Source organism: Carya illinoinensis, chromosome 1 (genome assembly GCF_018687715.1).
Source record: "Carya illinoinensis cultivar Pawnee chromosome 1, C.illinoinensisPawnee_v1, whole genome shotgun sequence".
NCBI lineage: Eukaryota > Viridiplantae > Streptophyta > Magnoliopsida > Fagales > Juglandaceae > Carya > Carya illinoinensis.
In genome coordinates, this window is record NC_056752.1 from 47,840,132 (window position 1) to 47,901,079 (window position 60,948).

Below are 60,948 nucleotides of genomic sequence, written 5' to 3' on the forward strand. Positions count from 1 at the left end.
TTCCTAAATATGAATTTGAAATCTTTTTTTTTTTCACATTAATACAAATAAAACAGTATATTAATTGTGTTAATAAAGAGAAATGTACATAAATATTTTCAATTAATATAAAACTAGAGGCTTGTATTTTTTTCCTTTTCTTTATTTTGTATTTTCTGCATGTTCAAGGCTATATAATGGATTGTGTAAACATTGTCAATTAATTTGTTATGGCTAAGAATGTGAGGGAATTTTGTAATAAAGATTTTTTTTGCGGCTTTTATATTAATTTTCCTTATTTTATATGATTATTTGCATCTAGGTGAAGCAAGAAATGGTTATATTTTTTATATAAGTATTTGCTGGGATTCAATAAAGAAATGATCTATCTTTCTAGTTTCTACCATTTGTAGAGAAAGGGAGTGGTTAACGGCGCGCTGTGATTTTTTTACTTTTTTTTTCTACAAATCTGTGATCTCAACCTTGATGGAGAAATTGATTGTGAGGGATTTGTGGCACTTATCCAGTAGCTGATAGTTAGGGACTGATTCTCACTTTGCCTAATTGTATAATTTGTATTTTGTATTGATGTAATTATGTTAATGCTTTATGCTACTGTTGGTCATTTTTTTTTACGTAATTTATGTTACTGTTAGTCTGTTTAGTGCACTGTGTATCAGTGCTTTTGATGTAAATTATTAAATATGACTTCTAGTCTTTGATAGTTCTTTTTTTTTAAGACATTTTAATTTTCAGTTTTTAAATATGCTTGGGAATGGATTTTTATTTTTCTTTCTTTTAGAAGGTCGATTTGAATCATTTGATGTATGTAAGATACATGAAAGTAGATTTTAGCTGTATTTTTTTCTTCTTCTTCTTTTTTAAAAGACCTTTCTTTCTTTTTTAAGATAATGCAAGTTGCAAATTGCAATTAAGTTAGTAGTTTGCTATATGATAAATATTAAATGGTATATGCAATGATTGATTGATCCCCTTGTTTAAATTGTTTGGATGTATATAGAAATTTTTTATTTTTTTGACAGTAAAATATTTATGGTTATTTTTATTTATCTTTCTAAGTTTTTTTTTTTTTTTTTTTTTGTATTTTTTGCTTCAAACTAGATAAATTGTTAGAGGATTCTAACTATTGGGCAAAAATAACTGTAAGAAAGATATTGGGCTATTGGCCCATTTGGAAGCCGGTCAGACCAATTGGATCGACCGAACCAAATGGGACCGCACCACACCGATCTTTATAAGGTTCGGTCTGGTCCAGGGTGGGGAGACCCTGGACCGAATAGATTCGGTCCGGTCCATTAAACCTCCCGGGACCGGACAATGGACCTGACCGGACCAGACCGAACTCCCCTTAGATACATTTCTGGATAATGGTCCCTTATGCGATATGGTGGAAAGAATTGAGGGACCAAATTTGTGTGTTAAGGACTTGGTGATTAATAATGCTTGGGATGTTGAAAAGATGAACCAGTTAATTGGTGGGAACTTAACTAGAGAGGTGATTGCCTTGGTAGGCAGTTTAAAACAGGCTCAGGATATTCTTATTTGGCTACCTGATAAAAATTGGTTGTTTTCTTCTAAGTCGGCTTAGGACAAATCTTCGTGTTAAATTTCAGAAAATTGATTGGTTAGGCTGGATTCGGAACAAGTGGATCCCAAAAAAACTTTCCATTTGCATGTAGAAAGCAATGTTTAATTGTCTTCCGATGAATGATCAAGTGCGCAGGTGTGGCATCCCTTTGGTTTCGTGTTGCAACTGCTGTAATGAGGAGCATGAGGAAGACCTTGAACAAGTTTTGAATAAGGGTCAATTTGCTATTGAGATAGGGAAGAGAGTGTATGCGGAACTTGGTTTTCATTTCACTGCTCAATAGGGGTGGAAAGAAAGAGTTCAAGGGTTGTTCAATAGAGCTTCTCGCCATATCCAAATGGGAATTGTGATTTTGTTGATCCCTTTGGTGGTTATATGGTGATTGTGGCAATGACATTGTAAGGCGAGAATGAAAGGTATGTCTGAATCCAGTAATTTGGTTTTTAGCTCTATAATATATTGGATTAAAGTTTTTGCCAATAATGTGAATAAAGTGAAGCGGCTGTCAAGGGGGGATAAAAGTTTGCTTACCAAAGTGGGTGTGGAAATTGTGGAACCAAAAATTAGAAGAGTTCAACTTGTGAAGTGGGTTAAACTCCCAAGGGGCAAGTTCAAGCTCAACCTTGATGGCAGTAGTTTTGGGAACCCTGGACCCGGTGGCGGGGGTTCTACGAGATTGCAATTATAATTTCATCTTTGCTTTTTCCAAATCTTTTGGTGTTTGTTCTAACAATGAAGCTGAACTTCGAGCAGTATTGGAAGGTCTCATTTGGTGCAAGGAAGTGGATTTATTTTGCATTAACGTTGAATGTGATTCCTAGGTGGTAGTTTCTTGGATATTAGCAAAAACTTGTACAATTTGGCATCTTTGAGATTATTGGGATAAACTATTCATATTACTGGATGAATTTGATTACACTATTAGTCATTGTTTTAAAGAGAATAATAAAGTGGTGGATTTCTTTGCTCGTGAGGGGGCAATTGAGGTGAATAATATAGTTAGAGAAGTGGCTCATCTAGGTCGCGAGGTCCGTGGTTTGTATAGGCTCAACTAGGTGGGATTGGCATATAATCGTATTTCTTGATTTTTTTTTTTGGGGGGGGGTTGTTCTTTAGGTTTGTTTAGTTTTGCCATGGGGTTAGGCTTGTTTAGATTTTTGGCTGTAGATTTTGTTGGTTTTGAATTGGGGGGATTTGCTATCTTCCTGTTGCTTGGCGTATAACCACCGTTTTCTTCCTCCACAAGTAAAGGCTTTTTAATAAACTCGGGACGGAATCACCATATGTGTGGCTATAGGCTCTTTGGTAAATATATATATATATATATGGTAGCACCAACAGTCCCCCCCAAATTAAACTGACTTAAATAAATATTTCAGTCGAAGAAAATATTAATCACGTTTAATTGTGACGTTCCTCACCACTTCCTTTAATTTGGCATCACCCATAATTACTAATAATTAATAGCTCTCCCTTTCTAAAATGCCATTAAAATCGTTTCTATAACCGGTGAGACCATATTGCCCTGGAGACAGATCACCAAGGACATTAATTAATACTAATAAATTAAGGGAGTATGACTCACACTTAATGAGAGCAGTATTAATTATGGTAGTATTTAAACAACTTTTAGTATGACTCACACTTAATTAATGAGAGCAGTATTAATTATGGTAGTATTTAGACAACTTTTACTACTCATAAACCACATTAAATTGGACAGAAAACAATGATACTGATCATCCTCCCCTATATATAGGGTTTCGGAGTCCTCAAGATTTCCACCCCACCAAAAACAAGAGAAGAGAAGAAAACAGAGAGAACATCATCGTCAACATGGTTTCATGCATAAGCAAACAGGTAGTAGTTTTGGTGCTCATGATCCTGATCGCTAGAGTGTCCATGAGTGAGGACGGGTTTTTGCAACACAAAGCAACCGTACGCATCAGTAACGATTTGGGTGAAGGTATGGAACTTTTGGTGCACTGTATGTCAGCGGATGATGACCTTGGCACCCACATTATTTTCTATCATTCTGGTTACTACCAATTCGAATTCAGGCCCAACTTTATGCGCACTACGCTTTACCACTGCGGCTTTCAATGGAATGATGTGTTCCATCATTTTAATATATACGTCACCACTAGGGATCAAAGCCTTTGCACCCTTTGTTTGTGGAACATTAAGGTTGATCGTCCTTGTATGTTTAATGAAAAGACTAGTAGGTACGATATTTGCTATGACTGGTCTCCATGAACAGTCCTAGCTAGCTAGACCCTCCTCAGTTCATGTGTTGATTTGCTCCTTTAAGATAAAAATTAAAATAAAGAATCCTCTGGCCTGCCTTTTATTTATATTCTATTGTCATTCCCTCCTTTCGGGTATTTTTTTCCTTTTACTTTTGTTCTTATTTGAGTTTGCCATGCGACATTTATATACAACTAACTTAATATCCACGATCTCACTCACCCTGCTCATAACTTCTTTGCAAAAGGATTTTAAAAATTATTTGATTCTGGCTATCAATATAAAAATTACTTCTCAATGACCAGGTGACCCAATTCCTATGTTTTATCGAGAGAGAGAGAGAGAGAGAGAGAGAGAGAGAGAGAGAGAGAGAGAGAGAGAGAGAGAGAGAGAGAGAGAGAGAGAGAGAGAGAGAGAGAACGAGCAGTGCTACCCCCTTGCAATAATGTATACTTGAACTGGTCATGAACTTTGAAAAAAACTAATACATGCATCCTCGAGATTAATCAAGACTAACACCCAGTATATATCTATTAAAAAAAAAAAAAGCAAATGATCGAAGGAGAAAGAAACCGACAATGGGTATCCTTTAAAAACATATGGAAACTTCTGGTTAAACCAACTATAGATTAAGCAGCTTCCATTTCACGATCTGATTGCTTTTTACTGATCTTAAATTGTTTTCTTCGCATGCATGCACACAGTAGCTAGCTTGTAAATGAGTAATATGTATTGAGCGTATGCACGTACGTAGTAGGTTACTCAAAACTTTGATGCAATTTTCTCTCGAACAACCTTGAATGAATTTAGGAGTATAAAGAAGTTATGGGTGGTTAAGTTGTATTGCTTTAATTTTTATTCCAACACAAATATGAATAATATCTTAATTTCATCGTCAAAATATATTTTCAGTTTGTGAACAAATTACTATTTTATTATATTCGCAAGGGCTCAAGCAACATATAAAGTATTCAGAGCATAATTTCGTCCAATCTTTTTAAGACTTTAGATATTTTCATTATTATAAAGTTAAAGATAATATTATAAAAATAATAATAAATACAAAGTTATCAAATTTATATGAGCATATACAAATCGAGTCAAAATTAATACAAATTGTTTAATTTGATAATCGATCATGGTTTTTTATTTACAAATGCCTCATTTAATAAACGAATCGAGTCAAACTCGAGTTTGATCTAACCAATCTTGAGTTGCTTCTTGACTAATCTTGTTTATTAAGAGCTTCTTAAAGAAGTATTTTGTTGAGCCAACCTAGATTCAAACTCAGCTAGATTTAACTTTTTAAAGGAAAAGAACAGGATCCACTCAATTATTTGGTTTTCTAGGTTTGGTTCGTTGATATTTCAAAGCTGAGTACCGAGTCATTCGCTTCATTCATCTCACAACGCGCCCTGATTACGTGCACAGATGGGGCTGGAAGCAACCATATTGCAAACAAATGCACTAGAAATGTAGGAAGAAAAAAGCATTCTAGAAAACCATATAGGACCTTAATTCAAAGATGTTCAATACTACTATTTGGCCTAGTAAAGCTTCTCAAACTCAAGCCTTCTAGTATTTGAAATGACATACATGTCCACTAATTTGTTAGCTACTTTGGATTGGGAACTCGTCTCGTCTCATTTCATCTCATTATTACAACTTTTTCAAATTCTTACACAAAATATAATAAACAATTCAACTTTTTCAAATTCTAAAACAATAATAACAATATTTTATTCAACTTTTATCTTTCATCTAAAATCATATCATCTCATCCCTAAATTCAAATCAAACCTTAACTCAACCTAGAGTAATCCAAATAGAAGCAATTCCATCAGTCTTGCATGCTACCTTGGCATTGAGAGAACATTCATGTGTGCTATGGAAAGTGTTCACCACCATATGTAACCAGCAATAAACTATTCACATCCTTCGAGGTATTATATACACGAAGATAAATATCATCCTTCAACCAATTCCATTAACTTGAGGACCTTTAAGATACATACGGAAAAGAACCACAGCAGTACACCAGAGTGATCATACCGCAGTAATTGCAAAAGAAAATACGGTATTTCAGAGAATTATAAGCAGAAGCCCAATGATGATATTCTTTTAAAGAAAACATGTACAACAGACTCTCATTTTTTCCGTTGTGAAAAATACTAGGAAGAACCAGTCCCAAGAAATCACCTCAGTTAATAGATATTTGAAACGGCCACATACTTACAGAAGGCATCAACTTTAAGCAGACCATAAATTGGAGAAAGTAAAGTTCCCTTCTCACTCATTAGACTCGATGAGCATCAAGACGACTTGTCGCATTGATGGTCTGTCCAAATGCGACATACTTGTGCACATCAAAGCAATTTTTAAGACGGTAAGCATGTGTTCAACCGTACTTTTGTCTTCAAGATTCAGTCTCGGGTCAAGTATCACAGATGCCAATGAATGGTCTCGAACATACTTTCTCACCCATGTGACAAGATCACCCCCTTGATCTAGTGGTTGTACAGGAGTTTTTCCAGTTAGCAACTCTAATAAAACCACTCCATAGCTATAAATGTCACATTTTTCTGTAACCTTCATAGTGTATGCATATTCTGCTCCAACAAGAGTAAAATGTTTCGATCATTTCTATGTAAACACTGAATTATAATATTCAAAAATGCAGAGAGAGAGATTTGCCACTGAGCCAAACTTAAAATATGCATTTGTACGTATTGCTATATGTCAGTATGAAAGGATCATTTTAACGAATCAAAGTGCCCTATCATGGCTAGGACTTTATTAACCATAGTAAGCATTTCCTTATAACAGACGCTGTATTAGAAATAATCTTATAGACTAATAATAATAAAGTGTCTTTAGTGAGTCTGAAACGGGAGTCTGAAAGCGCTTAAAAGGATGCAGCATGCTTACCTGGAGCAATGTACCCATATGATCCAGCGACCGCTGACATTGATTTAGATTGAGGCATGTCGATTACTTTTGCCAAACCAAAGTCACCAACATGGGCCTCAAAGCCGTCATCTAGTAGAATATTATTGGACTTTATATCGCGGTGAATAATCTTTGGTTTGCAATCATGATGTAAATAAGAAAGACCTTCAGCAGCCCCAAGAGCTATTGTGAACCGAGTCGGCCATTCCAGACTACAAGAGGCCCCATGAAGCATTTCACCCAAGCTACCCTTAGCCATGTACTCATACAGAAGCAGATTGGAACCGTGATGATAGTAGTAACCATATAGCTTCACAATGTTACGATGCCTAATCTTTCCAAGAGTTGAAATCTCAGCCCGAAAACTGTTCTCAATGTTGTTCCCCTCCCTGTTAGATGCTAGCTTCTTAACGGCAATGATCTTTCCAGAATGCATGACTGCTTTATAAACTGTTCCACAAGCTCCCCTTCCAACAACATATCTGTCATGAAAATTGTTTGTGGCCTCAACCAGATCTTCAAAAGTGAACCCATCTTTTGGTGGAAAATAGATGTCTGAATCTGGCGATGAAATGTCCTTATCTTGCAAGGAAGGAACTGTCTCAGCTGGACGTCTCATGAAATACAGAAGAATCACAATTAGAATGAGAGAAACCCCACCCACGGCAGCTGAAATTGCTGTAATGATTTTACCCTGAGGAGCACCAACTCTTTCCAAAGATGGAACAGATGGAGATGATTTTCCACTGCAACCTCGAAGAAGGCCACCACAAAGCCCTTTGTTCCCAATGAAGCTGTTGATGGCCATGTTCTGAAACAGTGATACAGAAGGTAAAGGTCCAGTAAGGTCATTGTATGAGAAATTGCAGCCCAATAAACTCGACAGATTTTCAAATGTGCTGGGAATTTCACCAGTCAATTGATTATTATTGAGGTAGAGGTATTCCAGTATTTTAAGATTGCCAAGCTCTTCTGGTATTCTCCCAGTGAGATTATTATTGCTCAGATTCAATGCAATCTGCAAGCTTGAAAGAGAACCCAACTCACGAGGTATTTCACCAGAAAATGAATTGCCACCCATCTGCAACTCTGTCAAGTGGGAGAGGTTTCCCAATGCTGAAGGTATATCTCCAGAGAAATTATTTTCTGATAGTCTGAGAAGCTCCAGCTGCAAAAGGATTCCGAGCTCATTTGGTAACGCATCTATAAACCTATTTTGGCTGAGATCAAGCCGCTGAAGCATCTTGCAATTAACAATTTCTGGTGGAATCCTTCCCGTAAGCAAGTTCGAAGAAACATTAAAAGTCACCAATTGAGATAGATTTCCTATTTCCTTAGGCAACTCTGATGTAAAGTAATTTCCTGCAATATGAAGCCTCTGCAACTTGTGGCAGTTCCCAATAACTGGAGGAATTGGACCACTGAACCTGTTTTGATCTAATTCAACAGCAGAAAGGTTCACTAATTTGCACAAGTCTGACGGGAAGCTTCCAGTAAGCCCGTTTCCAACCAGACGAAGTTGCACCAATGATTGGCAGTTGATGACCCCAGCTGGGATATTTCCATGCAGCTTATTAGACTCCAGATTCAACAAAATCAGGTTAGAATGTTGGCAAAGATGAGGTGGCATTCTTCCTGTTAGTTGGTTGTTCGATAAATCAAGCACCCAAAGTCTGCTGTGGAGACCAAGCCCCCGAGGAATGCTGCCACTCAGAAAGTTGTTGAAAAGCTGTAACATGATCATTTTAGTCAAATACTGAAACCCAAATGGAACAGGACCTGTTAGCTGATTAATTGAGAGGTCAACTTTTGTCAGGTTCCTCAAGCTAATGAGCTCTTTTGGTATAACACCTGTAAGCTGGTTCTGGAAAAGGTATAGTAAGCTTAAGTTTGTGATCTTAATGAACTCAGAGGGGATCTCACCTGTCAAATAGTTCTCCGAGAAATCAATTTCACGGGCCAGAGAAAGATTCCCGATCTCCCTCGGAATCGTTCCATTCAGCTTATTCCTATAGAGGTACAACATCCTCAACGATTTGAAGTTCCCAATCTCCTTAGGTATAGATCCCCCGAGATCATTATCATTCAAAGCAAGGGTTACAAGGCTTGTACAGTTCCCAAGTTCCTCTGGGATAAACCCCGAAAGCTGGTTTGAATGTAGAATCAGATCTTTCAACTTGCCCAGCATCCCAATTTCCTTTGGTATTTTCCCTCCTATATTATTTTGGGTAAGACCAAGTAGTTCCAAGCTCTCACATCCACCTATTTCGGCTGGTATGTTACCAGAAATAGCATTTTGCCCAGCTCTAAATGAAGTTAGCTGCTTGAGATTCCCAATAGAACGAGGTAATGGGCCTGTGAGATTGTTGGTATATACCACAAAATCAACCAATAAAGACAAGTTTCCTAACTCCTCCGGAATAGGGCCAGATATTCTATTGTTGCATACATTCAATCTTCTTAACCAAGACAGATTCCCCAACTCAGCAGGAAGTTGCCCATCAAATTGATTATTATTCAAATAAAGATACTCCAACTTGGAACAGTTTCCAATCTCCCTAGGTATGTCTCCAGTGAGCCCATTATCAGAGAGATCAAGCTCAGTAAGATGGACCAAACCACCAATGCTAGAGCTCAGGGTTCCAGAAAGATTCAATGAATTCAAGCGAAGCGAATGGACTACGGGATCATTATCAGAGGTGCATTTCACACCATGCCATCCACATGGTGTTCGATCAGTGGAGTTCCAATTTCCCAAACGGTTAAACTGATCGCGAAGACCATTTCTCAGCTCCAGGAGGTAAAGCCCATCCGAATTCAACCCCTCTGAAATACAAAAGGGTACGGTAGCAACAAGCAAGAACCCGATAAACCTCCATCCCACAATGCTCCTCCAATTGATATTCCCCGACATTTTAGCGGCGCTCTGACTGATAAGAATTACGACATAATTAGATATAGTAATGCCTGCACACGCATAACTACTTCAGATTGCAAATTATGGTAACATCACATTTCATAACTGCAAGAAGGTAATTGGATTTTTATAATGACAAAAAAATTTCAAAAAGTGAGATGAAACAATCAAAATGAAGTGTACCCAAAATCAGTTTTCAACTACCTAAACAAACTAAAATAAGTGATTGAGAGATTAATCCACAAATTCAGTTCAATCATCTAAACGAATAAAAAGAACAACTTAAGAGAAATTAAAAGACAGATGAAAACAGTGATAAAGCCATCACCTGAACAACTAAAAAAATTTGCGACTGGTAAACCAAGTAACAACCACCACCCATAAATTCAATCATCAAAAGAAGTCAGCTTGTTACCAAACCAATGACATAATAGTCCAAAGAAGCCAACAATACACAAAATTGAAAATTTCCAACAAAGATCACAGTGACTATTTACAAGTTAAAACGCACCTTGCAAAGCCCGCGATCACTCGTCAAGAAAGACATGATGAAAGCAGCGAGACCACCACTGCAAACAGAGTACTGCTTGCCATGACAAAATGAAAACCGTGTAATTCATGAATCGAAGGGTGAAAACAAGTAAACCCAGTTCGCCTTTTCCTCACAATTGGTGGGATCCTCGATCCACGGGCCAAGATTTTGTTCCAAAAAGAAGAGAGAGAGGAGGAAAAAAACAGTTACAAAAAGAATCAGAAAAATCTACCCTCCTTTTTGCGGCTTTTCAACCAGGAAACTCAAAGTGCAACGAATCCGAAAAAATGATTTTCTCTAAAATATTTTATTGAAAAAGATTGCAAAGCCGAAACTTTGTGCTACAGTTATGGTTGCTGTCGTGACTCGTCAAGGTTCTTTTAGGTAGATTCGAAGAGGCGGGCGAAAGCTCTCCGTCGAAGCTTTAATGGCCGACAAGGCATGCTCTCATTTCCTCTTCACCTTAATGGCTACGGCTGATGCCCTCTCCAGAGTGGGGCTATCAGCTTGTAAGTTTCTCTCAACATCTTAGTGCTTGAAAAGAGTGAACAGAAGAGAGAACTTCGGGATTTTTCTGATTAGGATGGCTGCTTGGCTTTGGTAGGTAGCCACTGCAGTTTGCTTCTCTGGTTTTTTTGCGACCGCCTCTGATCTAATCTTGCCTCCAAGTCCTCCGTGAATAAATATTCATGTCAGCATGCCACAACTTTTTAGCGTTTAAAAATGGCCTGAAGTTCTTATCTGTGTAAAGTGGATTTCATTGCTCACGTTCCATAATTAGTGTTTAAAAAAGAAGCCTAGGTACGGATTTATTATTCTCTTTTTATTATTATAATTTTTATAAATTTTTATATAAAATATAATAAATAATTTAAATTTTTTTAATTTTAAAATAATTATAATATTAAAAAATAATATTTTATTCAACTTCTAACTTTCATCTCAACTCATATTATCTTAATTCACTATTCAAATCTAACATATATTTTTAAAAAATACATAATTAAAAATTTCAAAACATGACTTTCTTATATAATTTATAAAAAAAAAATTCAATCAACCAATTAATCATGTAATTTATTTATTTAATTTTATAAAAAATAACTCAAAGAGTAAAAAAATGTCGATTTATAAAATTAAATTTATTTTTAATAAAATTACATGATTATGTTAATTGATTGAATTTATTTTATTTTAAATTATGTAAAAATTTCCTATTTTAAAATTTTGAATATAATTTTTTTTTAAAAATGAATTGTAAAACACAACAAAAAATATAAATATAATTATTTAAAAAATAATTTTACATATACTCATAAAATGTATAAATATCACAAAACCGTTTTAAAAAATAAGATCAATTATTACATAATTAAATTTTTATATAAATTTTAAATCTTATTTATTTTTTTAAAAATAATTATATAATGATTTTAATTTACAATTATAAATATCTATTCTAAAAATATTATAGTTAGAGAGGTTTGAAAGAAGAGATGTCCAAGAGGACGGTGGAGGCTGTCCCTACCAATCTCAAACAATTTGGACGCGCCCAGCCACTTGACTTTATGTCCCTATCGGACGGTCCACCTTAGTGGTCTAATCAGTCAGTCTGTCGGCAAATGATGCAATCTTGAAAGGCGATAACTAGTGTAGGGCTTGGCTCACTTGAAATTGTGGAAATTGAGGATAACTGTTGGGACAGGGGGCCACGTGTTAAGCTCTTCCTTGTACAGAGTCCAGACTGTTGCTTCTTCACTGTACATTGTCCTTTCTTTCGGCTCATCTCCACTTGACCAGAATCCATCCAATGGTCCGTATGTGTTGGGGTTGACATTTTTCTGTGCCAAAGAGGACTTCCGAATTCCCATCCCTTTTTATCTCAAAAATGTTTTATTTGTGAACAACTTTTTTAAAGTTTTACCTTTGAATTTTTGGTTGTAAAGTAACGTTATTTTTTATTTTAAAATTTACTATTTTTTATATGATTTTTTTTAATTTTTTTTAAAGAATAAGACGGTATATTAATTTTATTAATTACTTCACTTTATCGCATACGAATACCTTATACAAATAGGGAAATTTGGAGATTAAAAAGATATAAAAGTAAAAGCTTCAAAACTATATTCCTAAAAATTATAAAGACCGAGACTTTAGAAAAATTAGTATCGAATAGAAGAAAAACTTCCACGATTCATTAAAAGAAAAAAAATCATATACATAGGAAATTCATGAATAAGAGATGAAAAACTTACTGTATATCTCATAACACCATAATTGGTTAGGTATACATCTTAATTAGTCTTATAAAATGTGATTACATTAATTGGGATGATTAGATATAACAATTATTTAGATGACAAATAAAAATCTTCCACTTGGTTGTTATAAAGTGTTAACAAAAATAAAAAAGAATAGTCAATTTTATGCCATTCACATTTCAATCAAAAAAAAAAATTTTTTAAAAAATATTATCATTCATTCATTAAAATAAACTTACATTCATGATTAAAGACATACGGAGATATCCATGTATCAACCATTTGAAACTCCACTAGTATATTACTAAACTAGTCTGGATTTTACTACTACGATACTCTTTACAAACAAACGTTTTAAAAACAGCATTGTTCCTAAATAGAGATTCAAACTCACACTTCATAGAAATGAAAGACTTAATTTCTATGAATAAATCATCCAAAAGACGAACTCATTTTTTAACTATATAATTAAAAAAAAAGAATAAAAAAGAATGTATTACAGTTTAGACTAATCCCAATAAATTTTGAAATATGTGACTGTACAGACAACTAAAAACTTAAGATGGAGACATGGTAATAATTTATATAGACGAGCTAAATAACGTTCATATGGCCTGTTTGCTCAATTTAATTGCATTTGAAATAAAATATTTTTTTTTTCCAGATATACTTAAATTCTTGATTTACCCATAATTTTCACATAAAATTCATTTTTTCCCATTAATCGTACATGCATATAATCACAATCACATTATATTAAGAGAAATGCTAAATGGTCCTATCATTTTGACCACTCATTTATTTTATTTATTTATTATTGTTTATTCTTAATAGCTGAGTAAGTATTTACTAGTAAATTTGTATTTTATTTTTATTTTTTAAATATTTAAATATATTTTAAAAATATATAGACAAAAATTATAATTACACTATTAATAATTTTGAAGAGACAAAACGATGGGCTAAGTAACAATTGCCCTTATACTAAATGGAGCTGCATGGAAGAGACTACCCACAAATAAATATTTCCTTGGGAATTGATAATAGCCTTAATTTTTGTATTATTTTTTTTATGGGTTATATTATTATCATTCTATACTATACATTATATATATATATTTTAATTTTTAATTTTTTATTATATTCTTACTAAACTAATTAAGTTGTTCTATTTATCATTCATATACTATATATTTATTATAAAAAAAACAAAAGAAGTGTGAAATATTAAGTAGAATTATTATTTTTTTCTATATTTTTGGGTTTTTCAAAATCCCAATTTCCAAACACTTTATTTATTTGGGTAAATAAATTTCCCAATACATTAAAAAAAAAAAAAATAGGCATATTAGTAAAGTAGTAAACTTTAGGCACCCAGCCATGATTGCCAAACCAGACTGCCAACTCCATAGTGGGGGGCCCTTTCTTGTGGCCCTGAGCCTTTCACGTGTTCAGTAAAGCAGTAAAATACAAACTTTAGGCACTCAGCCATTAGTAAGAAAAAACTAATCCCAATGCAGAAATTCAAGCAAACAAAGATATATAACATCAGACTCTGCAGTGCAATTCTGCAATTGCTTAGTGCTTTCCTTACCCAGATCAAGATGCCATGCATGATGGACAGCCCTTTCCCTTCCCATGTCACACTTCTTTAGGCCATATAAAAGAGTAGCTACGTAGCTTTGAAACAAGTAATTAGGAAGGTCGTCGACTCGTCCGTGGGTGCTTTGGCGACGCAACTCTTTCAAGTGTTCTAAGATATTTCTTTTTTCAAGCATCACTCAAACGCTCAAGGTTAGTGAAATAATATTATTTTTTACAATTTTTTTTAAATTTATAATATTTTAATTTAATTTTTTTTCTTATTTTTTAAAATCTAATAAAATATTTTAATTCAAATAATATCATTATTATTTACAGATATACTGAAATATTGCATCCAAATATATCCTGAGAGTAAGATTATGGTCACCATGCCCAACTTCTGTCCGTGAGACCTTCATCATTGTATTTTGTCGGCCTATGAGTAAAAACATGTAAAAACATTCATAAAAACGTAAATCTGAATCAACAAAACACAAAAGCAAGAAACAAATTCCACTCATCAACCAAATATAAAGTCATCAAGCCTTTATGTAGGAGCCGATCAGTACTTGGTAGTCAACGCCATGGTTGCCATTTTGCCAACTCCACCAAGTCTCTCGTGAGATTTTGCTGTCAATCCATACCTTTTCCATTGGTCAATTAGCGATGATGATTAAACAAGAAGAAAGCATCCATTTTCAGCTCATAGCTTTCAAGACCCCTATGACAAAGATGCATTGAAAAAAAAAAAAAATTGATAAAATGTCAGTGGAGTCTGTCAAATTTATCACTCAATCTTACTGTTCAGACATTTTAATTTTTTTACTTAATGATTAAAAAATTGATTATTAGTAAAATTATATATATTTTTTAATGATCAGAGATGTTAAAAAATAATTTAAAAAATCCAACATTTGTGCTAACGATATGCCGGGCGCTAAGTGCTGGGACGGCCTGCTAACACCATCTAAAAAAAAAATCTTCTTGAACAATTGTTCCTAACTTTACTTTTGAAGACCCGTGTTAGATCTTAAATTCTAAGTCCTAGGAGAACCGGAGAAAACCGAGAAAAACTCCTTGATTTCAGAACCCTAATACAGATCATTCCTACATGACCTGCATGCTAAGGCGTTTTTTTTTTTGGAAATTAGGCAGAACCCATTGGCATGATTTGAATCCAAACAGTCGTTGACAAAATACATTATCTAGAAAGGTTTCATTGGTTGACTATAGGGAAGCAGACAAATAATAGAGTCTTTTTTCTGTGTTGTTTTTAGCAAAAAAGGTTTTGCGCACAAACAAAGAGAAGCCTTAGTGGAATTGTACAAAATGGCACTACGTAAGTGAAATGAATGAAGATGAACCACATGTGTGTGAATTTGGGGTTCATATTATCCTCCACTCGCATGCAATAATGCAAAAGTCTTTTATATGCGGTGAGGACAACAATGAAATGATCCTGGCCAGCTACAGTTTAAGGATGAGCCCAATGAGCCACAGGTCTTAGAAAATGCATATGCGATCATCTTTCAAGAGTGGTAGTGTGGTACAACTTACAAGGCATTCTGCATTCTGCATTCTTATTGGGAAATTTTGAGTAACCAAATGGTCCAAATCTCCAAACCAAAATTTTAAAATAAATTAAAATAAAAAGTTAAAAAGTTGAAATAATAGTTTAGTGATGATCATATTCATCATTTCTTGTCTTATTGGTGAATTAAATCTAATGAGAAACAAATAATTGGAAGGTTGTATACTTAATTTTTCAAGAATTGAAGTTCAATTGGTTAGAGCACTGCCCTATCAAGACTAAAGCTGTGGGTTTGAGCCTCTCAGTCTCGCCTTTTCTAACCTAAGATTCAATTAATCATTTGTTATGAAAAATGGAGACAGAGTCAGTTCTAATTCTTAATAGGAGGGTCATTCTTTCATTTCACATTTGTAAAACCCTATCTCAATCATTTAAAACTTTCACCAATAGGTTTTTGCATAAATGGCTATATCTTCCAAGAAAAAGCCCCTTATTACTACGAATAAAAAATATTTTAGCCATAAAAGTATTTTTTAAAAGTAAACTCACAAATTTATATATTTATTTTATAAATTAACTGATAATATTAAGTCACGTCATAAATATTTTTGTAAAATCACTTTATCACTATAGCACTTTTATCAATAGGTTTTTGTAATGTAAGCCAATCAAATGCATTCAATAACAGAGAACATGGGCATCAGGAGGGCAAGCTGGAGAGCCTCTCCTCAAAGCTGTCCCTTGTTCCAACACACATGCACGAAGCTTTAAGTGGAATATTACATGTAATGCTGAGATAGCATTAGACCAACCTTGTCCAGAAAGGAACCCAACTTTTTATCCGACTCAGGGAATTGGAAAGTAGACAACGTGAGTCATGCCGCTTACCCTCCTCAAAAAAGAAAATGAACATGAAAGTAAAAGCTGGCCTTGCACCCTTTTACTTTAGGCCTTTACCACTCATTTAACCAGCTAGATCCAGTGATCTAGAACCGTAATACCCTTGATTATTCTCTCTACTAAGAAACAGACAATTAATGGTGGCCAAAAAAGCAGAGAGAGTTGATTTTCTCTTCCATGGGATGCCTATGCTGCGTGACTTTATCTACCTCGTGAATGGAACCAAATAAAGATTACCAAAAGAAAGAGAGAGAGATGGGTTGAGTGGTCTCTCTCTCTCTCTGGCTTCCATTCCAGCTGCTGAAACGGCTAATAGCCTCACGTAATTGAAGGTCACTGTTTCGGCATCTAAAAACAGAGCTATTCAAAACATGCATTGATACATTTGCTCTCCCCATATTTTTATCTAGAACGATTCTCTCTGAATTTTCTTTTCCATTTTTTCAGGGGGAAGATCCTATTATTGGTCTGTGGGCCTTTTGGATAACCAGTCATGCGTACCATCAGGCACACTAGCTTAGATGGTTAGACCATATACCTTGTCCAGAGCATAACGCAAGAGGACAAAAATGAGTGGGTTGGCGAAGGGAATCTCTTTTAAGTTTTGACAATTCCACTTGTAATGCCCCCCTCCCCCTTTATTGAGCATAGTCTGAACCGGTTTTTGACTTTTGAGCCAGGGAATTGCGTGTAGGTATAGGAGATTGTGTGAGTGATTATCACTACCAGGTGTGTCACACTGTCGGTATGATGTTTCAAAGTTGCATTGGTCCACGTCCTGTCTATATCTGTTCCAATTATACAACGTATTTAATTTAGGAAATTCTAGGGAATCTTGTTCGTTCCCTTCTCCTTCTCTAGAACCCAACTGAAATTAGGATGTCGGATATTAGAAAGGACGAGAGAGGATCAACAAACCGCCCTATCATTTGATCATCATCTCCAGCATTTTGACGATTTCCCATTCCTTTGCCTCTCATTCTTCCTGTGATCCGTTGAAAAGTTCCCACCACCTCGAATCAGCCAACGAAATTCACTTGTGCTATTTGCCCATCATTTGGAGCCGATGTCCCATTGATGGATAGGATACTGGTAAAGAAATGGGTTGGTTTAAAAGATTGCAACTCTGTCTCTGATCACCATTGAAGCAGCAGGAGTTATAGATCAAGTAGACTTACCTTGCGGGCAATCAAATATCTGCAAATCAGAACAACGTTTGCCTCTTTACGTACTTCGAGTGACCAAAATTCAAAACCCTCGACTGTCCCAATTCATTCAACACGGATAAAAGATTAGAGAACTCACCTTAAGATTCAAAACAAATTCTTATAGACATGCAAAGACGGACACCTTGTTTATTCGCTGGAACAACTCCATGGACACGTACATGCTGCTGGCCTAGAAGTTAGAACTTGAAATTCAACAATTTTTTACAACACACCAACAGAAGATGCGAGCCATGATAATGAGAGAGAACAAAAACCAGTTTGTGGATTGCAGCAATAAGTAGAACAGCCAAACTAGTACATCGTCTTTAGCGAAAAAAGGATTCAGAAGTCGAAGAGCAAAACTACCACTTCTCTCAAGTCTCAACCAAGCAAATCACCAAAGCCCCACAATGCAGCATTCCACAATTTTTTTTTTCTTTCACCTTAATCTCTCCCATATCTCGATTCTCCAATCCAAACAGCAATAAAACAAAGAATTAAATTGGGCGAAACCAAAGAACGCTATCCTCTGTTTCTAGTCTATGGCGTAACCAAACACACTAAAGTCAAAAATTCCCCCTACCAGACGTTGATTAAAACAAATGACCTTTCACTAACCACCCTAACCTGCCATTATAACAAACCCCTAACTCCTAACTACGCTAAAATGTAAAATTTTTTAGATATTCTACTCTACCCTTTATCCACAGACGTCACCACCATTCCCATTCCCGTATGTTTCTGTTTCCTCATCTCCAGTATCTTCCTGTGAGAATTAGAATGCAACTCGGCGGAGAACGAGGGGCTACTCGCCGGGCGGTACTCGGGCACGAGCCTACCGGACTTGTATCGCACCCCACAAGCATTACACAGGGTTTTGGGCCCCAAAGGACCTGCCCGCCATTGCGGGGTCTTTTCAGACCCACAATGCTGACATTTCCTCCCGATCGTCGCCGTAGACGCTACTGGTTTGACATTCTTGGTAGTCGCTTGTTGTCGGCTCCACCATAGCTGCAGCTGGCACGGCTTGTAACTGCGACGCTTTTGGTGGCGCTTGCTGCGAGCTCGCACGGGGAACTTGAGGCTGCCACAGCAACTCACGAGTGTACTACTATTGGTGGTGCTGTTGGTGAGGCTGCTTGTGGTGCTGCCTTCGAGCACCGAGACCGGGCTGTGGTGCTTGGATATGCTCCTCGGATGCTCCGAGAGTATCTCTACGAATGTTTCCACCGCTGGGAACGCGTCTTTGTTCGATATCCATTCCAGGTCCTCCTCAGCAAGCTCCTCCTGTACGTGCCAGATAGCTTATTAGCTTAGCTTCGCCTCGGGAAGCAAAAACAGAAAAAGTACATAGCTTAACTCGACCGGTTGAAAGTCACTCGACCGAGTCGATTTGAAAAAGAGAAAGCGCCGGTTTTTTTTTGTAATAATTTTGACGTGGACAGCAAAGGGCATAAATAGCCGGATTGATTTTCAGCTTACAGATGAGTTGAATAATAATTAATAAAATATTATTATAATATAATTTTTAAATATTAATTTTATATTAAGATTTAAAAAAATTAAATTATTTATTATATTTTATATTGAGATTTGAAAAAATTATAATAATGAATTGAGATGTAAAATGAGATTTTTGATTTTTATTAAACAAACAAAGTCTTACAGTGACCCGGGGTAGACAGTTTCTTAAATAGAAGGGTAATATTGTATTTTCGATGGTTTCTGTTAAGCGCACACGTCAAAGTGATGGGCAGATATGAGAATAATCTCTCTCTTCCCATTCATTGGTACAACACTGACCTCGTGAGAAACAGCTCACGATAATAAAGACACCCAGATTGGAACATCGAATTGCCAATAACACCCTTGGTCTATGCCGACAATTACATAATATCTAGTATTTTGCACTAGGGTTTACAGGGGTTTGTTTGTCCTCACACAGAATAGTACCACATCTTCATTAAGCCATCGGCTCTGACTCGACCGACTCACGGAGAAACATGGTCGACTCGGAAATGAAACCGAAGACAATCGGTCAAACTCCCCCAAGTCGAGTGCGGCCCGACCTTAACCCTAACCGAGACATCGTATACCACCCCCCGGAGATCCTACGAAACCCCCGGAGTCGGTGGTGAACTCGTCATGCTTTGATAGACGAAAGAAAAAAGGACCGCTATAACAACTTACAGAGGATGGAAGGCCAGGATCGTCCGAGCCCAAAAGGTTGAACGACAAGGGTCCATGCCCGCGAGGGTTAAGTGGAGGAGGAGCCTTTCTAGGTTTGTCCTCGTCGTCGTCTTCCTCGCCTATATCCGACGCGAAGTCCAGCAGGTCGTCAACAAAGCAAGTCGTCGTGTCAGGAGCTTCCATTACGAACAGAGAGACAGAGAGAAAGAACCCAACCCACGAAAAGAACTTTCCTTATTTTTTCACCCAGAGACACAGAGAGAGGGGGAGGGGAGAGAGAGAGAGAGAGAGAGAGAGAGAGCTTTTTCCAGTTCTTTGCTTTGGCTATATTTGTTTGCGGAGGGTTTTCGGATGGGAACGAGGGGACGTTGATTTTTCTGGTTATTTTCTTTTCGGCTTTAATTTTTCATTAATTTCCCGTAACGTACACTAGGGAAAATACTTTCCTGCGATGACCCCAATTGTTTTACCAAGGACCTCCATCATGAACACTCCGGAAGTCGAAAGGGTCCACCCAGGAAGGTAACGGTAACCGTGCGATGCTGGAACGTGGGGTCCACCCCACGAGTAAGGAAGAATGAGCGGACCAGATTTAATTTTAGTAATTAATTTATGAGAGGCAGATGTATAGAGGGCGTAGACCCGAACTTAAAAAAGTGGCTGTGGTTCCAAATCAAATCTGAAGCTGAAGGTCGAGTGGTGGGACCCTGAGGGTGCATGCTCTATTTTGCATGTGTTGGGTGGGGCCCACCCACGTTGCCAATTGAGTAGCGTTAGGTGGGATAGATAGATAGATGGATAGATACCATCCCCCAGACATAACGCCATTCTCGCATTCTCTTAAGAACGTGCATCTCACATGCTACCACCAAATCCAAATTATATTATTTTTATTTTAAAAAAATAATAATATTTATAATTAAATAATTTTATATACAATAATAAAATAAGTAAATATTATATAATCACTTTAAAAATAAGTGAAATTTATTATTAAATAACTAAATTTTTTTTCATATGAATTTATATTTTTTTTATTTTTTTCAAAATAATTATACGGTCATTACACAATTCACAATTGTAAATATCTTTTCTTTTTATAATTATAGAGTGCATAAAAATCATGTATTTATTTAAAATAAATCAATAAATAAAATATTTACATAACAAAATAATTTTTAATAATAAATTTCATTTTTTTAAAAACAAAGTGCACAAAATTTACATAACCTATAATTATATCTAACATTATTATTATTATTTTTTATGAGCTTTACTATTCATCATCTCCATATACTATACATCACATTTTTTCTTTAATTTAAAAAAAAAATTATTTTTATTTTTCTTAAGTTAATTGAATTATTTTACTCATCATTCATATACTATATATTTTATAAGAGAAAAAAAATAAAAAATTATATATGATGTGTAGTATATGAAAATAATGAATATAAATTTATATATATATAAGGAATACTTCATTCATACTTGAATAATTAAGAAAAAGTTGCATGACATGTACAGTGGCAAACTAACATATACCAAGCATGCGTGTATAATTAAATATGAGTTGTAAAGATGGTTTTGATGAATGATGTAGGTATATCATTTTCATTTTTTCTTTTAATTTATGCGATAAACTTCTATACAATGTTGTATTCAGTTATCACATACGTTGTATGGATCATTACCATTTTGGGCTCCAACATGATGGTTTGCAATAAAATTGATGGAGAATTACATTCTGTTTGGATAAGAAATGCTTGGGATATCAATAATGGGTCTCGAGCATTTCTCTCGATATTTTTTTTTTTAATCCAATGATTAACTAAGTTTTTTTTTATTATTATTGTTGATGTTATGATTTTTTTTAAATATGTAAGAGTATTTAAAAAAAACATGAAAAAAAGTGTTTTAAAAAAATATTTTACATTTGTCAGGATCCAAATTTGGATCTGAGCCGGTGGTTATAGAGCCACTATATTTAGATAGTAAGTTGAAATAAGATAAATTATAAAAAAAAATTAAAGTTAAATAAAAAATTATTAGAATATTTTCTTATATTATTATTATTTTGATATTTAAAAAAATTAAATTATTTATTATATTTTATATAAAAATTTAAAAATATATATAATAATTAAATGAGATGATTTAATATTGATTTTGTATCCAAATCAGGTCTTAAACTAATTAGGGCAGCTCAATGGTTAGGCAATCAACCCCTCCCTCTCCCCCAACAACACCTTGAGTGGCCCCCATAACTAAAAAAAATCTCAAAATATAAATTATAAAAGGAAAAAAAAATTAACATAAAAGATGAAGAAAATCTTGCCTAAAATAAATTCAACCTTAAATGATAAATTTTGGTAAAATAACAAGTAAATGTAGAAGTTTTATTCAAAAAAAAATCTTACCCAAAATGTACAAGATTTTCAAACAAGGGTGAAAATTAAATATAAGTCGCAAAATGATAATGCATTACTCTCAAATATCCTAAAATGTGACATGTATCTTGATATTGATGCCCTTTGTCTGTTTTGAAAATTAAGGTTTAAAATAAATATTATGAATAGGTGATAATATTCCAATTACATTAAAAATTAGATTTTTTTTTTCTTATAAATATTATTAAAAAAACCAATAATAATGGTTTTGCATTAAAAAATTAATTTTAAATCAAATAAAACTTTATCATTTTGTATTTAAAATATGATTATTATTTTTAAATTAAAATCTCATATTAGTAACTCGCTTTATGTCACAAAATGAAAATATATTAAGCCGCCTACTGACTTAATTTTCATCTTAAAAAGACGAGCCATTTGACTTGTCCCTTAGAAAAAGACGAGACACTTGGATTGTGATTGGTTATTTGAGATAAAATACCAACATTCATGAACCCAATAATGCTTCCACCTTTCTTTTTGGGTTTTTAGTTCGATAATTTTATGATAGTAAATATTATTATTTTTAATTAAAAAATTTTATATTTTATAAAATAACCAATAGTTGTAGACTTTTTATACATATTTAGTTTTTCTTATCAGAGTTGGATAGTGAGATAGATGAGATAATTTAAAATAAAAATTATATGATGAATAAAATATTATTAAAATATTAAATTTTAATAATATTATTATTATTTTAAAATTTAAAAAAATTAAATTATTTATTATATTTTATTTTAAAAATTTCTAAAAATTATGTAGCCGTTAGATTTAAAAATTGATGGGGCTAAAATATCCTCGTAAGAAAGATTAACAATAAAATGGTTATTATTACTATTAAGATAGTGTGTAGAACATATCATTTATATTATTTAAATTATAATATTTAATTTATATAATTCAAAGTTTAAAACTTATCTTCTAAATCAAATTTTATGGTGTATGTAATTGTTTGCTTTACACATTGATTTGAAAAAATAATTTTTCTTCTGGGTCTTTGACCATATATATTTGAATGCTGTAGTAAACTCCAAACCAAAAGGAAAATTATTAATCATTCTTAAAATATAGATGAGACCATGCTCAAATCTTATAACAAAATTTTCAAATCTTAATAATATATAAATCTTAAATCTTAAAATTTTCAAATTTTAATAATATATAACAAAATATATAAAATTTTCAAATCTTAACATGATTCATTAAAATAACGGATTGACACGATTCGATCCATTTTGACTCAATATGAATTAATTAAAAATATATCGATATAATACGACTCGTTTCAATTCATTTATGTAAAATGTTGAATTAACTCAAATAATCTATTTGACTTAATTAACCTAATTTTACATAAAATTTAAAATCATAATATCTCTAAAAAATATAAAACTAACTAAATAAGTTTAAAAATACAATTCAAACAATAAAAAATCAAAATCACAATCCACAAGAAGTGTGGGAGGTGGTCGTGAGTAGTGAGAATTGATTCAACTGAAAACTAAGAGAGAGAGTTACAAAATACGAAATACCCAAACCCTTTAATTTTGTATCATATTCATATTGAGCTAACGGGTTGCATCACAATATTGTCACTGCTAAAAATATCATATTATTAAATTTTGTATTATCTAAGTACTTATTTTTAATGGCGTGGTGTATTATGATTAATATAAGAGTATCATATGTTCCGTAATCTTGAACTATTTAGTAATTATTAAACTCACAAAACTTTTTTGACGTGCATGATGTCCGGGTAGTCTATATGTTTGTATTTAATCTCTATTGTAAGGAGATTTTTAAAAATTTGGTATTACTCTATTGAATAGCTATTCCTCTATCCCAACGTATTATTCTCTTTAGAATAGCTATACCTTTCTCATAAAATTAAAGCAAACAATGAAATAGCCAAACCATCGAGCCTATAAACTTTAAAAAAAAAAAAAAAAAAAAAAAAAAAAAAAACCATCTTGCAAGCCAGGCCCAGCCTAGAAAACCAGTCCACACTCAATGGGCTCAAGCTGGGCCCAAACAACCCCTAGCCCATCCGGGGCCGTGAAGTCTCAAGAGGTAAAGATCCCTGTAGGCTGTACGCTGTCGTTGCGTCATCCCTCCATTACACACGTGGCAGCCTGCAAGAACCCCCCACCCTGAAAAATCTACCATCTAAGAACTTGCTGCTCAACTGGGTAAAACGGGATTTCTTCAATTCATCTGCAGATTGATTCGAATCGCAGAACCTGCGGTACTAAGAAGAGACAGAGAGTTGTTGAGATTATGAAGTGTGTGGAGATGAAATTGTAAGAACAGTCTTTAAGGAAAAAGAAAGAGACAAAAAATGAAGGGGTTGGTGCTTCATACACCTTTCATTGCCAGTGGGAAAAAGCTTCCTTTGTTAGCTCTGGTAGACGCACTACCATCCTCTGCCAGCATTTGTAGAAAGAACATCTCACCCTCGCCCTCGTGTAAGTTCCCCGCGAATTTCACTTAATTTTGTTTTCAAAATTTTATTTTGACAGAGTTAGGTAGTTGACTTCAAGAATGGTTTAGTATGGAATCAATTTTGGATTATATTCACTTGATAAATTTAAATTTTAAGTACTTCCCGAAAAGGGTGGCAGAATATTTTTTTGTTATTAGATGGATTTGGGTGGAATATGAGTTATCTGGCTTGGGAAGATTTGGGTAAGTTTGGCCACGAATCGCCTTGGTTATGGTAGGATTTTAAATGTAACGGTCACGTGTAGTCAATGAACTTGGTCTGGATCTTGGTGGGAGATTTTGTGGTGCTGGTGGACATAAATTAGCAGCGGTGAAAGTTGCTTTTCTTATTTAGATCAATAAACGCTCGGAATTAAATCCAATTATGTAACAAAATTGGATTGCATAGAGAGTAAGTTCAAATTTTGCAAACGTATTGCCTTTGTGCCCAGGTAGCAGGTACATTGCATATTTCTGTTCAGTTGAGTGGTATTCCTTTTTGCGATTGAAACTGATTCAAAGGAATGCCTTTAATAAGTTAGTTCTAACATCTCAAAAGGTTATGATCGTACCTTTCATCTATGAGTAACATATTTCCTGACTGATTGATAGTAAGATGTAGAGGAATATCAAGGCCGAGCTTGGCATGTGGCATGGTCAGAGCCCAAGCATCAAATGTTAGCATCGGATCTGAGGGGTATGACGGCCGGGGGGAAGAGGACAACAAAAAGATATTCTCCAATGGTCCACCCAATGATAATTCATCTGAAATGTGAGTTATATGAGATTTAATATGGATGATGCTAAGATTGCTAACTTTTAGGCGTTAATAGTTTGAGATGAATTTACTGTTAGTATTAGCTACAAACTGGTGTTTGAGTTTTGATTGTGAAACCAATTACATGCTATAAAATTTCTTGTTCCTATGAGCTTACTAAACTTTTGGGGCATCCTTTTCATCATATAAAAATTGGTTGAATGATGTGCATGCTAGAACAAAAGCATGGGTTTATTAATCTTCTCGAGATGTTAAAAAAAAAGGAAGAATAAAAAGTCCTGAATGTGTTTTTGGGAATAGATAAGTGGAGTTTGTTTTAAAAAGTAAAGCAATAGCCGTTACATTGTGCTCCCTTCTAATATAATATTTCATATGCAAGTTATTACTGGAAATATAAACAGCATAGGTTTGGCCCCTACCTTTTCTTCTTTTTGTGGGTCACACATTTGCAAAGTATCAATTGAACTTCCAAATGTCTTGGCACCTACTTTTGAATTGCTTATGCTGGAGGTCTGATTGTATGTTTACCAAGATGAGATTAAATTTGCAGCTTTAATTTAAGAAACCAAACTTGCTCTGTGACTCTTGAAGATTCCCAATGGTTCAAACCCTGGTGCATATATTTCTACTTTTGTCCCAATGTAGTCCAATATGATGCATTTGAAATTTGTATGTTGAACGGCCGGTGGACCATGATGCCCCCTTATCTTTAATCTGTACTCATGGGTATATGTCTCTTGATTTGGCAGTGAGAGGCATCAAAATCGAATACCTTATCCTCTCTCTATAGCTCTTGTGCTATTTGGATGTGGTTTAGTGTTTGCACTGGTTGCATTTGTGAAAGGAGGACCTTCATCACTTTTAGCAGCAATTTCAAAGTCTGGATTCACTGCTGCATTCATGTTGATATTTGTGTCTGAAATTGGAGACAAGGTAAATAAAGTAGCATAGACTAGATGTCATTTCATGTCTTCTGTTTTAAATTTGCAGTATTGTGAAACTAGTTTAATTTATGTATGGCTAAAATTTTCTTTTCAGTTGTCCTTGTCATTCTATTTCTTGTATGCTGCCGGGAACCCTCATTTGTTATTGTAGCCCTATACTTTCACTTGCTCTGATCTATTGATAGATGACTTTTTACATTTTCCTTTTTCCCAAACAAGTTTTTTTCTTGATCTAATCTCTTTATATGTAACTCCCCAATGGAAGGCCTAAACCACATGGCCTATACTCCAAAAAGACTAGTTAATGATACAATTGGAGCTCCATTGGAATCTTATAAAGAGCAAGAACTCCTCCTTACCAAGCAATGTGGGATCTCATTCACCACCTACTTTTATCCTTGTAATATGGGGTATCACAATCTCCCGCTTTAAAAATTTTCGACTCCCTTGTTGAGCTTGTCCGTTGTAGGTTGCATGACTCAAGTTCCACATTTCTGGTTGGGATATGCTCTGATACCATTTATAATGCTCTAATAGAAGGCCCAAACCACATGGCCTATATTTCAAAAGAACTAGTCAATGATACAATTGAAACCCCATTAGAACCTTATAAAGAGCAAAAACTTCTCATTTCCAAGTAATGTGGGATCTCATTCACTCTCATTCACCACCTATCCTTATCATATGGGGTATCACATTATATTAGCCCATGAGTTGTATCTATAAAAAAAAAAAAATAGCCAACAAATTGCAACATTGTGGAATATGGTCCCTATTTGTCTAGCATGGTGTATTAAGAGGAAAAGGAATATTAGAACTTTCGAGGATCGTAAAGAGCTACAAAAGAGCCTAAAAGTTTCTTTTGTCAAGATTTTGTTCCTTCAGGCAACCACTATCGATTTTACTGGTACAAATTTTCATGATTTTCTCGTATATTTTTCTGTTTTTAATTAGTGTCCCTCTTGAATACATCTGTTGTACTTAGGATAATATACCTTTTGTGTTTTCTAATAATAGAATTTTCTATTACTCATATAAAAAAAGCTCTATGTGTTTTGGATGTATGCATTGGGTTACAATGTGGGAATAAACATTTTCAGCTCGGTCCTAGTCCCCGGTGAGGTGGTCAATGAGAATACATCTTGAGATTAGAGATTCTGCTACCTTGAATGAGGAGATATAATTAATGACAAGAATGCCATAAACAAAAAGTGATTGCGCAAACATAAAATGAGGTGATAGTTACGTCAACTGTTTTTACCGTACATGTCTATATGCTTGCAGTGAATATTTTACCCTTTTGCATTCAAGTTTGTAAACGAGAAGTATGTTGGCCTTAATTTACTTTTTATCTGTTAATCAGACATTCTTCATTGCGGCGCTCTTGGCCATGCAATACGACAAAGGACTGGTATGATCTCTCCAAACCTTTCATCTCTCTCTCTCTCTCTCTCTCTCTCTCCCTCAGTGAGTGTTTGTGTGTGTCTAAACACTCTCTCAAGCAAATTTATTGAGTTACCACCCTTTTCCTTTTTTGTCATTTTGCACATCCTTCATCCTATATATTTATATGTGTTTCCCATTTTTGTTTTATGTAGTTTAAAATTAAAAGAAATAGAAAGAGTTGCAGATTGAAGTGGACAAGCATGCAAATTTTTTTGAGTGGCATCTGAAATTTTTGCTATTGACCATTTGTTAGTATATACGGGGAGCTCTTTCTTTGAGAAAAAAAAAAAAGATACGAAAAAATTCTGAGAGAGGATCAGAATAGAAGAAACATGATGATGCTTGATCATTTATACATTTTATTTCTGATCTTGTTTGTTGTGGAATTTTGGCATTTTTTAGTCTGCTTTTAAACATTGTTCCTTGATAAATTTGTATCCACTTTTAATGAATGTGCACTTAGATCATAAAAAAGTAATAGGATTCTTATCATTTAAAGTAATGCTGGAAAGACTATTTTGCACTGCCTGAATTATGTATATATAATCGTGGGTCATAGTACTATATAAATTTCTTTGTTAAATTCATTTTAAGAGAGTATCCAACTCTGAAACATTGGTAGATAAATTTTCTTAACTTGAGTGCTCATTTGGAATGCAATCCAATGTGCAGAAGTGGAGATTAGAAAGCAGGTCACCTTAAATATTATTCTGTCATTGTGGTTGAACTCTCGCTCAAAAAGTCATTTGAGCCAAGAGAAATGAATGGCAGACATGCATATGTTTGTCTCTGGGTGTGTGATTCTTTTGAAACATATTGATTTGAAAATTTTCCTTCAAGCATATGGCACCTAGAGCACACCTATTTATTCCCTTCCGTTTTAACAAAGGCTTGCAATCATGCTGGATTGGCGCATCTTCTAATCAGCGAGATTGATCGATTTAGTAGATATAATTGCACATACATGATACATCTGAATAAATACAATGATTAAGTGTTTCCTCCATGTATTTAGAAACCACATTGCATACATTATTTCCCCTTCCAATAATATAAATGGCTTGTCAATATGACATGGTTGTAAATTTATATAATTGCATGTTGTAAGAGGATAAGGGCCCGTTTGGATACTTAGAATATCTCAATATATCTGTGAATAGTAGTGAAATGATTTGAGTTAAGATGTTTTATTGGACTTTCAGAAATGAGATAGAAAAAAGTTGAATAAAACTATTATAAAATTAAAAAGTTGTTTGAATATAATTTTTTAATATAATTTTTGTTTTGAAATTTGAAAAAGTAGTATTTTTTTGGTGTTTTGTTTGGGAGGTTGTGAAAGTTGTAATGATTAGATGAAAAACTTGAAGATTTGAAATTGAAAGTGTTTTGTGTTTTGAGTGTTGTTTGGGAAGAAAATATATGAGAATATCTAAAAATACTCGAGAACAATTGTGTTGCCAAACAGACCCCTTAAGAGAGAGAACTCTAGGATGGGACCGCTTCACCCAAACTCAAATGCAAGCTAGGAAAGTCTTGTTGCATTGGAAGAAATATATGGTTTGTTGCCAAGCAAAATGCTACATATAGCCCTATGAAATTTCTTATTACCTATAAAAAAAAAATGTTACATATAGCCCAGGATAAAAGAGATGAAGTACCCAACTTCCAGAGGCTACGAAGGATGTAAATGTATTACTGAATTAGCCAAATATTAATTTGTTTTATAACACTAATATATCCAATGAAAGGGTAAAATATCAAGCTTCCCTTGACTTGGGAGAACTTCAAAGTGGTGCAGGTCATATTTATTCTAGCTTGTGTGCAAACAAAATAATCTTCATAATGTATACCAATGTCTTACTGCTTGATTATTACCTGGATTGTACTGCATTCTTGTATACAGAAAATGTTGTATACTAGTACTGCACAGTGAATTTTCTCTCTCTAAAAAAAAGGTGCTGAGATCAGATATCTTGTTGACAGTGTGTACTAATGTCTGGTAAAGGATTTTGCATCAAATTAGGATAGTTATTTTTATAGTTAGTTGTTCTCACATGGTATTTAATAATTTGACAGGTTTTGTTCGGTTCAGTTGGTGCTCTTGCACTTATGACAGTTCTATCAGTTGTAATTGGACTGATATTCCATTCAGTGCCTGCTCAATTTAAGACCAGTAAGTTGTATCATCAGCATCTGTCATTTTGACCAATTTTGCTTATTTGCCTAACTACTCGACTGTGTAGCCCAATCATCAATTGAATTCCGAATACTTTTCTTAAAATTATAATCAAAGCAATTATTTTGTTGATTTTTCATCAGACTACAATATTGACCTGTATAAGTTGTTGACACAACTCTGCTTGGCAGACAGCAAAGCTCAGACAAACTTGGCAGACAGCAAAGCTTTATATCTATATTTGAGCTTGAGTTTTTCTTGATTTGTTACCCCTTGGGGCCAGTACAATTGCTGCCTTTGTTGCGCATTTGTTCCTGTCTCTTCCTCCGGTTGCACAATTGTGCGTCCATTAATGCATAGAAAGATCTCTTGTTCAAAATGATTTTCAAATGATTGTGGAAAAAAGGAACCATGTTGCAGCTAAATGTTTTATTCAAAATGGCATTGTTTGATACATTTTCTCATTTCAGGAAGACTTGATTGGGATATTCCTAGGACTTGCACTTAGAGGCCCCTTCAAGCTTCATGAGTATTATTCTTAGAATGCCTTGTATCCGTCTTTATCATTGGCCCCAAACACTGCCAATATGGTTATTCAAAAGAAGTAGGCGGATATTTCTTTTTCTTTTCTTTCATGTGAAGTGGTATCTATCTATGGCAGAGGTTGATTAAAAAATATTGTATAAACTTGGCTCATTTCTTTATTAAATAAGAAAAATAAATGTCCATTAACCATCCAAGCTGGAGCTAGAATATGAGTTTTATGTTGTTTTGGTCCTGGATTCTTTGTCACTGAGATTGATATTGGACAACTCAGTTTCTGTGTGATGCAAATGGTTAGTTTCCATTTCCCATGCTGGTTAACTTTCTCTGAAGTTGGCTCATCAATTCTCATTGGTGGAAGAGCTCATTGGCGTAACCTGCAACATGGAGTGCATGTGTTTTTTGTTTTATGCTTATTTTATATCAAGTTGCATTACTTCAAATTAGTTACTTATAACAACATTTTTATCCGCATAAACCATCCACTGAACATTTTTCACATTAAGTTTTCTTTCTGCCATCTAAACAGCATTGCCAATTGGAGAATATGCAGCGGTAGCTCTTTTGTTATTCTTTGGCCTTAAATCTATTAAAGATGCATGGGACCTTCCTGCAAATGCAGTTCAAAGTGGTGACAAGAGCAGCCCTGAACTCGATGAATATGTTGAAGCTGAGGTGCTTGTGAAAAAAAAGGTAACTGTCTTATTTCATAGCCTACCAGTAATGGGGCTCCACCTTGAGGTTCATTGCTTTCCCCACGATTCTGGCAGGCTGTGTTGTGTCTAATTGTTCTATTAGATGATACCCGCAATGTTACGATATATTTTTTCCCCTTTAGGTGTCAAAACGGCTCTCTAATCCGCTTGAAATTGTCTGGAAGTCATTCAGCCTTGTATTCTTTGCTGTAAGTATTTTGTGTCCTTATTTGCAGTAGCTTTTTTTTTTTTTTTAATAAGGAATTCAAGGTTAGGAGATGTTTCTTGGCTTTTAACCAATTTTGATCGATATATATAAACAAGAAACTTAATTGATTACTTCAGACTTCATAACTTCTGTGATTGCCAAATTTTTTGGCATCCCATTGGTGTAAAAGTAGTCATCAATTAACTTGGAACCTAGGGGTAGGTTTTAAAAAAGAAACTTCATCTGGCTATAAAGTGTGACTAGTTTTACATATTGAACCACATTACGAAAGTCAGCTTATTGTTATTGCTTGTAGGAATGGGGAGACCGCTCTATGCTTGCAACAATTGCTCTTGGTGCCGCACAGGTACAAATTTCCGAATATCCAACATCAGAATCACTTTTTACAATACACAGTCCATAACTTCTCTTCTCCCCCATCCCTCTGTTTTTTTTTTTTTCCCAGTCCCCATGGGGTGTGGCAGGTGGAGCCATCGCGGGACACCTAATTGCAACGTCTATGGCTATTCTAGGTGGTGCCTTTCTCGCTAACTACATTTCTGAAAAGATGGTAAGAGCTAGAAACTGTTGCTTGCGACTTAGGACTGGAGCATTTTGATACCCTTGCAACTCACTCAATCCTCCCTCATTCAGGTTGGCTATTTGGGTGGAGTACTTTTCCTAGTTTTTGCTGCAGCCACACTTTTCGGAGTATTCTGATGAAGTATTTGGAAGCCACGATAGAGGGAAATGGGAGAGAGACGGAGAGTTCTTAGCTCAACCAGAGTGGAACACCGCAATACGCAGAGACCATGCAAAACAATGCATATATTATTATTCTCAGCAAGGCTCAACGTTGATGGTTTGGCTTGTTAGGGAGGTGTTTGTAAGATGATCATGATCTTGAGAATTCCGGGTGATGTTAGAAAGACCATTTTGTACTGAGATTTCTTTTTTCGGACCCCCAGCATCGGTAAAATCCAACGAATGAGGAGCCGCTGGTCTTCTCCATCATTTTTTCATTGCCTTGGTAGCTATTATAAAATGACAGAACCTATTAATGTTATAAATCGTGAAAAATATTATTTATTATCTTTTATAATTATTATTATTTTTTATTATCGTATGATGAATGAAGATTAAAATGATCGGAAATATTATTATTTATTTGATATCATGTCATGTTTCCCAATGTCTGGAAACATGTTGACTTCATACGAGGTTGTGTTTGATTATAGAGTAATACTACGTATAGTTAGTGAGTGCGTAAAGACTAATTATTTTAAAAAAGAATGAAGTTTATTATTAAAAAATTAATTAATTAATTAATTTTTTTAATTTTAGTTTCATATTTATTTATTTTTTTAAAGAAATTGTTGGTTATATTTTATAACTGTAAATATCATTTCTTGATTTATTTAAATTACAGTTTTCCAATTTACTTCATATATTACCTAAATCCAAACTCGATTGTGATTTCCTGTTAAAAGCACAAACATGGTACGTAAAACATGACCTCAAAACTGCAATATCTCATAAGCTTTTGATGGGTCATAGGAGGATAATAGGAAAATTCTAAAGAAAAATGCTGCTGTTTATAGTAACAACTTGTCAATTTGATGTGACATATTTTTAATTTTACATACACAGATTTTAAATAGTTATTTTTCTATCAATTATTTAAATCATAGTTATTTTAAATGTAGCACGCAATAAATACAATTAAAGATGAAAAGAATTTAAGTTAAAAGAAAAGTATTTCTCATTTTTTAAATTAAAACATTCCGTTTTATTTTACTTGAATTTTAAATATTTTATTGCATTAAATTAAATGACGTGGTTGAGTCAGAATGCCAACAAAAGTCTGTTCAATTTTTTAGGCAATAAAAATAATTTTGAATTTCGTAACCTTCGGTACAATAAATTATATACAAGTCATTTATAAAAATAAATAATTTTTATTAATAAAGAAAAAAAAATATTTTTTATATATTTTTTAAAGTGAGGTACATTTTTTACAAAGATTTATGTAGAATTTATCTATTTAAAATTTGTACAAATCATTTTTCTTATTAACAACAAGGCAACCTATTGTTGCTGAAGATATTATAATTATTTTAGGATGAATGAAGGCAAGCATGGTATAAAAAAGTTGTAAGTTGATGTGAGGTAGCTGCCACGAGACGGTGTCCGAATCTGCAGATATCCGAGCCGTAGGCGTTGTGGCCATCGCTTCATGTTTACAGATTGTCATAGAGGTTTTGCAAGGAGAAGATGCAGGAAAATAGTGGAGCACGTTACGTTGATGCTGTAGCTAATGCATGTATCTTTATCTCAGACCAAGAACCTTTGGCAGCCTTGTAAGCAGGAGATATATGGGTTTGTAACCTTGTTGTTTGTAGCAAAACTTGGATACTCCACGGTTTGGTTGTTAAGGTTTATTATATGTTAACTATATAATAAAATCAAAATGCCCTAATGTGAACTACAAAGAAATCAATGATAGCTACTGCCATTACACACTCTCACCTATGACTTGGAATCTACATTTGAAAGGATTTCATCTGGGTTAATGGCAAATTTGGATGTCAAAACTCCTCACTGAACTGCTTTCCTTACAAACACAACTTATACCGGTTGGTCTAAAACACGTGAGATTCCTAGTGTTTCAATCCAAGCATCAGTTCGCAACAGCAATAAGGTATCAGGAAACCAACATTTCTTTTGCAGAAGGGCACTTCACTTGGGTCAGATCCAAAAGCAAAATCATTTGTTTAACACAATTTACAACAATCTCATGTTTTGAATAAGCTAGAAACTCAGTTTCGTTAAAAGAATCTGCGGATGGAGCTAAATTTTTTCCTAAAATATCAGAGCTATTCATTCTTTCATGATTTGAATCTCTGTTTCTTTTCTCTTTTCCTTTTGGGTGGGTTCTGGATTCTTCTAATGGGAACGAAGACTAGATCATTCAACTATACATTGACGAGACCGAAATGTAGCATTTGAAAGCAATTCAACAATTCTTTTTTCAAGTCTTCTTGCTCCCAGACCAGGCCTCAGAACATCAGCATCTCCCCAAACCGAACACGTGTGATTTCTAGACTCACCTAAGCACCAGCCACCAGGGACAACGTTTCCACTACTGCGCCCCAAGATCTCTTGGTCAATGCGGTCGAGCATTGGATCATCTAACTGGAATCCGGAGGCAAAGGCTGCTCCACTCTGAATCATTGCTTCAAAATCATTGGAACCGAGCAGGTCGGTCTCACCCTTAGAAGGTTTGTCAAAGGTGGCATACAGTAAGTTGTGGTTTATGACTGTTTTGTTGAACTTTTGAGAATTACAAAGAATAGTAGAAAAATAATTGGAAAGGGATGATGGGGTATTTGCCAAATACATCAGAAGCGTCCTTGGGAGGTTGTCAGTAGCCAGGATGCAAAACTCAATAAACTTACGACTTAAAATGGAGAAGGATGAACCTGCATAAAAAAAGGATCCCAAGTGTCAGGCGTTTTGTTTATATTTTCCATTTGCTATAAGACAAACCAGTGCTCTAAAAATGTTCAATCTCTATGCCATAAGGAAGGGAAAAATAAACAAGTTTTGGATTATATTTAGCCTGTCAACAGTATTAGATATGCTTTTTTCTTAATAAGTAAAGGATATGCTATTTGGGTTAATGGTGTCCAGTGACACCACTGTCACACCAGGGCATTTTTTTTTTAAAAAACTTTTTCCCAATAGATCCCTCTTCTTACCTTACATCAACCAGTTACTAGTCTAACAATACCAAGTATTGTTTATTATATAGGCAAAGTTTGCAAGGATCTGATATAAATATACAAGTGGGAGGCCAGAAAACTCAAAATGAAAGGACGTATATTTAGATGACACTATTCTTGAATGGCAACACGATACTATAGCATTTGCAAGTAACTTAGGCAACAAAAGATCTAAAGTAACTTGGTCGTGTGCTATCGGTTAAGTATTTCCGAGCTCATTGTTGAATCAGATTCTCTTCTTGTGGTTAACTAGTTTAATATTGAATCCCCACCCCGTTGGTAATATTTTGATATTTGGGATGACATTTTACAGTTCAAGCATCATTTTCATTTTAGTCTCAAACATGTTTACAGGGAAGGTAACGCTTTAACAGATAGCCTCGCCCCTTTTGGAGCCTTGGGAAACACGGTAAGTTTTTCTTCTCTAGTTCAACTTCCTAAACATGTGTTTGGTCTGTTTTCTCTGGATTGTGCAGTGCTCCTAACCTTTGTCGTTAACTCTACTATAGTCTCTTTATTTTCTTTATGGACTGCTTTAAATCTTTTATTATAAATTTCCATTTTTTCTTTTCTTCTTTGAGTTTGTGGGCTAGGATCTTCGTAAGGAATGATGATAATGAACTGAATCTATTTCTACCGTAGTTTCCTGCTTTCTAGTGTGTAGTAGGTATTTCCTTTGTATTCTTCCTGTATACTTGGGCTGTGCCTATGCTTGGTAATAAAGTTCTTATTAACTATAAAAAAAAATTATAAATTCCCATTTTTTTTTTCCTTTAGGAGCTTGTTTTGGGTTTTTGGTTGTAACTCCCATGCTCCCTTTGTATAAGGTATTCCTTTGTCATAAGTGAGTATCAATAAAATTGGAGTATTGTCATCTTCTTAAAAAAAAAAAGATATTCATTCAAACTTTTATTTATTTATAAGTAAATGCCTATAAATAAGGAACTCTTGCAAAAAAGATACATTTTTTTCTTTTTTCTTTTATTGGCACCGGATATCCAGGAACAACGTCCCGATTAATTCCGAGGGTGCACAGGCCCTTTGGCAAGGAGTTTCTTGCATGTGCACCTCAGGTAATTCAAGGAGAAAATCCTCTAGTCCGATGGCCTCTAGAGATTGTTTGCACCCAAGGAGATTTGAACCTTGACCTAGGGAGAGCATACCCCAAAACCCAAGGCCTTTACCACTTGAACCAACCCCTAGGGGTTGCAAAAAAAATACATCTAAGAATTAATTGGAGATGTAGGGTATCAAACCCTGTACCTCTCGCATGCAAGCGAGTTCAAAACTTTAAATGCCTGTAAATAAGACACTCTTGCAAAGCTTACATATGAGCTTACAATATACAAGTAATGAATGATTGTGATATTGCCAGAGCTATTTGGTCACTTCCGTAGTCATGTTCAATGCTTCCATGTTCTATGCTCTTCATCATTTTTTTTTTTTTTTGATAAATAGAACAAAGAAATTAAGATGTCTGAGCCCGGGTTTGAAACTATGCTCTTCATCATAAACCGCCAAAAGACTGAATCTATCCTGCTTCATTGGCATATTGATGCCAAGGATGAATTTCTAGTCCATCCATGACAGATGTATTTTAATCCTACTTATATAAAAAAGATATACTATATTAATCCTTATTGAGAACAAAAGTAATTATGCTTATCCCTTGTGATCTTCCCATCAACAGAAAGAGCATGAGACTAATAAATAAAAATCAATTTGTTGCAATGGAAATTTCTCATTTCCATACAAAACTCTAGGTTCTCAATACATCACCACCACCAAGCAACAGCCTTCCATCCCTTGCAACCACCACCCACTTTTGTGTTCTAAAATTGTTTCTCCATCGCCTGTCATCTAAATTGCTATTTGGCCTAAATTGAAAGATGCAACTACTACTATGCATTTTTGGCAATACTGCATATGCTGAAATTGAACCAAACAAATTATTTTCAACCTCCATTCTATGCAGGAAAGACCAGGACTGGCTTGATAACCAAAATTTGGGTGTAACGATAAAGCTTAATTTTGGGGTAATAGCTACCTCAAGAGCCCCATGCTCAGAAACTGACATGGTTATAGGACCGGTTATGAACTGGACCGACGAAACAAGGGATATTTTTCTTGGTTCCTTATGTGAAACCCATCAAACACCATATAAGAACTGCTGTACCCACTCTAAATTCACAAATTTACAATTCAACCTCAGACTATGTATTATAAACCAAACTCTCAATGTCCTATCTTACGACACATCATTTTCCAATCCATTTCACATCTAAATAAAAAGAAATATTCCATGTTAATCAGGGAATTCCATAGTTCCATCAAGTGGGACTTAGATGCGCTATTCACACTGCCATATTTCTACCTATAACTATTATCAGCCACTGGCCACCCAAGTGCTCCCACTGAAGTCAACATTGCATATTTGAGTAAAATTAGCGACTGGCTTTAGGCACTCACCAAAGTGCAACGTAAGATTATCCCATATAATCATTGAACCAATAACTGAAAGCACGCAAAGGCTTATTGAGAATATACATCAAGAGTCATACCTTTAAACAACCGGAAGGCATTTGGCAAGTCCCTCTTCTGAGTAGCATAAAACATCCCAGTTTTTTCCGAAAGATAAAGGCCCGGATCAACAATTATTGGTCGCAACCTCCTAGATCTATTAAGACCAAAAACACAACTTCAGAATTTATACAAAACAATAAACTTCACAACAGAGAAAATACAGAAATGTGAGAAGTAATATATCATACTCTCTCCAGCCGATGTAGCTCGAATGATTCAAAAAGTTGAGATCTTTAGGCAGAAAGGACAAAATATGAAGAAGATCTGAAAACCCGCAAAAACCCACATCAGAAAACCAATAAAAAGAGCTAAAAAAACCCGTATCAGACCGTTATAAACTAATAAACGATGCCACCAAAAGTTCAACCACACCGTACCGTCTTGTGTGACAAGTGGGTAATCAGGGGCATTGAGACTGACAAACCAATCCCAATTCAACGACAGTCGCAGCAGTATGGAGGCGCCGTGAAGCGTGGAGGAGATCGAAGACGAGCCCTTTGGGTACGAGTGATCGGCCTTGCCGATCACATTGACGTTCTGGGCAGCTTTGAAGATGGGCACGGACTGGATGGTGAGGGCGAGAGCGTCACGATCGGACTGGGGAGCGGTGAGGTCGAGGTGGAGAAGGTAGTGGTTCCTTGGGTGGTAGGTGGCGAAAAGAATGCGGAGGATTCGACCCGAATCTCCGGCGGATCCGGATATGAGGTAGGCGATGGAGGGAGGGGTGGGGTCAGAGGAGAGATCGGTGTGTGGGAAGAGGACGTGGTGGGTCTGGCGGTTCGGGAAGAGAAAAGGATCGGGTATGCTTTGGGAGGAGGAGGATGAGGAGGAGGAGGAAAGGGAGAGGAGGAAGAAGAAGAATAAGGAGAAGAGGGAGGCGGCGAGAATGATGTAGAGTGTGGTTTTGGGGTCCTTGGAAGTGCTGCCTGTGGTGATCGAGCAAAGGAAGGGTGGCGGTCGTGGAGTCAACGGTGGATTTTGCATTGTTTGTCTCTCTTCTCTTGGGTGGCTTGCGTTGCGGATCGAAAGAGGGTTTGGGATCAGTTGGTTGTTGATTTGTTCTCTCTGTTTTGTTCTGTGGGTGTGTGGAGTGTGAAAAAGAGTCTCACTGCCCACTCCTGTTTTTCCGACTTCTTTTGAAAAAGAAATATTATTGGCATCAGCCACTATTTGGCAGCAGCCGAAGCACACGTTACGTGGCAAGAAATTTGTTTTCCCTCCTTGTCCCTATCGCCCGTTCCGCTCTCAATTTGAAATTATTCTTTTGAGTTTGAGCTTGAGCCCCGTATCATCTCTCCTACCCCCGGCGTCGCCCACCTCTCCCCCAACCCACCCCCACCCCCCACGTCGCCTATCCTCTCCCCCACCCCACGCATTTCCCTTACCCTCCCCCATGTGATGTGGATATCTAGTTCAGCGATCAACTTGAGTTCCTTATAGATCGACTTTCGACTGCCCCTTCCCATCTCTACTCCTATGAGAAACCCTCTGAGTCGCCCAAGTTCCTCTCAGCAACCCTCTCTAAGTCGCCAAAGCTCGATCTCTAAGATCCAGACTCCCTCGTGCCCGATCTCCCCGTGCCTTCATCTCATCGTCCTCCTCTCTTCTTCAATATTTTTCTTTGATTGTATAATATCTATGAACGCTATGTATTTGTTCTATTTGTGCTCAAGATAACTTTATAACACATGAAACTTTCTACTGAGAAAGAAAAGAAAATCTTAGGAACGTAACATGGGAAAAAAGCTGAACAATCGTAAGGTATGGTAGTCAAATTATGCTAGTCTTTTTATATTTACTTTGTGATGTTAAATCTCCATCATATTAAGACTGCAACCTTAAGTTATTTCCTCTTGGGATGTTTCAGAGAAAATCAAAATTAATTCTGAAGCTGAAAAATATGCCACTTCTGAGATTGATAATTTATTTACCCTAACACTAATGTTTATTCTCCCTGGTGTTTTTAACTTTGCCTGCTTTGCTATTCTGCATTGCCACTACTTGTGTCTTTATTAAATCAAGAGCTGCATATATTTTGGTACTAGTTAATATGCATGTATTTTTCTTACCCGCACAGTGCAATGTTCTTTCAATTCCATCTCATGAACTTTCAATATCAGTTTCCACATGAAGATATTGCTTACGGTCCCATGCAGTAAATACTTTTGCTAACTGATTGTGTGTGTGTGTGTGTGTGTGTGTGTTTTTTTTTTTTTTAATCTTGGTTTTGTGTTAATTTCTGAGTGATTCTAGTGTTTATTTTTGTGCCCATATTGTGTTTGACGGAATGATTACTTCACCAAATGGACTTCCTTGGCCTTTTTTTTTTCATGAATAGCTTCCTAGGCATTCAATGAAACTAAATGACACAGTTTCTGGTTTGCATGTATGACAATTCATATTGTTTTAGAAATGGCTCAACGCATATCTTATTGGTCAATATCTCATTCTTAAATTATTAATCTTTTTCTTCCTTCTTGTTCAGTACTATGATGGGTGGCAAACTCAATTTTCAGCAAGTATCAGGGTATGCCTACTTTTATGTTTTAACTATATAAAAACTTATAAATGCTTGAGATGGTGAGATTTTTGCTAATACTCTGAAAATAATTCATTACTTTCCATTTTATTTATAACACTATTAAAATTTTAATTGACTAATGAGATCAATCATTTGAAGTGCTAGTTGATTTATTAAAATTGGTTGACTCAATTGTTGGTGGTATGTATAATTGGATATCAGAGCAAGCTATTTGGTTGCCCATAAGCTACACCAAAGTGTCCCACAATTAGACAAATAAGTCTAGTCATTTCTGAATGTGAGCTGACATTAGAGGCACATGCCACTCTGATGAGTCTACTTAGTTTTTGATAAAATTCAGTTTAAGAGTGAAGTATTCAAGTCCTTAATTGTTATGTGTCGTGGACCTGTTATGATCTGAATTGCAATTTATCAACTTATGGCCAAATAGAGAAAAAGGAATTAAGTAGTAACTTGCACTGATGTGTCATTCATGCTTAGTTGTCGCTCTTGTATATGTCCCGTGTACTTGGGCTATGCTTATTTATATCAATAAAATCATTATTTTGCTGATAAAAAAATTGGATTGATGAGTACATAGTGGGAGAACTCGATTTTAGATTGTCTGACACTTCCCTTTACTATCTCTTGTTTGTTTGTACTATTGCTTGTCCAACACTTCCGTAAGAATTGATACTGATTTTTTCATCCTTGTTGATTAATATGCCCCTGTTTGTCCCATTTGTTTGTATCTACCTGTTAATGATTCACATACTTTGATGCTTCACAGTATGCTTGTTATAATTCATCTGCAGTTTGGAAGAGGGAGGAGGACGTATTGCGAAGAAGGGAAGATAAACTAAGAGAGAGAGACAAATGCCCATAAGGTTGAGGTTGAACAAAATTTGTGGAGGGTCGAGAATAGAAATGCACGAATATTATTGTATTTATACTGGGTTGTATCAATTGTAATAGTTTCTGCTTGGTTTGGATAAACTATAGGGCACATGTAAATAGGTGGATATTTTCTTTATTTTTCTTGTATGGATCATATGTAATGGTAATCCCCCTTGAATTAGGTAAAGCTTGATTAAGCACTTGATCAGGCATTTTGTTGTATATGAGGAGAGGTACCGTGGAGGCTATGAAAAATCTAGTGTTTTTTGTCACTGTTCTGAATTTGCTGGGCTATATAGATTTTTTCCCAATCTATTTTGGTCACTTTTGAGCTTGATTGATTTCATATACAAGTTTTGTATGATAAGCTTAACAACATGTACTTCCAATTCCGAAGGAATCACAAGCTATACATCTCCACAACATTGATGTACCACAACCCGCCTATAACACTGCCATCAAATAATCAATCCTTGGATTAAGTCATCTAGTAAAATATTGAGTCATAATATTCATTCTAATTAGATACAACATTACAAAGTAGCTTATTACAATCTAAGTAGTCTCATAATATTCATTACAATCTCTTGTATACCTCCTTGTGTACTTGGGCTATGCCTATTCTTATTAATACTATCGTTTACTTATCAAAAAAAAAATATTCATTACAAAATCCAATATTCCAAAATCCAAGATTCTAATCTAAGTAGTCTCATTTTCTTGTTTCCTCCAGTGTGCATAGTTTTAGCACCAATCTGGCTTTTCCTTCTCTGTACAACACATCAAAACCACCTGAAAATATCACAAGACAATGTAAATAAACCTTAAAATTCAAGAAAATATTACATTTAGCGCAAGGATTATAAACCTAGCATAAAGCAAGAAATATTACAGAAACTTAAACACTCGAAAGGATTCAACTTGAAGGTTCTCAAGAGCTATTGTGCAACATTTCCCTTTTGAGGCATCTCCTGTTAAATTATTCACTAGACTTCAGTTTGACAGAAAAACTAGAATTCTCACTCTCCCATGATAAACTCCATGGGCATATCGAGCCTTCCCATTTTGATTATTCAAGTAAAGTTTATTGACTTGTTTTTTAGATTGGAGAGACATATCTGATAACCTAAAGCAAGTACTTTTACGAGTGCCTGGTGTTGTCACAAGTCACTCTTTAATTTAAAAGTCAGACCAAAATTTGATGGTGGAGTTGCCTTGACCTTTTCACTGATTTTTGCATATCTCCTAGGCATCTCACCAATACCCCAATCAAACTCTAATATTGCAGGATTACCAGTGTGTGATTTTAGGAACTGCTCCAGTTGTTTTTTGTTATTGATCTCCTCTCCAGTAGGAGCAATGAACACAATCTCATTCTTCCTTGATGTACCTCCTTTCTTGAGGCAGAACTGAAGGAAAAATGAAACAGGGGTGTAAGTCAAAGTGGCACACAATAAGAATTCTGAACTAAGCACCAAACCAACTGAAATCATGCCTCAATGCTCCCCATCATAAATACAGCACAGTATGATTAAATTCAAAAGCATCTTGAAAGAAAGCCCATCAGTACTAACTACTTAAATTGAACATCTTAATCAAATAAATTAGAATGGTTCAAACATACCAACCAGTTCCTTCATGAATTGGTTGGATCAGACAACAATACATATTGATAAAGACAAAGTTGTCGGTGATAGTGTACGAGAAATGGACAAGCTAATTCTTTTGAGTTTCCACTCAAATGAATTATGAACCAATTACTCATTTTGCCAAACCTCAACTAAATATTTCAACAAACATCCTAGAGATATCACATAAACTTTTTTTTTAAATAAGTAGAGACATCACATAAACTAATGAAGGGACACTGAAACTGAATACTAGGCGAAAAAATAATTGGAACAAGGAATTGAATATGTAATTCCGATAGTCAAATGACATAATTAGTAAGACTTATAACTATAATGCATGGCTAGATTGATTAAATCATTCACTGAAACAAAAAAAGGTAAAAAGTTAATGAAGCAAATACCAGAGCAATTATAAACCCCACCCCCCCCCCCCCCCCCCCCCAAAAAAAAAAAAAGAAAGAAAGAAAGAAAAAGAAATCCAAACCTTCTAAAGGGAATGACTAATCAATGATAAATTAGCATATGTATCTCAATATGCATGTGGCACTCAATACAGTGAAATTGGTAGAGCGTCCATGAAACTCTCATTCTTCATATTTTAAGTTATTTAAAGAGAACAAATTTGATGTTTGTACACCAATAACTGCATTATAAGAAGTATACCACAGGCTCACAGCCAATCGTTCCAAACAACAACTACTAACCAAATTCAAGTTTTACTTTTCCTTCCAAAGGTGGTAAAAAAAATCTCCTCAAGGCTTAATTACTACATAGAAACACAAGTGTCATAAAAAACAAAAGCAGTAGAGTTCCCAAAGGCTTTAAGCAAAAATCATACAAGGATTAGGCAAACAAAAACATAGCTTGATCAAAAGGGTGCAACTCTCGGAAAACAAAGCCAGGCACATCATAGCTATTGCAATTTCTAGAGGACAGAGGTAGAAATTCTAAAAACCAAGAAACCTCTTTGTCAAGAGAACAAAACTTTCGCACGAATTTTCTACTATCTTCTTCTCATCTCAAACCAAATTTTTAGAGTGCAAAATAGTTTATTGTAAAATTAGTAACTGAATAAATTATTAGTAAGCTGGTGAAAGGAGCAAACATTTTTGCATTCTACGAAAAGAAAATGAGAAGAAAACCCTAAACACAAAATCACTCCCCCAAAACAAAATTCAAGCACAATCCCTAGCCGTAGGAGACAAAAAGAAAAGAAAACTATGTTATCAACCATAACCCACCACATATTACAGAACACTGACACAAATCAAGCAAAATCCAGGTACCAAATTTTACCTACGAGCATAATAGAACAAAAAATTCAAGAAAACTGAAATCTACGATAACAAAGTACAAGAATTTATTCTCGAGATAGAGAAACAAACTCATTTCATCCAATGAGGTGCTGGAAGAGAAAGCTTAAATACATCAGCAGATGTTCCATCCCCTGGCCGGATGAGTAGCATGGCGAAACCCATCAACATCAAACCCACATTTTGCTGCCTCTAATATTTGAAGATGATGCGAATGCAGAATCCAAGCCATCCAACCTGGGAAAAAAATCATCCTACACAAAATAAAATGCTTCTTATACCATAGCAGGAAAAAACCAACCTCAAACACAACTTTACAATCAAATTAAACTCCAGAGTACAACCTTGTGAGTTGTGACCCAGCTGGTGTGGGTGGGGGGCGACGCCGACGAAAAGACGGCATGTGTTGTGACCCAGCTCGTAGGGGTGGGGGAGAGGATGGGCGACGCAGCTGGTGGGGGTGGGGGGCGACGCCGGGGGTGGGGAGAGGAAGAAAAGGAGATGAGCTGGCGACTGGGAGGGAGTAGAGCTGGGCGACGAGTGGAGTGGTAGCGCTGTGCAGACCGCCTCGGTGTCGCTGGAAAGAGAGACGGCGTTGCCGGTGGCAGTGGGCAGAGCACAATCGATGCAGGCGACGTAGGAGTTTCAACGCGGGCAAAAATTCAGAGGTAAGAACGCGGGGGGCAAATTTGAATCGGTAAAGAAATACAAACCGACCAACAAAAAGCACGTTTTGGGTTTTAAAAATAAAAAATAGATGCCACATAAGGTGTGCAAAGAGTGCGCTGTACAGGGGCTGATGCATAGCAATCCTCTTTGAAAAATGTCTATTCTTCGAGCCTCTGGGTTTTTTCAGTGAGCAATTGTTAATTTCTTAGGTAAAAAAGCTTTTAAACTGCAAAGTTTTGTGCAAACTTTTTTAAAAATAAAATGATTTCACTAATAATTAATAATTTATTAAAAAAATTTAAGATGAGATTTATTTAATTATTTATTTTTATGTCGGGAACCTCTTCAAGACAAGGCCCTTTAGACCCATTTTAGTACAACAGAAAAAAAGAAAAAAGAAAAAAACTCAAATTCGTGCACCATATCTTTGAAAGTTTCTATATACGAAATTGGTTAAATCGCTCGCTTTTCACCAATAGTATAACTTCAAAGAATTGTTTGCACAAATAAAATGTTGAATCTTAAACCTTAAAATGATTGATACTCCAAAATTTACTCTTTTTTTTTTTAATATCAAAACTTATGTAAAATTTATCTATTTAAACTTGTACATATCAATTTTCTTTATCAAATGTCGTGTGTGAGTAGCCACAAGTAAATTTTATGAACTCCTTTACTTAACATTTTTTTTTTAATGAAATCCATTATATTAAAATATATTAGAAATAAAATACTACGAAACGTTCTTCGTCTTTAAATTTTATGTAAATTGTCATTATTTAATTTTTATTCTCATAAAATATTATATTTTTAAAATTAAGAAGTTGTGAATTAATGGTTACAATGACATAGACTATAAGACGATAGATTTAGAAAGAATGATTTCTCAAATTCAAAAATAAAATAATATAATTATATAATTTAATTACGCTATTTAGATGTGATCTTTTGTTAAAAGTTAAATAAAATATTATTATAATATAATTTTTTAATATTAATTTTGTTTTAAAATTTAAAATTTAAAATTTTTTATTATATTTTATATGATCTACATTGAATTAATTAAAATGAATTCATATTTCAAATGCCAGTGCTCTTTATAATCACTCATATTAAATATTTAATCATTTTTCGAGTTCACTTCATATAACTTCTTTTCGTTTTCCTACTTGCGGCCAAATTTCCTTCTCATATTTAGATAAAAATCGTTCACATTTTATAGAATATGTTAGCAAATAAGATTCAATTATTCGATTTATACATATATAAATTTCGATGTCATTGTCAACCATATATATGAATTCCATTGTGAAAGTTGGAATGTATGATCTTTGGATAATATTGAAGATTATAAAAATAAAAATAAAAAATATTTAAAAAATATATATAATAAAAAATAATAATATTTTATTATTATAAAGAGAATCATACCTAATCTAATGTAAATTTTAACTTTTAAATGATTAGTAAAAAGAAAAAAAATTATATATTAATTAAATTTTGAAAATTCAATTAGCTAAGAAAAATTCTAAGTGCAGTCCGCACTTTGGGACTCCCCACGCACGACTAGAAACGAATCGTTTCATTAATAGTCAAAACGCTATCGTTCTATTAATTGGAGTAAAATACATGAAAGAATCTGGCCCAAAATCATCCGAAATCGTCGTCGCCTTCAGATCGGAAAACCGTCGCCTTCAGATCGAGATCGCTGTCTCCGATCCTTCATCGGCGCGGGACCGTTGTCCCCTTCCTCAGCTCGACAGGGCCGGCCCCTTCGATCAGCAAGGCAATCTTCTTTCGGATGAAAGGTTTCAGCTTTCCGTGTGAAAGCAAAAAAAAAAAACAAACTATAAAGAAATCGACAAAGCCAGCAAAATATCAACAAACGCAATACAAAAAAAAAAAAAAAGGCCATGGAAAACCTATAGAAACCTACCAGCAGAATATCAACTTGCAATAAAAAAAAAAAAAAGGCAAGTTTTGCCATGATTTATGAACAAAACCAGTAGAATATCGAAGGCAACAAAAAAGAATATCTACAAAACCAACGAAAACTTGAAATCCAAAAAGACCAGCAGAAAACCAAAGGCAACAAAATTGACTTCGTGTAAATCTACCCATGCCGATATAAATAAATCTTCCCAATAAATCCTCACAATTCCGATATAAATCTAAAAGAATAATTAACAAAAAAACAAAAAAGGTTCGTTCAATGTTAGAGGTTTGATGTGGTCGGCGGCCAGTGGAGGAGAAGATGATGTCGACTATGCCGGACGGAGCTCGAAAAGTGACCAAAGGCGTTGAAGTTTTACGCTGGCCCGTGTTCTGGTCTGGAAGAGAGAGAACTTTGGTCTGTTGGGAGGGAAGATGAAGTTAAGGGTATTTTTGACTTTTGAACAAAATTTTAGTAAAATGATGTAAAAACCCTCCTCGTGCGCACGCAGGCCCCCAATGGGGCCTGTACGTAGCACATCCCATTAGCTAAACCAATGCTCGAAGTTTTCACGTGAATGATAGCGTTTGATGTATGGGTTGACCACAGAGTTCGGCCGATAGATCTAATACGATTTAACCGGAAGCATCGCCAGCACTAGCAGGGTGGGGGGCGGAAAGGGGGAGACGTCATGAGCCTCAGCCATATGGAACCCGAGTCTATGGAAAAACCAGAGACAACCGTGTGGGCTTCCAAAGCGTGGGCTCTACTCTCGGCTGTACGGGGCCAGTCACCGCTCATCCAATGCATCACCAACTTCGTCTCCATGGATCTGATGGCCAACACGCTCCTATCCGCCGGGGCGTCGCCGGCGATGATCCACTCCATCGTTGAGATCCCGGACTTCACCCCTCATGCCAACGCGCTTTACATCAACGTGGGCACGCTCTCCCCCGACTGGCTACCCGCCATGAAGGCCGCAGCCGAGTTGGCCTGCAGGACCGGAAAGCCTTGGGTTCTCGACCCGGTCGCTTCCGGGGCTTCTGGTTTCCGGTTAAGGGCTTGTTTGGAGCTCGTGGAGCTTAAGCCTACCGTTATCCGAGGAAATGCGTCCGAGGTTATTGCGCTCTCCAAGGCCTCTGTTGGACCCACGAAGGTAATAAAGTTTATTCATTTACTCATCACCGAGGTTTTTGAATACTACGACCATATTGTTTCTGGGTGTTTGAAGGTTTATCGCAATCTTGGGTCATCAAGGCAGTCTTTAACTAACTTCATCGCGTAATTCATAGCAGTTTGATTCATTTTTTCGCAACTCTATAACCTAGTTATGGTTTTCAAAGGGTGTAGACAGCTCCCACGAGTCCACTGATGCAGTGGATGCAGCGAAGTCATTGTCTAAAGCAAGCGGTGCCATAGTTGCGGTGTCTGGAGCTGTTGACATTATTACAGATGGGGAGTTGGTTGTTGGTGCGCACAATGGAGTGGCTATGATGCAAAGAATTACAGCAACAGGATGTTCTGTCACCGCTCTCATTGCTGCCTTTGTTGCTGTAGATCCTTCACATGCTTTTGAAGCAACAGCTTCGGCACTATCCGTATTTGGGGTTGCTGGTGAGATGGGAATGAAGATGGCCAATGGTCCAGCTTCACTGCGAATGCATTTGATCGATTCACTCCATGGGCTTGATGAGGTTGATGTGCTTTCTCGCGTTAACATAACCGGCTTCTCATGATGCATGAGAGCTGTATGTATGGTATGTGCATGGAACCCCTATATTGAGCATGATAATAACATATCAATCGGTTGGCTTGTCTGCTACGGCACATTTTTCTTTTTCATTTGGAACTACAGTTGCTGAGTTACTTTTCGTTTGTATAGTATCTGCATTTTGTTACCCTTGCAACTACATTTTCAATTTTTATTTCCCTTGTACAGTGGAAACAAAAATTAAAAATCTTAACTTTGAGCATTTATACGAATAGTTCGGTGTGTATTTGAGTTGTGAAGCTTTTATAAATTACATTTTTCCGATTTGTGGTTATCATTGATGTGTCATACTTATATTCTGATCCAGGCGGAATAGTATGAAAATGTAACTTGTGGGTACCTCTAGTTATGGTGTGATTAAAACCCAAGAAAAGATTTTCTTCCCATGTGTCCCCTTAAGAAACATAAGATTTGATGGAAAATCAACTTATTTCATCCTATAATCATACTTTTGAGTGTCTCAGGTTCATGCTCTTACAATCCATAGAAAGAAGAAACGTTCAAACTTTAGTAGATTAAAAACTTGCCAGCAACTGTCAGGTTATGTCGATATATCTCGTGGGAAGATATATGTGTGATGTAGTTCAAAGCACAATGCGTGTAAATGATTTAAGATAGTGGATATAACTCCCAACCTAGCTTCTGAATGCAATTACCATTAGGAAGTCATTCAAAAAACAATAGGAGAAAGTCTAATTAGAAAATCATTTTTTTTGGAACAAATTGCTTATGCTTCAGCTTTTCATTGCATCCTTCTACTGATGTATCAGTTGTTGGTGGCAATATTACATCTTGTATGTGGAACCATCGAGATTCTACTTTAATGGTATCCCTTGTATGGGAATCAAGTAACAAGACATCCCCTTTCGTATGCCATCACCATAAGCAGAACACTTTAGAAGACAATTACATGATATATATAATAAAAGATACAATCTCGACTTTCAGTGGATACAATAAAAGATACTAAACAATTCCATATCCATTTCCACACAAACAAACTGGCATATAGTTTAACGATACATTCTCAATATTTCAGATGGACAGTGATCCTCAGCAATGTCTCGGCACCATCTGTGATATGTTGACCTGAAGGTATGAGTGATCGTACTTCTGCAACCCCATAAGCACTCTTAAACTTGCCTGTCCCTCCTGTCACTGACAAATATGATACGGTACTCCCAATTTTATATACTCCATAGAAGTTGAGGTTGTCATTATATTCCCCTCCTTCAATCAGAGCCGTAAATGCCATCATCTGGCTGGTCCCATCTGCAGAGCTTGCCACGTAAACTCCTTGAGCTTTCCCCAGTGTTTGTGACCCCAAATCAGGACTGGAGGTTAATATGTCATCGATGACGGTAATTGTTCCGAAGCCTAGCCCCAACCCATCAGGTCCAAGTTGGGACTGAGGTAGATTTTGATTATTTTTTCTTCCTGCAATATTGGTGCCAGCTAAGCCAGTTCCTAGTGGGAGACCATTGACACCATTAACGGTTGGAAGTGCACCATTTGCGTTGGGGATGGCAACCCCACTTGGAGGTAAAAACCCTATCTGCTTTGCAAATGGCACCTGACCATTGTAGATATTACCTAGCAAGCCAGTGATTGGCCTAGCTGTAGGGTTACTGCCCCCAAGAATGTCGTGCATGTATAACTCAAGGATTGGTTCTTCTTTGGTGGCTGCTGCAGGATCAACTGCATCAATGTTGCTTGCCATGTGCACAGTTGCAATTAGTATTAGGATGAAAATAGAAGGTGAAAACTGCCTGAACATCTTGAGGTGTGTATATCTGAGGCTTATCTGATCTGTGAGAATTGAAAGATGAAAGCTTGATCAGTGATAATGCAAGCAGCCTGTGCATCTTGCTTCTTATATACAGAGGGCACAGCCAGCTTAAGATGGAGTTGTTGTAGAAAGTGGTGAAGTTGTTGAATCGGTGTTAGTTATGGGAAGCTATTTTAAGTCAAGGTGTATTAGGTATTGATCAAAAAATAAGAAAATGGATTTTTGTTTAAGTAGTTTACTTAAATTTATTTATGAAGTATATTGCTATTGTATTATTTAAGGCGTTCCGGGCTTTCGGGGGCTATACCATTTGAGATTTTGGATGGAATAAGTTGTCATGACAAACAATAATAGAAAAATCTAATTGCAAGCATAATTGTGCACTAATATGTGTATCAATCAAATGTGATTGGTCAAAAAGTAGATTTTATTGAAAACATTACTAATTTAAATTTTGAATATGAAGAAATTAGTATTAGTACATAGATTAATACGCAACTTTATTTGTATGTGGCAAAACTCAACCAACAAATCCTCTTAAGTTTGTCTGGTATTGGAAACAATCCCAGTACAAAGAAAATTATAGTAGTTTAACAAAGTCAAACGCAAAGACTACAACTGACGCATGGTGCATGGTGGAGGAAGCCCCTTCCCCTATGAGTTTCTTGCTCTCTTTTCCTGCTGGATGTCATTTTTTGCTATTTTTTTTTATAGTAATCCTACATATAGTCATTAAGTGCACAAGCGCCGTGCACTTGTTTTAAAAAAAGTAAGGTCCATTACTAAAAAATTAATTTATTTTTATGTGGATTCATATTTATTCATTTTTTTTAAAGTAATTGCATAGCGTTTGCACACTCACGACTGTAATTATCATTTCTTTCTCTCTTTTTATTTATTTATTATTATTATTATTATTTTTTACTGTGTTGCATGCGCTGCAGAGGTGGGAGATGGGTAGTGATTTTTCTTTATCTCAGTGTGTCGGGTACCAACTACACCAAAGCCATGTCATAACTAATAATTTGGCGAATGAGTACCATGAAAACGTAAGTACACGTACGGTATCAAAATACATAACATGACCTTATAATTCTTGTGCATTTGACAAGCTTCTGCTAAGTTTGTGTCAAAAGGATGTTTAGGATTGACACTAAATATTGCATCGCATCTTATTCTCAATTTCTTTATTTTCATAACTGTTTAGCTGTCCATTTATGTAAATCAGAAATGCTAAAGCCACACATGGGTTTTCCCCCACTGTGTTTTTTCCTTTTTTTGTTTTTGTTTTTGTTTTTATACTCAGTGATTAAGGAAGTATTTTTTTTAATGATGTTATGATTTTTTTAAAAAATATATATTTAAAAACATGAAAAAAAATATATATGGAAAAAAAAAAAACGTTTTTGCACTGTCGGGATCTCTGGCTGTAGAGCCATTCTTATGTAAATTGAAGAATGACATCTGCACAAAGAATGATTACAACAAGAAATGATAAAGCCAATCATGGCATAGCTGACTCATCTATCTGTTGCACAGGCTCAACATGATCCAAGACTTTGTTCTGCATCACGACTGGGGAGATCAGAGTCCACACTGCATAAAACTTGAGGATTAAAATATGCACGCACAAGGAAAAGGAGAGAGAGATGATTCCAAACACTACAAGCAGGTTCCAAATCCTCAGTGTCTCAAATCCTTTCCCAAGCTAAAAAAAAATAATAATAATAACAACGCTCATTTGAACATCCAATTCTTTAGCTGGCATTGGTGGAATTTCTTGTTGGACTTGCCTAATTGCGCAGTGTATGGCCGATTGGTGTTTAGATCATCCTTATTGCCTGATTCTAATGCATTGCATCAGATACTTGAATAGTTGAACTTGACTGTGTTATTTCTATGAACTTATCATGCTACCATATAATTGCAATGGGAAACAAATGCCTAGGATTATAAAGATTTTACCAAAATTCCTGTGTAAGCAATTGGAAGATGACACACAAGCATGGAAATACTTACAGTATATAGTGGCAGCAAACCACTCATTGACTATTTTCACCCATGTACTTGCCCAGCCAACATCAATGCTCCACCTGATTATTTTACAGTCCATAATCATATATGTTTGATATAAAAAGATGCCAAATAGAAATATTTAAGCCAACAGAGGCATGAGTTGTCAGGTTCTTACTTTCTGGCTGAATTATTTAGGTTCCAACTGATGAATAACATTGCAAAATACATGGCTCCCAAGGAGAATACCAGATGGAAAAATCCATACGTGTAAGGAATATCATCTTCCTGTTGAACTTCATCTTTGCGGAACTGGACAATGCAAGAAATTCTCATAATATCTTATTAAATAGACAATGAAATCGGCCTCACTCTTAACAAGTGATTAAATTGCGCCAAGTCCACCATCAAAATGTTTTCCATCTATCCTCTGTTACTGACAAAGACAAGAAGGTATGCGGCAAGAGATATAAGTCAACTTTGTTTTGTATTCCAGTTGTTTAATTGATGAACTTCATGAACTTGGAAACAATACATGTTTTCCGGCCCTTTCTCAATGATCAAACAAAATTTTGTCAAGAAAATCTCTTTGCACTGGCTCATGCAAATGATGGAAACTGAGTTGCAGCCGTTTGACCTTTTCTCTTTAATGACATTTCCAGTACACCTTAACTGAAAAGGATTTGCAAAAAAGGTGCAACTGTTGTCTACCAGCTGTGAGTAATGATCGAAAATTTTCTAGCTTCTTGAAGACCCTGAGAATTGGTAACATCAAATGAAAAAGATTTCAACTCACCTGAAATGATTGTGAATCAATCCCAGTGGAAAAGGTTGCCATGACAACTGCACATATTGCTATCAGGAAGCCCTGGAAGGTCGAGATACACATGCGAGGAAAAAAAAAAATATTGTTTACTAGTTAATTCACATCCAACTTCTTTGTACAGCAGTTCCTACGATGTGTGTATCTTTTATTTTTTTTTCCCAGATTAATTAATCAAAAGAGTAGTGGATGGAACCCATTAAACGTGAATTCCAACAACACTCCTTATAAAATAGACAAGTGATTTTTCTTCATGTTTGAAGAAAAAGATAATATTTCAGCAATGATTCAATCATCTGGCATTCTAAGCATTTGTATAGTGATAGATTTTTCTTCCTGAATCTACTTTTTCAAACTAACAAAAGAAGATCTGCTTGTCTGTGAAATCTGTAAAGATGAAAGATTCCTACAATCAAAAGAAGACCAAAGAATGATCTTCCATAATGCATACTCGAAAATACAAACAGGGGGGACACTTCATTTATACCAAAAAGTTGTCCACTCTTATGAGAAGGTTGGTCCAATCACTTACAACTATGGTGGTCCAATCCCCATTTCCATTCACTGGCTTCTGTGTGTTGCATTTGGAAGTGGCAGGTTCACTGAAAGAGCACGTGTGAAAAAATGATTTCACATAAACAAGTATAAGATCAATAAACATGCTGGGATCATGACCAGAACAGGACTTGTGGTCTTGAGCCAATGAAAGACCCAATATTTAATTCATAAAAGACTAAACAAAATGAGGATAATATTAATAATGACAACAACAATGATAACATAATAATGGAGTAACTCATCATAGAATTCCAGAAATAAACTGAGAGTAGCGAGGCATGTCAATAGCCACACACCTTAACGAAAGCAGAAAGACCAAAAGAATATCGAGGAAACAAATATGGAGAGAAACAGGCATGGCACACCTTACGGTGTTGTTATTTCTAAAGTCTAATGTGAATGATATACAATTAATTAGTTGACTTGCAAAAGAGTATTGAAAACAGCTAAACAATGCAATATAGGCTTCCAAAACACTTCAAACCATCAAACTCAGCCCTAACCTTCTGATTGCTGACCAACAGAGGAAAACAATGTAAGACGCCATTATCCCTGAAGATAAAAGACCTCGGTTGACCTGTGAAAAGCATGTGGATAATGAAATTTTGAATATCAGTCCAGTTTATTCCTAAAGAACCAAGCTGAAAAGGGAACCATTGTAGCCATGATACGGCAATAAACTTTAACTGCTAAGACTAATATGGTTGGAATTGATGATAAATGAACATATAGACTCCCCTACCAAACCAGGCTCAAACCATACTATCAGGGTGATATATATAATGAGATTGTGATATTGTAGACAAATAAGTCCAACAGTAAAATTATAACATCTGAATATCTAAAAACAGATCTTTAAGCCTTCTAATATTTGAGGAGTCCATTTCCTTCCAACAGGGTCATCAAGTTGTCATTCTATCAAGACTGATAGTATTTGGAGAAAGATGATTCAAAATAAGTCTGTAAAATAGCTCAACTAGCCAATAGGAATCCTAAATTATAATCATGCTTATATGAGGGTAAAGGAGACGTCTCCAGCTAGCATGTTGTCATGTGAAATATGTCACAGGACATGAACATCAAATAATCAAAGGCTAGTCACACCAACTAATGTTTGAGAGCAAAGAATGTTTCGTAGTCAATATGAAAAACAGCCCAAACTTTCAGGGTATGAAACACAAACAACTTGCTAATCAACCACAAATGAGTACCCTTTCTGGTCTAATAATTTGAAAATCTGAACATGATCTGACTGCTTTGAACAGCAACACCGGAAAATTCTGAAGAGTACTTCAGAAAGAATTCCTTGAAGGGCATACCTTTGAATGCAAGGATACTACCATCATCACAATTAGCAGAATTGCAGTCCATGTGATGAAAAATATGTTGAGTATGCATAATGGTCTGTGGGCGTATAATGGGTACATTGACACAATTCCACATATGGAAGCAATGTAGAAAATCGTTGACATTAATAACCCAAGGGAGCAGCTGTAAAATGTAAAAGAAGTTATCAGCCCTTTCAGTGATAATTTCAAGTACCCACAATTAAAAGGTCAACATCATCCTAGACCTTAAATTCATTAGTCTCTTATGTTTTTGGAAATCATTTGACATTCTACCAATACAAAGTATATTATCACATCTTATACTTGAGATAACATGTTACTGCAACCACGTGTCATAGACAATCTAAGCACATCCTAAAAGAGATTTGTATATTCTGAATTGTAAGTCCAAACAAACATATCGACGTTCGATTTACATTACTCCTCAGTTGTTTTATTTGATAAGTGAAGTGGAACTCTGAAAAGCTTGGTAAGCATCTGAAAGTTTAAACCATATGAAATAATAATCAAACAAGGAGCTGATAACTTGAAAATCCAATAGATAAATAGTTACCATATAAGTTAGTTTTTCAACCTTCCCTTAATTTCTTAAACTCAGAGATGGACCCTTGCTTTATTGAAATAAATGCCTATCTGCAATACAATATCACGCATCTGGGCAAGATGGATGTTATGAAGACACCTATGTAGTCTAGATGTTTGGATTAAGCATTTTAAGCTTTTGATATTAATGGATGGATATACAGTGCCTAACACTGACCCCTTTGAGATGTAGGCTTTTTGCGGGGAGTGAGAGCTTATACCTTTGCTTCCTTTCCTTGTCAGGCATCCAGTAATTATTCCACCAATGGATAAACTGGATAACACTTACAAGTTGTAGGATGAGAAAAATCCTGTAAAATGTAAATCAGAACTTAATGTTAGTGATAGTGTACACTCAAAAAATCAGCCATATAGAACATGGAGTGTGCAAGCAATCTAACAGATCTTTGTCCTTCTTTCTGCATCTATCTAATTCTCAGATAGTAGGAGGAAAATGAAAACAGATCCAACAAATTGAATCTATTTTTTCGATGTTTGAATCACTGGCTTCTCTGAGATCCGAGGAGAAGCAAAAAAAGCCAGAAATTCTGTTCCCGTGTGGAAAAATCTAACCATGTTTTCTTCAATTATCTTATCAGACATTCGCCAATTGAGTACTTTAAATTCCAGAAACCTCATCAATTTCTGTATCCATCTATGCCTTATTTTTTTAATTTCTATCAAGTTGGCATTGCCTTTTGTGGGTTCCAGTTCCCAAAAACATCAAAATCTTAGAATTTGGTTATATTAAATGGGGTTTAACTGAGACAAAAATTGCATTTTCACAGTTCCTTATCATAAAAAACTAATGATGTAGTAAATGTAAACCCACAAAGTTGCTTCAAGATGGTGCAAATTATGTTAACTCCCGCACATTTGTGTTGTGCAAAGATGCCTGAAATTCCGGTTTTCCTGAGACTGCAGTGATGGATTAAAGAGAAGTACTACATTTTCAAAGAAATGTCACAAAAGTGAAACTCCTAATTGATGTAATTAAATGTGATACATTAAATCTACTTTGTAGTAAAAAAAGCTTCACAACGTGTGCACCACAACAAGTCACATCAGTTTGTGAATTTTACTTTTGTGAACCGAACATTTCTTTTTATTCACTATCTGGTCAGTTCATTGAGATAAGTTGCCATAAACACTTGCAGCCCTATATTGAAAAATTTTCTATAGGAACAATATTTAGATTGATTTAGATAGAAGCATTTAAGAAGAGTGAAGATTACCCTGCACCAACACGAGCAAATTCACCTGCAAAGAAACAGTGAAAAGCTTATTAATTTCTGGCATCTATTCTTCAAGATGGAGAGAACAAGGAGCCTGAATAGCTTTTAACAAAAGCAAAAGGAATATTCAACTGCATTAGAGACAAATAGGGTCAACATTAGCAGCTTCCATTCTTTACATATATGACTAAAGTTAACTTTCCTTGACCATTGTCATTTTGAGGAAAGGAGATAGGATTAGCATGAATCAGTTGCAAATATTCATGACTCGCTACTGAACTCAAGGTCAACAAGGTTATTCTGCCCAAAACAAAATCTTCAACGTACCATATAATTGAATAAAATCTGGAGAGAAGAAGAATGGAACTGTCACTGATACAGCAAACAGGAAAAACTTAAACGCCCACCATCTTGAATGCCAGGTATTGCGAACTTCAAACAATTTCCTTGTTTTAGATGTAGTAAGAAACATTATAAAGAAAAATATCTGATATTCAGTGTCAAGGATGCTGATTCATGAAGATTGAAAATGATACCAACAACTAATTACCGTTACAAATCACTAATAATGTGCATCACATGGAATCGTTTAATGTTTCATATTATATGTGGAAGTACATTCAGGTGCTATACTATTTATATTTCAATTCAGACTCAGATATAAAAGGGAAACCGAAACTCTTAAGCCACAGCAAGCAGGCATTTTGTCTTGCGGAACAGGTTGAGTATATATCGATTCTGACATTAAGACAAGCAGTTATGCAAAACCTATCTGAATCTGGATTTCAAACAGATATCATATTCAAGAGAGCTCTAGGCCAAGCAATCATGATCGGCCAATGAATAAGAGGTTCAAGTACAGTATATATTTATATTGTCACAGTTCTGAATACTCATATAGAAAAACCCTCCTCGAGCACCGTTGAAGAAAGATACAAAACATCCTAAACTCACGCGAAGGACTCCCAGTGTCCGAAAACAATCATGCCCCTCGGTTCCACAAGCTGTTGGGTCTGCAAAAACAAGTTTTATGACAAGCAAGCGTAGCGTAACTGTGTATACCAGGATCTACAGTAGCTGCATGTATAATATATATATTTTTTTGGTGAGAGAGAGAGAGAGCGCATCGACTTACAGTGTAGCTGAGGTAAAAGCTTTTGCCCATAGTCGCGGACAAACCAAGCCATAAGATTTGTTATCAAGAAGATGGTACCATACGTATAACGGGCTTGCAGTGTCTGTTTCCTTTCTGCTGAGTAGTCAACGTTCTTTTGCTCCAAAGATACTTCTTCCTGAGAGACAACCTCAGTGTTTTCATGCCTACTAACTACTGCAGTAGCTTCTTGTGCTCCCCTCGACACTCTCATTCTGCTCACTCAATCGGTAAAGCAAAATTCCCTTAACTTATCAATATCACACATTTTTCTACACCATATATCTAATGCATCAAAAAATTTAAACTGAAAAATTACAAAAAAATACTGCATTAAAGGAATAAACAATGCATATTTTTCTCCACGAAACAAAAGTAACATTAAAATCAAATGCTCCAGTTTGCCTGCGATATGTAGAAAATGCATCTCCAAATAGTGATGCGAGAAAGAAAAACAGACACATTTAGCCCAAGAGTTGGTACTCTGTATACCGTGAGCCTTCGAGAATTATATTGGAAAGAAAATATCGACATTCTAGTAAATTCTATTTTTTTTCGGATAAGCATACTCAGACATAGAACGGACTTCAAAACAATGCCCATTAGAGGAAAATGTCCAGTTGCTGGACAGAATCCCAGCAATAATTAGAAGAAGAAAACCGGATGTTGCGAATCGAATGATAATAGTAATGGTGATGACATGCGTAATGAAATAACAGAAAATGAGCATTTATTGAGAGGGTGAGGTTAAAGTTCCAACCTTTCTTTCTCGTTTCTCCAGTGTGGTATGAGGCTTGAAGCACCTGAGCTGCTGAGCAGGAAGAATGTGAGTGAAAGAAACTCTTTGGCCACTCCTTATAAGGATTAAGAAGGAAGCTAGCAATTTCCAAAGCAGTTGGTTGAAAGGCTTTTTATAAAGCTCAGAGTATGATATTAAAGTTGCAGCTGCGGTTCATAACCGTTGGATTCCAAAAACCATTTGTCAATGTCTTCTTCTGCGATGCAATGATTCCCCCTCGGAATGGCATGGAGACCTTTGATATTCTTTAATATATAACACGGATATTCGTGAAACACCCCTAAGATTATTGCACCATCACATTACTTCCAAGTCTTCCCAACCTCTTGACTCTCTCTCTCTCTCAGAGACACACACTTTGACTTTTTCATGAAGCCATTACCTATGTCAATTAACCCCAACACCGTACAAAGTCCAAACAGCTCATTGTCTCCCACTTTTTCTCCTGTTTTCCAACATTTTCTAAACAAGTACGTGCAGACGAGATGAAATCTAAAGTAGCATTGGTAAAGATTACGGTAATCATCTTTCCTAACTAAGAAAATAATAGAAGAAACCAGCTGTAAAGGGAGCGTTGCCTTAAGAATTGGAAAAGCTCAATTCTTATTTGGTCCCAAGTACAAACTTTAATTGTCCAACAACTAAAACAATGTTTATCGGTCAAACAAATTTAGCAATGCTATTGATTTAAACAAGAACAGACGGCAGCAACATCATGTATTTTGTGGTTTGAAATTTGAATCAAATGATAACTTTCACCTTCCCTTAGTTCAAGGCTTGGAGTTCAATTTTGATCACTATCGATGACAGAAAGTTAGAACCGACTGATATTTTAACAAGTGTCGTAACTTTTGCACTTGATGAGAAAATGATAGCAAAGCCAGCTCACTCACACTGTCATGTAGCAGATAAGAGTAAGGCTGGCCTAGATCAAGTTGGCAAAAATATATGGGAGATCACGAAAGATAAACAATGCCAGGACAAGTGTGGTAGGCCAGCCACATTGACCAAAACCAAATACCCTCCAGACAACGTGGGACCAATTCTAGGCCGTGTCTGTTTGACCGTAGCGGCACATGGCGGTGGCGCGTGGCCGTGACCTTTTGAAAAGCTGTACACCATATACTACTACACCCTCACAATCTTTTCAAAGCACTCAGATGAGTTTTGCTATGTAAAAGTTTACGCGTCACATTTTTTTAAATTTTTTTAGATTTATTATTTTTAAAGTAATTGAATTCTTCTACTTATTATCCATATATCAAACATTTAGCAAAAGAAAAAAAATTAAACAAAATGTATTGTGTGAACTTATATTTAAAATTTATATTCAAAAATAAAATTTTGATTCGCTATGAGAATACTGACATTTGACAAGAAGTTTACTGTAAGAACATGTAAAATAATTTAATAACAAATTCTTCAAGAATATTAAAGAATCATTTGCGTATACTTTTGAATCATTCATGGAGGTGAGACTCTAACGACTCGTTTAGTTACATATTTCATATAAAATAAGATGTTTTAATAGTTTTATTAAAAATTAAATAAAATATTATTATACTATAATTGTTTAATATTAATTTTGTTTTAAAATTTAAAAAAATTAAATTATTTATTATATTTTATATCAAAATTTAAAAAAATTATAATAATTAAAGAGATAAGATAAAATAAAATAATTTAATATTTAGTGATCAAACCAGGCGTTTGACGGTTTCCCGAGTCTGATCACTAGTTTGATATGCGGCAGCACGCATGCTTGCCATCAGCTTGATCCATCCATGTTAGGTTATGATTGATATATTTAAATGAACACATATAATATAATATAAAAACATGCATCTTTTATGTGAGTAGGTATATTATGATTGGGGTTTAGGTGTGTTTTTCCGTGTGACAGAACGAGCAAA

The 60,948-nt window shown here is 35.3% G+C and overlaps 8 protein-coding genes and 1 long non-coding RNA gene across 18 annotated transcripts; 3 read left to right on the forward strand and 6 right to left on the reverse strand.

Moving 5' to 3' along the window:
• Window positions 1–5,786: 5,786 nt before the first annotated feature.
• On the reverse strand, window positions 5,787–10,993 carry LOC122279053 (probable leucine-rich repeat receptor-like protein kinase At2g33170). The gene is made up of 3 exons (XM_043089368.1): window positions 10,199–10,993; window positions 6,764–9,714; window positions 5,787–6,444 (listed from the first exon to the last, which is right to left on the reverse strand). The coding sequence occupies exons 1-3, from the start codon at window positions 10,246–10,248 to the stop codon at window positions 6,125–6,127; spliced, it is 3,321 nt and encodes a 1,106-aa protein (XP_042945302.1). The 5' UTR covers window positions 10,249–10,993; the 3' UTR covers window positions 5,787–6,124.
• Window positions 10,994–17,975: 6,982 nt separating this feature from the next.
• On the reverse strand, window positions 17,976–20,255 carry LOC122279060 (GATA transcription factor 1). Its single transcript, XM_043089379.1, has 2 exons — window positions 19,908–20,255; window positions 17,976–19,004 (listed from the first exon to the last, which is right to left on the reverse strand). Exons 1-2 carry the CDS (start codon window positions 20,088–20,090, stop codon window positions 18,411–18,413), a joined length of 777 nt encoding a protein of 258 aa, XP_042945313.1. The 5' UTR covers window positions 20,091–20,255; the 3' UTR covers window positions 17,976–18,410.
• Window positions 20,256–24,472: 4,217 nt separating this feature from the next.
• LOC122279068 (protein PAM71-homolog, chloroplastic) lies at window positions 24,473–32,736 on the forward strand. Its single transcript, XM_043089389.1, has 10 exons — window positions 24,473–24,825; window positions 25,454–25,613; window positions 26,369–26,552; window positions 27,927–27,974; window positions 30,086–30,182; window positions 31,258–31,421; window positions 31,567–31,632; window positions 31,948–31,998; window positions 32,098–32,202; window positions 32,286–32,736. Exons 1-10 carry the CDS (start codon window positions 24,699–24,701, stop codon window positions 32,349–32,351), a joined length of 1,068 nt encoding a protein of 355 aa, XP_042945323.1. The 5' UTR covers window positions 24,473–24,698; the 3' UTR covers window positions 32,352–32,736.
• A 1,597-nt stretch (window positions 32,737–34,333) lies between these two features.
• On the reverse strand, window positions 34,334–39,137 carry LOC122279074 (beta-glucuronosyltransferase GlcAT14A). Its single transcript, XM_043089400.1, has 4 exons — window positions 38,377–39,137; window positions 38,188–38,263; window positions 37,978–38,093; window positions 34,334–35,113 (listed from the first exon to the last, which is right to left on the reverse strand). The coding sequence occupies exons 1-4, from the start codon at window positions 38,981–38,983 to the stop codon at window positions 34,599–34,601; spliced, it is 1,314 nt and encodes a 437-aa protein (XP_042945334.1). The 5' UTR covers window positions 38,984–39,137; the 3' UTR covers window positions 34,334–34,598.
• A 180-nt stretch (window positions 39,138–39,317) lies between these two features.
• LOC122279096 lies at window positions 39,318–41,741 on the forward strand. Its single transcript, XR_006229458.1, has 3 exons — window positions 39,318–39,760; window positions 40,485–40,526; window positions 41,336–41,741. It is a non-coding gene; the product is annotated as an uncharacterized LOC122279096 (long non-coding RNA).
• Window positions 41,742–41,900: 159 nt separating this feature from the next.
• On the reverse strand, window positions 41,901–45,172 carry LOC122279082 (methyl-CpG-binding domain-containing protein 11-like). Of its 5 annotated transcripts, none has more exons than XR_006229452.1 (4): window positions 44,706–45,172; window positions 44,476–44,598; window positions 42,712–42,826; window positions 41,901–42,209 (listed from the first exon to the last, which is right to left on the reverse strand). XR_006229452.1 is itself a non-coding variant. In XM_043089413.1 (2 exons), the coding sequence occupies exons 1-2, from the start codon at window positions 42,908–42,910 to the stop codon at window positions 42,162–42,164; spliced, it is 321 nt and encodes a 106-aa protein (XP_042945347.1). In that variant the 5' UTR covers window positions 42,911–43,462; the 3' UTR covers window positions 41,901–42,161. The 5 variants fall into 5 exon arrangements, 1 of the variants encoding a protein (XP_042945347.1); XR_006229451.1 differs by having other exon boundaries at window positions 44,434–44,598; window positions 44,706–45,168; XR_006229450.1 differs by having other exon boundaries at window positions 44,476–44,615; window positions 44,706–45,166.
• Window positions 45,173–47,491: 2,319 nt separating this feature from the next.
• LOC122279111 (hydroxyethylthiazole kinase) lies at window positions 47,492–52,404 on the forward strand. Of its 5 annotated transcripts, XR_006229477.1 has the most exons (5): window positions 47,492–48,119; window positions 48,307–48,720; window positions 49,774–49,829; window positions 51,468–51,572; window positions 52,063–52,404. XR_006229477.1 is itself a non-coding variant. In XM_043089465.1 (3 exons), the coding sequence occupies exons 1-2, from the start codon at window positions 47,655–47,657 to the stop codon at window positions 48,697–48,699; spliced, it is 858 nt and encodes a 285-aa protein (XP_042945399.1). In that variant the 5' UTR covers window positions 47,492–47,654; the 3' UTR covers window positions 48,700–48,720; window positions 49,774–50,798. The 5 variants fall into 5 exon arrangements, 2 of the variants coding, with proteins under 2 accessions (XP_042945399.1, XP_042945387.1); XR_006229475.1 differs by lacking the exon at window positions 49,774–49,829; XR_006229482.1 differs by lacking the exons at window positions 51,468–51,572; window positions 52,063–52,404 and adding an exon at window positions 50,427–50,798 and having other exon boundaries at window positions 49,774–50,276.
• On the reverse strand, window positions 49,629–50,511 carry LOC122279124 (dirigent protein 16). The gene has a single exon (XM_043089485.1). It carries the CDS (start codon window positions 50,509–50,511, stop codon window positions 49,762–49,764), a length of 750 nt encoding a protein of 249 aa, XP_042945419.1. The 3' UTR covers window positions 49,629–49,761.
• On the reverse strand, window positions 51,912–59,384 carry LOC122279100 (probable serine incorporator). 2 transcript variants are annotated; one of them, XM_043089443.1, is made up of 13 exons: window positions 58,997–59,383; window positions 58,219–58,451; window positions 58,020–58,096; window positions 57,411–57,570; window positions 57,084–57,108; window positions 56,070–56,159; window positions 55,237–55,408; window positions 54,421–54,494; window positions 53,892–53,961; window positions 53,333–53,404; window positions 52,715–52,848; window positions 52,543–52,616; window positions 51,912–52,119 (listed from the first exon to the last, which is right to left on the reverse strand). In XM_043089443.1, the coding sequence occupies exons 2-13, from the start codon at window positions 58,448–58,450 to the stop codon at window positions 52,028–52,030; spliced, it is 1,272 nt and encodes a 423-aa protein (XP_042945377.1). In that variant the 5' UTR covers window position 58,451; window positions 58,997–59,383; the 3' UTR covers window positions 51,912–52,027. The 2 variants fall into 2 exon arrangements, 1 of the variants encoding a protein (XP_042945377.1); XR_006229463.1 differs by lacking the exon at window positions 51,912–52,119 and having other exon boundaries at window positions 52,600–52,616; window positions 52,715–52,972; window positions 58,997–59,384.
• Between the last annotated feature and the right edge of the window lie 1,564 nt (window positions 59,385–60,948).

Excerpts from the sequence above, each read along its gene's own strand:
- LOC122279053 (XM_043089368.1), bottom strand. The coding sequence starts at position 10,248 with ATGTCTTTCTTGACGAGTGATCGCGGGCTTTGCAAGGTGCGTTTTAAC. Across the intron at positions 9,715-10,198 it reads TGCAAGGTGCGTTTTAACTT|TCAGAGCGCCGCTAAAATGT; the intron begins GTAAATAGTCAC and ends AATTCTTATCAG. Across the intron at positions 6,445-6,763 it reads ATATGGGTACATTGCTCCAG|AATATGCATACACTATGAAG; the intron begins GTAAGCATGCTG and ends TTGTTGGAGCAG.
- LOC122279060 (XM_043089379.1), bottom strand. The coding sequence starts at position 20,090 with ATGGAAGCTCCTGACACGACGACTTGCTTTGTTGACGACCTGCTGGAC. Across the intron at positions 19,005-19,907 it reads ATCCTGGCCTTCCATCCTCT|GAGGAGCTTGCTGAGGAGGA; the intron begins GTAAGTTGTTAT and ends TGGCACGTACAG.
- LOC122279068 (XM_043089389.1), top strand. The coding sequence starts at position 24,699 with ATGAAGGGGTTGGTGCTTCATACACCTTTCATTGCCAGTGGGAAAAAG. Across the intron at positions 25,614-26,368 it reads AATGATAATTCATCTGAAAT|TGAGAGGCATCAAAATCGAA; the intron begins GTGAGTTATATG and ends TTGATTTGGCAG. Across the intron at positions 30,183-31,257 it reads GCCTGCTCAATTTAAGACCA|CATTGCCAATTGGAGAATAT; the intron begins GTAAGTTGTATC and ends CCATCTAAACAG.
- LOC122279074 (XM_043089400.1), bottom strand. The coding sequence starts at position 38,983 with ATGCAAAATCCACCGTTGACTCCACGACCGCCACCCTTCCTTTGCTCG. Across the intron at positions 38,264-38,376 it reads CCCACTTGTCACACAAGACG|ATCTTCTTCATATTTTGTCC; the intron begins GTACGGTGTGGT and ends GCGGGTTTTCAG. Across the intron at positions 35,114-37,977 it reads TGCCTTCCGGTTGTTTAAAG|GTTCATCCTTCTCCATTTTA; the intron begins GTATGACTCTTG and ends TTTTTTATGCAG.
- LOC122279082 (XM_043089413.1), bottom strand. The coding sequence starts at position 42,910 with ATGATTTCAGTTGGTTTGGTGCTTAGTTCAGAATTCTTATTGTGTGCC. Across the intron at positions 42,210-42,637 it reads ATGCAAAAATCAGTGAAAAG|GTGGTTTTGATGTGTTGTAC; the intron begins GTCAAGGCAACT and ends TGATATTTTCAG.
- LOC122279111 (XM_043089465.1), top strand. The coding sequence starts at position 47,655 with ATGAGCCTCAGCCATATGGAACCCGAGTCTATGGAAAAACCAGAGACA. Across the intron at positions 48,120-48,306 it reads CCTCTGTTGGACCCACGAAG|GGTGTAGACAGCTCCCACGA; the intron begins GTAATAAAGTTT and ends TGGTTTTCAAAG.
- LOC122279124 (XM_043089485.1), bottom strand. The coding sequence starts at position 50,511 with ATGTTCAGGCAGTTTTCACCTTCTATTTTCATCCTAATACTAATTGCA.
- LOC122279100 (XM_043089443.1), bottom strand. The coding sequence starts at position 58,450 with ATGAGAGTGTCGAGGGGAGCACAAGAAGCTACTGCAGTAGTTAGTAGG. Across the intron at positions 55,409-56,069 it reads GACAAGGAAAGGAAGCAAAG|CTGCTCCCTTGGGTTATTAA; the intron begins GTATAAGCTCTC and ends TACATTTTACAG. Across the intron at positions 54,495-55,236 it reads TAGTATCCTTGCATTCAAAG|GTCAACCGAGGTCTTTTATC; the intron begins GTATGCCCTTCA and ends TGCTTTTCACAG.